The 72,089-nt window shown below is 40.9% G+C and overlaps 2 protein-coding genes across 18 annotated transcripts; one reads left to right on the top strand and one right to left on the bottom strand.

Annotated features, from left to right (window-relative positions):
- The first annotated feature begins 13,344 nt into the window (after positions 1 to 13,344).
- Positions 13,345 to 23,853, top strand: LOC124266199. Its single transcript, XM_046701004.1, has 2 exons — positions 13,345 to 13,640; positions 22,666 to 23,853. Exon 2 carries the CDS (start codon positions 22,695 to 22,697, stop codon positions 23,511 to 23,513), a length of 819 nt encoding a protein of 272 aa, XP_046556960.1. The 5' UTR covers positions 13,345 to 13,640; positions 22,666 to 22,694; the 3' UTR covers positions 23,514 to 23,853.
- Positions 23,854 to 33,482: 9,629 nt separating this feature from the next.
- Positions 33,483 to 68,291, bottom strand: LOC124266195. 17 transcript variants are annotated; one of them, XR_006895668.1, is made up of 8 exons: positions 68,151 to 68,286; positions 60,305 to 60,547; positions 59,321 to 59,461; positions 58,154 to 58,386; positions 56,136 to 56,830; positions 55,519 to 55,667; positions 33,918 to 33,995; positions 33,483 to 33,877 (listed from the first exon to the last, which is right to left on the bottom strand). XR_006895668.1 is itself a non-coding variant. In XM_046700998.1 (5 exons), the coding sequence occupies exons 1-5, from the start codon at positions 68,218 to 68,220 to the stop codon at positions 35,054 to 35,056; spliced, it is 813 nt and encodes a 270-aa protein (XP_046556954.1). In that variant the 5' UTR covers positions 68,221 to 68,291; the 3' UTR covers positions 34,920 to 35,053. The 17 variants fall into 17 exon arrangements, 2 of the variants coding, with proteins under 2 accessions (XP_046556954.1, XP_046556955.1); XR_006895681.1 differs by lacking the exon at positions 55,519 to 55,667 and adding an exon at positions 34,552 to 34,699 and having other exon boundaries at positions 56,167 to 56,830; XR_006895666.1 differs by having other exon boundaries at positions 33,483 to 33,995.
- Positions 68,292 to 72,089: the final 3,798 nt, after the last annotated feature.

Here is a 72,089-nt window from a genome sequence, read left to right as displayed (position 1 = left end):
CAAATTCCACGTCCAGCTTATATGTATGTACATTTTACCTTGGATAGCTATGTTGGTTTTGAACCTTCTGATCATCCGGGCAATCTGGAGTCGCAGACGTTCCAGTAGCCTGTCCAGATGGTACCGGTCAAATAAGATGGACAAACGAATGACTCTTGCTGTCCTGGCTGTTACGACATTGTTCTTCATTGCATACCCATTTATGGCAATTTTGGACGATGTGATAATTCCCAAAGAACTACTTGTATCCCAGTGCCATCGAAGTAGAAGTGTGTTCTTTTTCAGTCGAGACTTGTTAATAATGTTAAATTCCGCAACTAATTTCCTGTTTTATTGCATGCTTGGAAAGAAATTCCGACAGGTGTGTGTCGTAAGGTTCTGCCCTCAAAGAGCGCGGCGTATTTCGCAAGGGTTGTCGTCGAGGTTAAACATGTTTTCAACCCGGTTTTCAACTTCAATGACAGCCCATAAATCTCCATCTCCTTCAAGCGTTTAGATGTCGAGAAGGTATAATATCATCATAAAGTACATCATCAAAATCGTAGGCTAACATAATTAGCTGTTATTGAGATGTTGTTCATAAAAATGACGTTTTTCTCACGTCTGCCTTGTCTAGTATGGGTGTTTTTTCTCTTTAAACATTTCCATTTCATACTTCAGCCCAAGTTCTTAATACCGTGTAACAGTGGTCGATCTGATCTAAACTGTTAAATAGTAAAACCACCTTAGCAATATATTGTTTTGTTACAGTAGGAGTGACGTTATCGCGTAGGTCCTGACGCCGTTATTGTGCAAATGGTGTACAAGTCAAAGCTTGAGAGGCATATATACAATTATGAGGAAGTGTTTTCATAGTTGATTGGATTAGGGTTTAAAACACACATCAACAATCTGCACCATTTGTGATCAGCATCCCTTACTGTTGGACCGTTAACCACAAAGTCCAGTGACTCTTCAATAAACCAGTTAATGTAGATGTAGTTTTCAAGAGGAACTTCATTCCAAACATCAGCAAAGCCACAAGGAAACCACCATTCAGCCAACAACTGTAACCGGGTTGTGTATGGATAAACAGACGCGCAGACACTGGTTTCGGGTTGTGAGATCTATTCTTTATTGACAGACACCCTGAAACCAATGGAAAGACTGTGTGCAGTTGCGGACATGTTTCTGTTGGTGAAATATCCAGATCCCTCCCAACCCAAATCAAACAACGTGAGAGCTCAGTATCGAAACCTGACTCCAAATTAGAATTAATCCCCACTACAGCATCCCGTGGCACACAGTCTGAACCCTAACAACCAACCTCAAACACTGCATAATCAGAAACCTCCACAAAACAATCCACATCAAAGACTCCAACCATTAATCCAGTTTACCATCATCTAATCAAGGATTCCCATGAGTCGTAATCCTGTCACTTATACTAGAGACCTCACCTGTTAGCGCTCTTTACTCTATCAACTTTGCATATATACTTGTACATATGCCTCTCAATCCACACTTTGTACATCACTTGCTTGATAACGGTGTTACATCCTACACCGAAACGCCGCTCCTATTGTAATAAAGACATCGTTCGTCCATATATTCTAATATCCTTTGATAGTACTCAAACTTCTAAAGAGTGAGGCATAAAACTAAGCTCACTCCAGCTTCTAAATGCCACCCAAGGAAGCTCCATTATTATGAAGGGAAGTATCCGAGTATTAGTGAGTGAGCTAGCATTCTGCCACTTTAGTAATGGGTTGCACAAGAACTGGGCTTCACTCACTGCGTCCATTGGGAGAATCGAGCCTAGGCCTACGACGCGACGGGTGAACGCGTTATCCACTAGGTTACCTAAGAACCACATGCACCGGTAACACGATCTGTGCTTTAGTACAGTTGGCCCAGTGTCCGCCCTTAACCAGGCACTGTAGACTACGTTGAAAACGAACACGCATATAACGAACTGATGGATGTAACGAGGTATTTTTATATTATGCCCCGGTCACTTGTATATTTTAGTCAAAACCCGAAGAACGAACTACGGTTATAACGAACTAAAACTAGGGGTCCGTTCGAATTCGTGATAACCGTAGTTTAGTGTAGTTTGACACTGGAAGCCAGTGACCCCGTGTACGCGGCGGTCGCAAGCACACCTTGAAGAACGGCACATGTGTAGTAACGCTCGGGTGCGTGCGCAGGAGCGAGCGTGCGTGGCTGCTTGTACTAGAGCGGATTAATGCCGCAATTACAGTTAATTTTACACTTTTAACAGCGATACTATTCGACAACACACTCCAACAATCGGTCACATTAGACTCTTTTAATATCGATACTATTCGACGACAACATACTCCAGCAAACGGTAACAATTACACTCCTTTAATATCGATACTATTCGCCGACAACATATTCCAGCAATCGTTCACAATTAGACTCCGGAAAATTTAAAACATGTTGATGGTGACCATTTCTGCAATGCATCCTTCATTTCGCCCCCCTTGAGACATGACTTGTGTATGCATGTCTAATAACGACAGAATTGGTAAGGAATGAATGTGTCTCAGAGATTCCAAATGGATCGTTTTTCAGGTGTGACATTTGGAACTGAGGAAGCTTGTCTTTCATTGATGTTATATTGGTGGTACGATCTATCGCACCTGTCAGTATGCTTTACTCTCGTATCTCCCACATATGTCGTTGTGTCATACGTAATCATGTTAACTGCCAGTTCAACTCCGAGTGATGACATAAAAGATTACGCTTCCAATGACGTTTTGTTTTATGTGTTGGTATATCAGCAGAACAACTTCACAGTCTCGATAATTGGTTTTCTGTGGTTATTTTCGCCCATAGTTGTGTTACATGTATATTATATATCACACTTGTGGGTAATTATTTGTAGTTTATTTGAAATGGTTGAAGACCGCGTAACCATACACGCCACATTATCGTCAATAGATAGGGACAGCTTAAACAGATATTCTTGTACATTTATTACCCGTGAAGATCCGGTTTAGAACTGATCTTCAGTAACCCATGCTTGTCGTAAGAGGCGACTAACGGGATCGGGTGGTCAGACTCGCTGACTTGGTTGACACATGTCATCGTATCATAATTGTGTAGATCGATACCCATGCTGTTGATTACTGGATTGTCTGGTCCAGACGCGATTATTTACAGACCAGCGCCATATAGCTGGAACTAGTAAAACTACGCTCACTCACTCACTCACTCACTCAATCAATCAATCAATCACTCACTCAATCACTCGCTCAATCACTCACTCATTCATTCATTGTATATCTATTAACGCCTCAAAGGGCAATATTCCGACACCGTTGTGTCGAAGATTGATATATGAACTTACTGTTGCCTCGAAATATTCCACATTTAGCTGTTGTTTTTCGGTTATATCGAACCGGATAACTCGAAGTATTAACATTGTTCCTTTAAGTTCGACACAACAGTGTTTGGCTGAATATGGAAATGATCGGTAAATCCGTCATTCTGGGCCCGCTTTCACAAAGCTATCGTAGCGCTACGATCGTATACTGTAACATGTCTAGGCGTAGATTTTCGAAGCCCTCTTAGCGCTAAGATAGTATTAAGTGCCATACATTAACATTAACTTACGGCTATCTTAGCGCTAAGAGAGCTTCGAAAATCTAGGCCCTGTTGTCTGGAAGAAAAAGGGAGCGGACGGTCGCGGGTTCGATCCCCTGCCGCGTCATACCAAAAGACGTTAAAATGGTACTTGTTGGTCCCTGCCTGGCGTTCGGCATTAATGGGTACAACAAGGACTGGTCGGCGCGGAGTCAGTATAATGTGTCTGAGTGGGTTATTCATGCTCAACTGCGGCATGGTATTTCAATGGGCTGGCACCATAAAACCAGCTTAAGTCTGGGCTAGAACAAGGAACCACACATACAAACGCATGCACGTCGTCATATGAGCTAAATATGTTTAACGATGTTAACGATGTGAAACCCCATTTCACCTCACCTCTCGAAGTAAAAGTATGGTCTCTGTGTATTCCATTTAGCCATCATTTTTGGTTGGGTCGAACCTCGGTTAACTCGAAGTATTTTACACTTCCAGTTAACCGAGGTTCCACCCAACCAAAAAAGTTTGACTTCTTATAGCAATGATCGGTAAATACGTCATTCTTGATCATACAATCCAACGATCTAGGTAATATGGATACGATAATATGCATCAACCAAATCTGAAAAATTGGCCAGTTGGTCCAGTTGTCGTCTCTTCCAAGCATGGGTTGCTTAATACCAGATCTTCACCAACCTTATGCCGAAATGTGTGACCGCTAATATTTTAAGCCTCCAGACATTTATATCGACTGATCTGTCAGATTCAGAAAATGATGGAGACAAATAAACAATTGATAAAATGAACGCAATCAATCAAGTCAACTTTCCTGAGCATCCGATCCATTACGTCGTCCCGATAGGTTTTCTGGGGAGTATTAAATTTTACATTTTCCGTCCAGGAATCCATGCGTAGATGTATATTCGTGAATCTTACGAAAAGATGGACTACGTAACGGGAGTGATGCGTCTTTTTGACAATATTCCAGCTATATGAAGGCGGTCTGTAAGTAATTGAGTCTGAGCCAGACAATCCAGTGATTGATTTCGCTACTGGAACAAGTTTCAATGACATGTGTCAACCAAGTCAGCGAGCCTGGCCACCCGATCCTATTAGACTCCGCTCACGACATGCATGGAAGACCAATTCAAAGACCGGCTTCCACTACCTTTTGCTTTGCGTCAGCAAAATCGCTTCCAGTAGGTTTATTTATAGCCATAAAGCTGGAATATTGCTGAGTGCAGCGTTAAACAAGGAACAAGCAAACCAATCTGGCACTTTTTGTGTTGGGTATTTTTTGTGGTTTGGTGCAACAACAAAAAGTACTAGAATCGGTACCCTTGCAAATAACCAATTACAAATAGGACTAAAATGAACACATTTTTTCGACATACCTTAAGGTAACAGCAATCGTTCTCCGGCAGTAATTGCTTTTCTGATCCTTGTACCCTGTCTTGAGGTGGTGTTTTCAATTCCTGATAGAACATGGTGCTGGTGCTATTGTTGTTCAGATACTGAAAGTAATAATTTAAGCACGAGAAGTTAACACATGGCATCCATGATGTATGGTGGACAATGCAACGTGTAGCGTGCGACAATGTTTTTGGAAATGAGGGTGTGGGAGAGGTGTCTCTATCATGGCACTTGCAACATATGTTATATTTGGGATTACACTTTCTCAGTAAAGTACAGATTCTAGTACTTTTGTTGGGTTGAGCTCTATTCGGGATTTGAATCCACACTCTCAGAATCAGGTACCTAATCCCAGCGATCTAACCCAGCCACTCAGTAGGGCTGCGCAATATAACCGGTTTACCGGTATTTACCGGTTCAGACATGAAAACGATACGTATTGCGATACGCTGATCGAAAACCGGTATTTTGACATGCATTCGGAAAACTTCGTAACACTCGGAAATCTTCGGATATTTCCGTTTTTTTAATTGTTCTTTTCCCTTGTTTCATTAGTGCCAAATGTTACTTACATATTTATTTTGTCATGATTAAAAGTTTTTATAAAAGGTTATTACTAATCAATCATAGTAATTTTGTTGTGTTTTTGCTTTATAATCAAGCATTAACTCGATTATAAGTATGTTTTGTTAAAAAAATAATCCTTGCAATATATTGCAATACATATCGCAATATATGCTTCCGCATCGCAATATATCGCAATATGAAAATTCTCTGCAATACCCACCCATACCACTCAGTTTCCACAAAACTGGAAGGCGGACAACTGGTAGTCTAGATCACATACTTTGTGTTCCCTCTGTAAATTGGCACAGCTCCCTGACCGAAAAGAATACTTACTCCAACGGATCCGTGAAGATCTAGGTTAGAACTGATGTTCAGCAGCCCTCTCTGGTCGTAAGAGACGACTAACAGGATCGGGTGGTCAGACTTGCTGACTTGTTGACACATGTCATGGTATCCAAATTGTGTAGATCGATACTCATGTTGTTGATCACTGGATTGTCTGGTCCAGAGGCGACTAACGGGATCGGATGGTCAGGCTCGCTGATGCATGGATACATGTATAACACTAGATATACATTATCGCTTAAGGGACATTATACCATCGTGAACTGTCACGATAACGGTGAAGGGTGTACTGGTTAACTGTATCTTAGTGTCATAGTAACATGTGCGGTTTGCATCACGAATACAACCGTCCGGATCAGCGCACCTAGTGAGTTACTGGAGGAAAGTGATTTGAAAAAGATCGTCCATTGTGTACATCGAAGCTCATGATATCAATCACTGGATTGTCTGATCCAAATTCGATTATTCCCAGACCAGTGCCATACAGCTGGAATTATTGATGTGGGTCAAACACCAAATAAACAAAACAAGACTTTGATGGATGGGTTATAATGCTCGCGGACTTGACTGACAGATGATGTAGTGAGATGGTCACTCGTGATTCCAATCACGTGTATGTCTGGTCCAGACTCAATCGTACAAAGGTCACCCTCGTATACAGGAGTATTGCTTGTTGAGGTTTTAGACAACAAACGAACAGGGTATTATTTGAAAATCGTGTACACATGTGTACCCATAAGGCAATGCATATTTACAGTATTCGCGAATAGGTGGTGTCACCACCGATTATAAGTAATACAGTCACACATTTGCTAATCCAATTTTGCCTTTTACGTCAGATGTAATATGTTTCAGCAGATAATCGAGAGGGATAATTCCCTGATTTTGACGTGTGGAATTCCCACCTGTTGATCACTGACAATTCCACGTTGCTGGATAATAACTCGGTTTGGACCCATTCGCTGATGGCGATAAATTAACCCCATTGACGTCAGTATCAACGGACCCTGTGTTGGAGGGAAGCAACAGGATTGCGAAATAATTTGTTTGACAGCGCACGCGCTGCACCTTTACTGAACGACGACGCAACAACGGTAATCTGTTTCAGCTGACAACTTTGAGTACTATCATCAATTATTACAGATATGGAATTATATTGGTCGTCAAAAACGCCAACGTATATTTTACCATAATTGCCAGCAAATTCAATTTCCCAAGCTTTTCATAAATATCAAAGTTTGGCCTGTTAGTCTGTCCCAGCCTTAATAATGACGTAGAATAAGGATCTTTTTTGTTAAGTTAAGATTTAAAAAATTTAACTTACAGACATGTTTAAATTATTGCTGATAAAATATTCACAGAATTTTCGTCTAGCTGACACCGGGTTCGATTCCCCATGATGTCCTCGGTCGCGTTAGTGCTGAAAAGGCGCTAAAAGCGGAGTAAAACCATATTCACTCACTCACTTTCTGAAACGACTGACAACATAATATTTATTTTCTTACTCTTGCTGTGTTTTTACAAATATTAACATTACGTAATTGACATTTTAGATCCGCATATGTTTAAAATGATCTACACGCTTCCCGAAAACCTATAAATTTGGAAATCAACCTTTTTGTCTCATTTCAACCTTTTCTGAACATTCAGCACTGTCATAAATCCTACATGATGAAATTTCAAATGCCTAGTTCCCTTTCACGTGAACACATGAAAAGTTTCAAATCGATTCTTAAAGTTTTGAAAACTTCTTAAATTGTGCTTATGAAATTAGTTTATGACTGTTCTCCCGAAGAAACAAGAAGACAAATTAGATTAAACATCCCCGTCGCCGAAGGCGATTGGTGTATTTACGGTTTCGAGTGTGTTAGAGGATATATTTTACGACTGCTTCAAATAATTAGCACATTTTCTGAGAAAGTTTTGCAATAATCACATTATTTTCCCTCAATAGAATATTGCCGAGCGAAAGAAAGTATACACTTTATCTGATTTAACAAAATTAATTACAAACTTTATCATACGTTAATATGCTGATAAAATAGAGTGAAATCTAAACAAAATAACACCCAAACACAATTCTGATACTCCTATCAAATATATCATCAACAGAATCTGTTCCTTGTTTCATATTAGCCACCATCAAAGATATATATATTTAGCCTGGCAGATTATATACATACCTTTGATATCCATCTGACAATCTAGACACATTAATGAAATACACACTGCCATTTTAGAAAGTGGTCAAATGTAACATATGTTATATTTGGGAAGCCGCGGTCTAGGCGTCTGACTTTGTGTGCTGGCGATTAGGTGCCTGACTCTGAGGGTGTGGGTTCGAATCCCGGATGGGACTCAACCCAAAAAGGGACTAGAATCTGTACTTTACTAAGAAAGTGTAACCCAAATATAACATATGTTAGACACATTAATGTTCTCTACAAATTTATGTTTCGAAAATGTAACTCGGTGAAGTTTAGGCAATGATACCACAGGTAAGTAGCGAACAGACTAGGAGGATGTTTAATCACTCATACAGTCAGTGCCCCTGTAGTAGGACAATATACAGCCTCAGGAGAATTCCAGCCAACAAACCTGATCTTGTCCTTTTCGATAAACTATTTCAAGTACAACTGTCGTCAGGCTCCCCATTGTTCTCGGTGCCCTTGGTTTGGTACCTCCTGATCTCTTGGCGCAAATCAGGAGAGTACCCGGGTTCTCCACCTGGAGCACAGCACTTCTGACACACTGTGTACTGCAGAAGGCTGCAATGCTTGGGAGCCTTCATATTCTGCGGAAAGTTCTTGGTGGGTTTGACTAGGCAGCGTTTCCTGCGAGAAGTCCCATTCGCTGTCTAGGCTACCTGAAGAGGGGGGCCAAGGGCCCTGTGCTGATATGAGCCTTACCAGCCTGATTGTGACGAATCCTCTCTCATGCATTTCATATTAATCTGTAAAATATAATAATATGTGTATTTATATCGCGCTGAATTCCATACATAATGTATGCTCAAGGCGCTATTATGAACATACATGTATGAATGCTTACAAAATCAGTTTTAGGTGCATAAAAGAATGAAGTGGCTGAAGATTTAGGTTTATTTAGTTTTTTTCTAAAAATGAAGGTTTTAATAGATTTTTTTAAACTAGCTCAAGTAGCAGTTGGTTCCAGAGTTTTTTTGATCGGAGAACAAAGGATTTGAGTTTTCGACGTGGAAGAGTCAATAAATATTTATTTATCTGCAGATCTTAGATCTCTGGATGGTTGTGTTGTGTGACAAGCTCAATGAGGTAGCCTGGATACTGGGAAACTAAACATAATTCATTTTCATGACTTTGTTTCTTTATTATTGTAAGCGGGGCGGTGGGGTAGTCTAGTGGTTAAAGCGTTGGCTCGTCACGCCGAAGACCCGGGTTCGAATCCCCACATGGGTACATTGTGTGAAGCCCATTTCTGGTGTCCTCCGCCGTGATGTTTTTGGAATATTGCTCAAAGCGGCGTAAAACCAAACTCACTCACCCACTCACTATTATTGTAAGCACAAAAGAATAAGAATTTCATCTCATTATATTTAATGTCATAGTTGTATATTTGCACCTATCCGTATGATACAGATAAAGGTATTGATAACAAATAGTGATATTGTTGACAAATACGTTCTGACCTACGTGCACTTCTCTTAAGATGAAGTCATATGACCTTGAGAGATGAGGGTCATCGAATTAAAACAAAACAGAGGTGCTTAACCTCTGCACATTCTACAGTGTTTAACCTCTGCACATTCTACAGTGTTTAACCTCTGCACATTCTACAGTGTTCAACCACTGCACCAATACTGAGACAGCGAAGTGCCCCTTTAAGAGGGATTGCATTTGACTAATTCAGTCCAACGTGGATGTACAGAACCTTATGATTTCCCCAACTTAAAGACAGGTTCGTTTAGTTTTTGCTTTTAACAATATTCCAGCTATATCACGGCGGGGGAAACCAGAACTGGGGCAGAAGGGGTTGTTGTCGGCACGGGTACTACAGATGTGTACCCCAGGTACATTTCTGTATACAGAAACGTACCCTTGGACGATTCCATTCTGCATTGTGGAGTTTTCTTCATCGGAACGGTCATAATGTTGTATTAGATGCATTTGATATCGTTATATAAGAACATACACAGTAACGAATATTTCACGGTGTACAACGTACACCACTCGCAATCAGTTGAACGGGAACAACTACATACGGTTTCGGTATTGGGTTGCGGAATATGGACTCGTCCGTCGTTTAAGGTATCGGGTACATTTCTGTAGTTTGTGTTTGTTTAGGGTACATGTCTGTATACAGAAACGTACCTGGGGTACATATCTGTAGTACCTGTGCCGACAACGACCCCTTCAGCAGAACTGGGCTTCACACATTGTACCCATGTGGGTTAAACTACGAGACAAATGTAGTATTTCAGCTCTAAATGCGAAACAGGTGATGTTGATCAACATCGTGAGCATCGATCTACGCCACTGGGATACGATAACATGTGTCAACCAAGTCAGTGAGCCTGACCACCTGCTCCCGTTAATCACGTTACTTGCGCATGGGTTCTTAAAGACCAATCCTATTCGGAATCATCACGTGTGTATGATTCGTATGTAGAATTTAACAAGACGCACCATGTTACTGACAACGCATATTTGACAACACTGTATAACACCCCGCTAGGTGACAACACGTGCCATATTGACGTCCCTGTTGTGGGATAGACAACACAAGCCTCAATCGTTGACTTTGTCGACATAGCCAGCCGGAATAATATCATCCAGTGTCAGCCATTGTGCAAATGTAATCAGCAGAGCCATATAAAGGGAGACAACTGCTGCAGGCCTGAGAGTGTTCAGTTAATTAAAAACCGGTATGCGTTACGCGACATTACAACCCACTCATGAATATGTGGACCATTTTTGCAAACAAAATTAACGATTTTTTTAGATCGTGCTAAATAAATATCGACAGACACGTCAACTAAGCTGAATACAAAATAAATGTTGTCAGGGAATTAGTTTTTAAGATGTACCTTTAACTTTGGTAATGTTTCACCGTGTCTGCGGGATTTAGCAAGAAATGCAAAGCAATTTTTCCTTACTTTTACAACCAACATGATAAACTAATGATATTGAACATACTTCAAAGTTTATTATCATCTGTAAAAAAATATTATACAGACATGCCCGTAACAACTGAGTGAGTGAGGTTAGCTTGTCGCCGCTTTTCACAATATCCCAGCAATATCATGTCGGGGGGACATCAGAAATGGACTTCACACACTGTAACCATGTTGGGTATCGAACCCTGGTTTTTGGCGTGACAAACGAACTCTTTAACCACTAGGCTAACCATGTTATGAAATATACAAACTAATGGTTGATACCATGAACAACGATTCTAATCTTGCTGTACCCGCAACCAGGTGTTTGCACGTATTCATGTGGCCACCATCTGGTCATATACCAACGGATTCGTGGGTTCTTTTAAGTGCACAGGGTTGTGTACTGTACACTAGGGGTTGTGACAACACTGAAACAGTCTGCAAATAGGCCATCTTACCACCTTTATTGCTATATGCATCGAAAAACAACCAGCAAAACAAAACTGTGATTCTAATTTAACCTACATCTACTCAAACACCGTCGTGTTCAGAACTATAGTGTAATTGTCTACGGGGTGACTATTTCTCTATTATTAAGTAGAGACGTTTTATCGATTGTTAAATCTGTGAGGTTGGTCGCCAGACGTGTATTTCTTTATGCACAGGTTTATAGAATATTAGTTATTGATTATTTCGATTCGATAAGCTCACAATCACTTATTTTAAGAAAGTCTCCACATCGATGACTTTATGGAGAGTTGATATTGACTGGACAGGAGATGTATGCAGTCAGATCTATCGATGAGCGCGACCCGAGAGTGTTGACCTGCACGCTCACCTGGGGGCACAGGTACACAGCGGCCGGGGGACGACAATGGATCAGCTGGGGTATGTTGTCAGGTCGGTGGGCATGGTTGGTTATACGTTGTCACTAACTGGTCAAATATGTTATATACAACAGATAATTGTATTTCGTTACATGTGTTCGTATAATACTGACACATAGGGCGCATTTATACCAATATGATGTAAGACAGACAGTGAGTGAGTATAGTTTCACGCCGCTTTGGCCATATTCCAGCAATATCATGGCGGGGGACACCAGAAATGGGCTTCACTCATTGTATCCATGTGGAGAATCGAACCCGTGTCTTCGGCGTGACCAGCGAACGCATTAACCACTACGCTACAGAACCGACCCCACAGACAGATTGATAGATAAGGCAGATACACAAATATATATGGTTCTACGAACAGCTTTCTGTGTTAACGTTCTTGCTTCTATATATAGAAACACGAAGTTTAACCCAGAAAACTGTCAGTAAAACCATTCAGTGTGAAATCAAGAAAACAACGAAAGAAATGTTATGCAATTAACATTCGTATAATAAAATGTTATATGCAGTGAGGCAAACGGATAAACGGCCAGTCGGACAGATAAACATAAAGCCACGCTGAAAAACACACAGACAGGCGTATATATAAACTAACGGGCAAAAGAAACGATACTAAAGTTTAAGTTGATAATTTGGACTTCATTCTTTCATTTATACAGTGACTCAATGGGCTTGTTATTGTTGCTACTCCAGTGAAATGTCTGAGTGCATGCTGCCCATACACTTGTTATTAATATTCACTGTCCTTTTTCACAATGGTGGTTTGTCGTTTTGTAATATCAGTGATTTCGACCGATCGTCGAATAATCAAACGAACAGACAGTCTGACAAAATAAGACTGACTGACTGAGTTTGTTTTTTACGCCGCTTTTAGCAATATTCCAGCAACATCACGGCGGGGGACACCAGAAATGGACTTCACACATGACAAAAAAAGAAGAAAATCGTTCAGAGAAGGTAGCAGATAGAAAGAAAGACAGCCAAACACACCCATGGCACTTAGGCAGATATAAACACAAGATTAAGAAAAATAGCAATAACAATAATAATAATAATAATGATAAAATCGATCATGGTCATGTTATATACGGACACACGCGGTGGAAGATAGACCGAGAGGGTACTTTAATACCGCATATATGTAAATATGCTGTTATCCGTTCAGGTGTTCTAACACGACGGTCGAGAGCCGATCAGTTTACTTTACAATACACCGACACATGCTAATACCACTCAAACAAACTGCTGTTATGGGGGCTCAGAGTGAGCGATCATACCATTATATTTAATAGACAGCGTGTGACAAACGCCCTCCCGGTGTCAAGGCCCGTCACACGAAACATACACGATCGAATATCACCTGTCACGTGTTTTAATCACAGGGCAGCGTCATTCACAGGCGATCACACATCTGTGATTGTTACGTCAAGCTTCTGTGTGCCTGTGGTTTGAAAATTGGGATATTAGTTTCAGCCGAATGGGATATACCAGGCAATAAACGCTAGGTGCTTGGAGCGAGAATCGTGTTGATTGTCGTGACGGTGAAATTGACACTGTATGTATGTTACAGTGACTTGTACAGGGTGTTGCGAAGCTTGACGTAGCGTGTGTAGGTTTGATTCAAGACTTTGGAGTTGGATGGACTACATTTTCTGACATCACAGACGTTGATTGGAGAGACATTGCAGGTACGACATATATATCCTGTCATTTATTTCATGTATTTCACAAAGTCAAGGTATTAGCGAAATTTGCGTAGTGTGTAAGGATGTTACTTATGGAAGGCTTTACAGGGGCTTTGTATTGCTATTTGGGGAGGTGCGGGTGGACCTTGTTTTAGATCGTAGGCAGCTAACACGTCAAAGTCATTTATTGTGGGCGGCATGTGGTAGGAAGGGGATTAAAAATGACGGACAGGGACGGCACGTAATCATTGTCGTGTTTGAGGGGTTTCCATGTTTAAAGTGCGGCATAGTGTCTCCATGGTCTGGTCCCAGAATTAGTTGTGCAATCGGCTATACACTACAGAGACACGGACGGACAGGCTGACTGACACATACACACACACCCCACACATACACACACACCGCACATACACAAACACAACACAAACTCCACCCTTCAACGCGACGTTAAATTTAAATTCACCTCTCCTCCACTCACCCTCCTCCCCTCTCCTCACCTCTCCTCTCACTCTCCTCACCTCTCCTCTCCTCCACTCACCCTTCTCACCTCTATTCTCCTCCACTCACCCTCCTCCCCTCTCCTCACCTCTACTCTCCTCTACTCCTCCTCCTCCTCCTCTCTCCTCCACCCACCCTCACTCTCCTCTCTCTCCTCCACTCACCCTCTTCTCACCTCTCTCCTCTCTCCTCTCCTCTCCTCCTCTCCCTCCTCCTCTCCTCCACTTCCCTCCCTCCTCCTCTCCTCCTCTCTCTCTCTCCTCTCCTCTCTTCTCCCCTCCACTCACCCTCCTCCCTCTCTCCCTCACCTCTCCTCCTCTCTCTCTCCCCCACCTCCTCTCCTCCTCGACTCCACCCTTCTCACCTCTTCTCCTCCACTCACCCTCCTCACCTCCTCCTCTCCTCCACTCACCCTCCTCCCCTCTCCCCTCACCTCTCCCTCCTCCACTCACCCTTCTCACCTCTCTTCTCCTACACTCACCCTCCTCCCCTCCTCCTCCTCACCTCTCCTCTCACTCTCCTCTCCTCCACCCACCCTTCTCACCTCTCTTCTCCTCCGCTCACCCTCCTCCCCTCCTCCCTCACCTCTCCTCCTCTCACTCTCCCCCTCTCATCTCCTCCACTCACCCTTCTCACCTCTCTTCTCCTCCACTCACCCTCCTCACCTCCTCCTCCACTCTCCTCTCCTCTCCTCTCCTCCTCCACTCACCTCCTCTCCTCACCCCACCTCTCCTCCTCTCACCCTCCCTCCTCCTCCTCCTCCTCTTCTCTCTCCCCCCTCCCCCTCCTCTCCTCTCCTCCTCTACTCATCCTCCTCACCTCTCCTCTCCTCCACTCACCCTCCTCACTTCTCCTCTCCTCCACTCACCCTCCTCACCTCTCCTCTTCTCCACTCACCCTCTTCACCTCTCCTATTATTAATGAGTGGTTCGTATATATTTGTTTAGGTTCGGCAATTACAGGTACAGCAATTCTACCTGTAACTATATAAAACAGCTCACACGCGCGCGCGCGCACGCACGCACGCACGCACGCACACACACACACACCAGCAACCGAAGCTCAGCCACCTCTTTGAGGAGGATGGGGACTTAAGATAACTCAGCCCACAGCTTCGTACACCATACTCCAGCAGGATCCACGTCAACCCTTGCGCTGCCACAACAGGCTATATCTAGACATCCCCGTCCAGTAGCATTATGTTGAGAAGCCTTACATAAGACGGTGATATCCGGTACACCTGTTTAATGTAGATGCACTTCAAGTTACAGTATCGTTAATTCAGGAAATTAGCTCAGATTTTGGGCTTTCGGGGAAACAAATTAACTGGTCTATAAGCTGTAAGTGACATTCTTGAAATATTCAGTAGTTGCTTACACCCCCGTACGATATGAGCAGGTAGCCAGAATAACTATCGATTCTGCTGAGTGTGTTATCGGTACTAAGTACAGAGTTGCACCTAAGTTTGAGTTTGGTCTAACGTGGCTCTAAGTACAATATTCCAGTTACATCACGGCTTATCAGCTTGATGTAGGAGTGACTGAGTTTGGTTTTACGCCGCTTTTAGCAATATTCCAGCAATATCATGGCGGGGGACACCAGAAATGGGCTTCACACATTGTAACCATGTGTGGAACCCGGGTCTTCGTCGTGACGAGTGAACGTTTAAACCAGGCGGGTACCTCACTGCCCCTTGATGTAGGAGGAGAGCCCGGAGTGAGGTAGGATTCTGACGATTACTACTTTGATTAACCTATGAGTAATTGTTTGGTGCTGACAGACTAGAAACATAATCAGAGCCTATCTTTAGCTTGGGATCTGTGCAATTTCCATATACACACACCTCACACCTCACTCCCCTCACTCCCCTCACTCCCCTCACCCCCTCCACCGCCTCACCCTCACACCTTCCACCCTCACCCAGCTGGCGTTAATGCAATATATATTTGGGTTATAAGCTTGGAATCTGATCAAATTCCATGTACCCCTCGCCTCACCCCTCACTCCCCTCCACCGCCTCACCGTCACACCGTCACACCCTCCACCCTCACACACTCACACCCTCCACCCCTCCACCCTCACCCAGCTGGCGTTAATGCAGTATATATATAGGTTATAAGCTTGGAATCTGTGCAAATTCGATTTACACCTCGCCTCACATCTCACTCCCCTCACCGCCTTACCCTTACACTCTTACACCCTCACACCCTCCACCCTCACACCCTCCACCCTCACCCAGCTGGCGTTAGTGCAATATATATTTTGTTTCACCTTTCTGACTACTGGCAGCCAATATAATGTCAACGAACGTCACTCGGTAGAAAACATGTGACTCTATCTTATCGGATGACCTGGCAAAGCATATTTAATGAATGGGCCGATATGATTAAAAATGTCAGCTTTGTTTCCGGTCACGAAAGATATGACAAGAGATGACTAATAGTATGTGTGATATATTTCCTTGCTGATCTTCATAACGCTATCGGGACGGTGGGGTAGCCAAATGGTGAACGCTGTTGCTTGTCAAGCAGAAGATCTGAGTTCGATCCCCCCACATGGGTTCAATGTGTAGTACCCATTTCCGGTGTTTCCCGCCATGATGTTGCTGGAATATTACTGAAAGTGGCGTAAAACTATACCCATCCGTGATGTAGAAATAGTAGTAGTAGTAGTAGTAGTAGTAGTAGTAGCAGCAGCAGGAGTAATAGTTCAAGACCCTTTTCATGAAGACAAGAACTTCAACAAACAAAACTCATGGTACAGTAACATTCTTGGTGAGTCAGTCAAGTCTTCTGTCTTCTGTGGTCAGGCTCGCTGACTTGGTTGACAAGTGCGTCGATCAATGCTATACTATTGTCTGTCACATACCATTTATCTTACAACGTGATGTTTCCAGATCTGCAGTAACCCATGCTTGTCGTAAGAGTCGACTAACGGGATCGGGTGGTCAGGTTCGCTGACACATATCATCGTATCCCAATTGCGTGGATCCATGCTCATGCTGTTGATCACTGGATTGTCTGGTACAGACTCAATTACTTATAGACCGCCGCCACATAACTGGAATATAGCGGAGTGTGACGTTAAACAACATGCAGTCAATCTGATTCAGGTTGTCATAAGCCAGTCTTGGCAATATTTTTCACGCAATTTCCCAACGAGAAACACCTTCAATGTATAATAAAATTCACATTTTGTTCAACAAACGTATTAATCCTGTTATCGATACAACCCACAACGTGCAAATAACCTCTCGATGACCCGTGACCAACGTCAAACCAACAATCCCAGAATATTCATTGTAGATCAACAATCACAAAACCTCCCACCTTATCCTAAACCCACATGATTGCCCACGTCCCTCAGTGACATTCCATTTCACAATGCATGGTGTCCAATCCCTGCGACGTCTTCCACACAGGGTGACGTTACCGCCCATCCATGACCTGGATCTACAGATAGTCGATGCTCTGTATGACCCGTCTTATTATCGATTAGTATTGACTGCGTACAGTTGGCGCCCGTGTTACACTCCACCTAACGCGGATCCAGTTGAGATATTTTGTATAAGGCCGTTGTGTATTGTATTGCGTTATGCTTACACATTGCCAACGCTTCTCGACCCTCCAGCAGGACAAGTAGATAGAAGAGGTAGGTTTACAGATCTAGAAGTAGTTCAATCCTTTTAAGACAGGTGTATAGATTGTACAGATTTCAGCTTGCCTTTAAACTGTATCAAGATTATTATCACTTGAGTTGCTCTACCGGATACAATAAATGATTAGATAGATGCAGGTGCCGGGTAGTTTTTACACGGATTTACCTGTGTAATACCTGGAATTTGAAAAGCAGGTCACAATCCTCAATCTTCAATGGGTTATTTATTTTATAGCATATCTCCGACGCCCAACCACCCGCCAAACAAACAATGAATTTACACACTGTTTTACAGTATCCATGTCCTTTTTTGATACATAAGTTATGAATTCAAGAATGGATGGAAAAAATTACGTTCTGTTCTGCATTTCTACTGCAAGTGTATTTAGAATGTCACAAAAATACAAATTATTCCCTAGATCTTAAAATGCTTTGAAATCCTTAACGTGAGGTGAGGTGAAATTGGGTTTAACGTCGTGCTGGAGAATATTTCGCTCATATGACGACGTGCATGCGTGTGTATGTGTATGTGCGGCTGCTTGTACTAGCTGGTTTTATAGTGCCAGCCCACTGAGATACCATGCCGCAGTGAAGCATGAATACCCCACTCAGACACATTATACTGACTCCGAGCCGACCAGTCCTTGTTGTACCCATTAATGCCAAGCGCCAGGCAAGTACCATATTTTAACATCTTTTGGTATGACGCGGTCGGGGATCGAACCCGCGACCCTCCGCTCTCCGGGCGGACGCTCTAACCACTACACCACGGAGGCGGTCAAATCCTTAAGGAATACTAATAGTCTGTTATGTGGGCTTTTAAGACTTAAGGTGTAAGCATATGAAACGAGTTTTCATTTTAGAGCCTAGAGCCACGTCTACATATTCTAAACATGCCAAGAATTATATTACATTGTTTTATATTTCCGGAACTGATTCATTAATATTACGGGCTTGTGTTTTTGTTTTAATTTAATTTTATAAGATAAGATAAACTTTATTGTCCCGCAATGGAAATTTGTTTTGCATTCAAAGAGCTAATACAAGCATATAACAACAAATAATTTAAAGTATATATACACAATGCCAAGCTAATCAGAATATAATGTTGAATAATAACATAATCAAAGTTTATGATCTAATAATCACTCGTGCCTCATCATAGATTTCACAATTACAATTTTGGAGTAAGATTTAGAAGTTTTATGCTGTATGGGACAAATGATTTTGAAGTTCTACTAGTTTTGTAATACATGAAACGGCGGCCAGAAGGCAGACGTTCATAACATTCATTTAAAAAGTGTGATGGACCCGATTGAATGGCCAGAGGTTTCTTCTTAACTTTTGACTCATACTGAAAAGGTAGAGGTTCGAAATTGAAGCCGCAAATTTTGCGGGATATGTTTACAATTTTGTCAATACCGGACGTGAAAGCAGAAAGTTAATACTATTAATGAATGTTTGGTAGAATAATTTTAAGATATTAGTGTCTACATTAAATGATCGCAATTTTCGCAGAAAGAAAAGCCTCTGTTATTGCTGGAATATCAATCAGTCATTTGATCGATCGATCGCACGCACGGACTGACGCACTCACTCACTCACTCTTTCGTCTTCAATATATACTCATGTCAAATTTCCAGTATGTATTTCCAATGCCACCTGTGCTCTCTTTATCTACCTATCGCCTCAAATCACAGACCCGATATGTAAGCGCCGCTAAGTACGCGACATAAGCCGTACTCTATGTGACAATTACGTGGTTTAAACCAACTATTCAGCTCTATTTGATAACAGTTCCTCCATTGGCTACCATACATAAATCCGCAGCTTTTTGCCCCTGGCGTTGACACTAATAAGGATTGAGCTTGTCTCATAAACACCGTTATGCATCCATCAGCACCTGGCATTAAATAACGGGTCAAGCATTACGTTGAGAACAATGTAAACCGTTATGGTAACGGTATTCATGAGTATTGACGTGTAAATACATGCAGTTCTATATTCATATTTTGCGTCAGTCACAGCCGTTACGATGAAAGTCGAGACTTTGAATAAGCTCAATAATCATTTAACCATTTGTTCAGCTCGCCTTTGGCACCGTAACGTCATCTTCAACTTGTTCTAATTATCTAAATAATAATGGTATTTCTACAGATTTCTACAGAAATTCTTGCTCATGTTTAGAGGTGAAAGATCGGTTTTGCAAACTTTGTGTCTACATTGTCTTCACCGTGTCATTCCATTTTCAAAATTTGTATTTTTAGACAGCTTGGTATCAGCTAAATATATTCATAGACATGCGATAGAATATACTGTACCGTGACCGGTAGTTTGAGAAGATGAAAGAGTGTGGTGTGTGTATAAACATCTAGATAGGATGAGTTCGGTGGTTCTGCTTACGCAAGCAAACGGTGGCGTCACGCTTGACTAATTGTGCTTTTGCATTTTAAAATCACTGAGCGTAAATGAATCCTGACATAGACGAAATGATTTCGTTATTAGAACAAGCCCAAATACAGAGATATTGCAGATGCGATACGGAATCTAAAATATCCCTATGGATCTTGGTTGGAATTGGTCTTCAGCAACAATGCTTGTCGTTCGACGCACTAACCTTCGCCACGGGATGAGGTGGTCAAGCCCGCTTACGAATGTAGTGTTGTCCCAAATTACTCAGATCGATGCTCATGATGTCAATCACCGGACCGCCTGGTCCAGAGTGTTTAGAGACCGCCGCCATATAGCTGGAATACTCTCTTTGCGACGTAATCTTAATGTACATGCAAACAGCGAACCAAAAACTTATTCACAGCAAATTCAGTTGGAATATCTTCAAAACATATTTCTTAATTATATTACATGTATATTATATAAATCCAGAATAGCGTATGACCAAATTCCACAGAAGCAAGACCTAGTTGCAGAATGTCAATTAAACAGTCTGGGCTCAGACTTCAAATGGTCGCCAGACAATGCACCATTGTCTCCCCTTAGGACTGTTTGTCAATGGTCCCAAATAACTAAATGTAGATGTATACGTTATTTAACGGATTCAATAAGACTTCAGAGGACATATCAAGTATACCGGCTAAGATCAGTACCATATATCAGCCCGCGACCCTTGACGCTTGAAATACAGTATTGTGTCGCGGGCTTGACGAACAAAGGCCATTTACTGACTGCTTGTATTCAAGTGGCAAGAAGACTGTCCTCTGTTTGTATGTACCTACTGACAACACTAAGTGCTTTTAGAGGCAACGTATGGGAGTATTTGAATAGGAAGGAACATGTCAGGGTGACGGATAGTCAGTCGGGACGGAGAGACGACAGGCTAGTTGATAGTAAGTGTCGTCAAAATGTTCAATTTACTTGTCATTGTACGTGTAACTAAGGTGTTTGATTATGATTTTTCCATGTTTTGAAGTTCAGTTCATGCATATTTTTACTGAGATATGCGTACATTAAATTCGACTGTGGATAGCACAATATCATGGAACGTTAGACCGTCCACGCGTAGAATGACTGGCCTCGATTTGCCGCCGATTCAATTGGGCGAAATGATAAAGGAAATTATATGACTGAAAATCAGTGATGAGACAAGGAGTTCGCGAAGAGGGAAAGCATGTTGTCCATAACGTACCATTGCTACACACATATATATATATATATATATATATATATATATATATATATATACAGTATATACAATAGGATGTTGTCAACGCTTGTCGAGTTTAAGAGCGATGGGGTAGCATAGTGGTTAAAGCATTCGCGTAAATCCGGGTTCGATTCCACACATTGATACAATGTGTGGAGCCCACTCAATCTTTATTCAGTATTTAAAAGGCCACAGGATTGTAGTACATTTAAAGTTTACATGAGTAGTTTACAAAGTTTACAAATTATTTTCTGTAACAATTCTTTTTCTTAAACTCATAGCGAAATAGATGTACATTGCAAGCTTATGTACGAATAATGTCTCAATATCTCACTCACTCGAGCTTGTCGTGTGTAAGCTGCATACCATAGAGAGAAATTGTCAGAGCGAGTTTGGTTTAACGCGCCATTGTACAGTATTCCAGTTATATCACGGTGTCTCAGCTTGATCTGTGTGTGTGCGTGCGTGCGTGCGTGCGTGCGTGTATGTGTCTTGAACCCACAACCATAAGGCGCTCGGGCATCTAAGGGACACAACTCCGCACAGCTTAATGCAGTGCCACGGACAACTGTGTCTACCGTGCTCCCAACGTCTACCGTGCTCCCAATGTAAGTAACTGAAATATGTTACTGAACAGATCGATAGCAATCATTATGCCATTCAAAAATGGAATTCCCCGAGAGGATTCCAGATTTCCTTAGCTTGACCCGCAACACGAACGAGCATACGATGTGACCCGGATGATTTGGTTTGTAGAATTCAATCACTGGTCTACTTGGCCCAGACTCGATTATTTTCATGCAATCGTATTATAACGTTGGTATCGCGTTTGCGTAAAACAAAATTCACTCACGAAAATAACGAACCAAAGACGGATTCTCGAAGTGACCAAGGGGTGAGTGAGTGAGTTTAGTTTTACGCCGCACTCAGCAATAATCCAGGTATATGACGGCAGTCTACAAATAATCGTTTCTGGACCAGACAATCCAGTCATCAACAGCATGAGCATCGATCCACGAAATTGAGATACGATGATATGTGTCAGCAAACCTGGCCACCCGATCCCGTTAGTCGACTCTTACGACAAGCATGGGGTACTGCAGATCTGGAAACATCACGTTGTAAGATAAATGGTATGTGACAGACAATAGTGTAGTAATCCCTATATCCAGCAATTATTTGGTGACAACAGAAAATATTCTCATGTTTCAGGTATCTCAGAGCTTCCCTAGCGTTATGAGATGGAGGAGAGAGTGAGTGTTGACAGCCTCCTAAACCGCAAGGCCCGGTTAGAGAGGGAAAAGGCAATGAACGCAGCAAGATCTCCCAAGGATTCTAAATTCGGGGAATGTTTACTGAACATTAACACAAAGGATGATCCGCTGTTGTGTAAAAACCTGATTAAAATCAACCTTGAGGTCCGCCGCATGGAATTTAAGATGAAACAATTACGTCAAACATTTGTCAAACAAAGCAAGTACCTTAACCACGAACCTCTGATCCTGGTGGAGAGGCCGGCATCACCGGAAGTCCGTCGCAGAAGGGTCATCATGGACATGGGTGCAAATGACCCGGAAGCAATGAAACTTCCGGGTTATATGCGTCCTCTAAGGTCACGTTGCCGCACGCCGTCAACAATTACAACAATAGACGCATTTACGGTAAGACCAAAAAAGAAACGGAACGTCTGGGAAGAAGCAATGGACGAAAAGGAAAAGCCAAAGTTCAAAAGTACAGTTCGGCCGTGTTCAAAATTAACACAACGGGAGTTAACCGAGATTCATTTTGGCTGGTCAACACATAGACCCAAAGTTGACAAGGAGCCTGAACCAAGGACACCGAGTCCGCCAAGAGCCACACCGCGGAGTTTACCCAATGACAATCAGGTGTTCATAACTCAACAAGCTCGGACAAACCTGCCACGGACTGCCGATGGACGTCTGACCAAATCGGTTAGATTCAAGGACGAGGAAACCGAAAATTCTCCTCCATCACCGGATGGCAAAAGATCAAGGTCAAGGACAGTGGAACGAATTACGTTAAGACAACACTCTAGATGACGAGGTCTATAAGCTTGCACGAATCATACATATGTTGTCTTTTATATTTTGGTTTTTTTTATTTAACTGACGTATAACTGCACTGTAAAAACTGCATTTTACTTGATTGCGGGCAATGTATATACCTGTATGTGCAGGTATCGGTTTTGGCAAGTACACTCTTCACATATGCCGAGTCATTAAATGACACGATCTTTGAAAACAACTATATGTAATGAAAGTAGTTGTACATTCGGCTGATGGACCCTAACTAAAAGGAATAGATACCTGTACATCTGATCGTTTCAAGAAGGAGTACACTGGCAAATATGTATTTGATGTGGATTAAATCGCAAAGTAATTATTGCTAATCATAAATTGTATCTGCAAACAGCCTGGTCGTGTCAAACCAACCATCACCAAGAAAAAAACACGTTTTTTCTGATTTCAGAGAATTCTTGAACAGTAGCAAATTCTTCCATGTCGCACAATGAGTGAGTGAGTTAAACCTACATCGGCAGTTTTTCAGCATTAAAGAGAAAGCATAGGTCATCCACGTACATTGCTGGTATATGGTACCATGTTGCTGGCGGACAATACATGAAAATAATCAGTACACTGAAGAACAAAAGAAAATATACAACCAAAATTTGGATCCGATTTGTCACATCAAACATGTGTGTATAATTGCCCTTGCTCGTCAGATGCATACATGTACAAGGTAATCACATTGTGCTATACTTCACCATGAGAGTGTTAATAGTTAGACCAACATACTACAGTCCAGGGGACTGCAACATGCATGGTACCTGCAATGATATAAATTCCGGGTTTGAATTCGTCCCCAGCAACCAATGTCGTTCGTAATAGGCGGCTAAACGGATCGGTTGGTCAGGTTTGGTGGCTTAATGATAGCTGGAGTTGTTCGTAATATCAATGACTGGATTGTCAGGTCAAGATTCGATAACTTTCAAACCGCCGTCATATAGCTGGAATATTGCTGAGTGTGGCGTTAAACAACAAACACGCTGTCATGGTATCAGCTGACTACGGCGTTGACAACAAACTGTCAAACCGAAACATGAGGCTCACATTAACCTATTCAGACAATGACCTACTTTTCAGCCGATTCGAATTTATCTCGTGTGAAAGTGAAAATAGACATCCCAAACAACAATGGTTACACTGAATTACAATTCCTTGTTTCATAAGAAAATGGTATTTACAAATGAATTTTAATTTATTTTAAACTTTACTAACATCGTATTTCTAATTTTTATGGCGAGGTGTAGGCAGCATGACCTTAACTAAGACGTCACAGACTGCCCCTGTTTGATAGGTCGTAAAATGATTCACAATGCATCTGGCTCACTGGTTACACCTGTTATGTGTTTTTGCTCTTCTTCAATGTAGTTCTGTAACGCACAATGGGATTGATATAATATCAAGTCCGTACCAGACCGCCAAACTTTTCTAGCGGGAGAGCCACGTTTTGAGATTTCCACGATTTCCAGGTTTCTGTTTGTCAGAGCTCGCTGTACGACAGAGCACGCTGCACGACGTGTTTGCAAGGATTAGAAGGAGCGTACTGTTGCAATATACAAGTGCTTAGATGTATCAAATAATACTGATTAATGATTATGTATTCAGTTAAATGAATTGGTCTCAAAATTCTAAACTGGTTATTGTACTAAGTTGCGCACTAGGACGGGACCCGGTCAACAGGAAACGAGACTGTTGTGTAATCAATGTTTTGACTTGAAACCATTCTGCCAAATTAGCATAATGTCACTCATGAAATACACTTCGACATATTACAAGACGCATTTCCCTCCAAACTTGTCAAACACATGCTTCATCAATCTCTCAGTGTTGACCAATTAGAGATGTTATTTGATGCTGACCAGCAGTAGAGGCGATTACTGGTTGGAGACAATGGACGCGGGGAACAGTGGTCAACAACATCCCGCGCCTTTCCCACGTGCTTGTTAACATACGCGTGTGTGTATAAATACATTATAACATAGGTCAATATCAATAGTAAATGGTTAATCTTCAGTTAGCCCGATACCTCGAAAACATGCTCTCTACAAAAACACTGCAAGTCGGGATTCCACCAACTGAAGACGTATTTCACAGGTTGGATACCGTAGCATACATTGCATTCACGTCAGTGAATGAACGATTTCATCATCGTATATATACGGAGGCTTCTCGTTTAAGATGAATCACAAAGCTCTCTCGTTATCTGTGTTCGGTTACTTTGTTTGGCTTCTTGGTTTCACCGTGGCTTCAAGTCGTTACTACCGAGCACATATGTCGTCGTCGATGAACGTCAAATTCAACGTGACGCCGTTATTGACGTTCACGTCGACGTCCCTCCTGGCGTGCACGCAGGCCTGTACGCGTACATCAGCGTGCCACTCCTTCAATACGGGACCCGGAGGGAGATGTGAGCTTCTTGGTTCCTTACTGTGTGACGGACATGGGGATTTGGTACCGGAAGTGGGATTTCGCTATTATGACATCGACCCTGACCTTGGGGATGGAGTAAGTACTTTCATTTTAAGAGTTAAGGAATTACGATTTTATTTTATTTTTACAAATCCCTCACACGCAAAACATATATTGTCATTGGTTTAAAGAAGGTGAACCTCAACTGATTAGAATCAGTCATTGGAAACCCATTGTGGTGAAGAGCGGCGGTGACGGGTTAGAGCGTATCATCGAACGGCTTGGATCGTCGCTTATCAATAACTATCAATCACTGGATTATCCGACTGGGCACAGCGTGGTATAAACGTTATCTGTATTTTCACTGTACTCTAAACTGGGACAGACTGACATGGTAAAGTGCGTGTACAGGCCGTTTAGCAAATGCCTGCATTGTAGCTACATGCATAATCGAACAGAGGACGTCGTTCAACAAAGGTGGCGCTGTACACTGCTGCAATTTCGCACGTAGTTGAATCATGTACGTATGACAGAAGCGATTTAACGAAAACTGCATTTCATTTGGTAAGTCAGCTCACCACGAACAGGTTTTATAACAGTCAAAATGCAAAGAGTGTGTGAGTATGATTTTACGCCGCTTTCAGCAAATAGTCCAGCTGTACCACAGCAGGCCAGGTCTTCACACATTGTGCCCATGTAGGGAGTCGAGAACGTGAATTTTGAATAAGGACATACGGTTCGACAAAATTACAGAAACCGATGACGTTTTCGTGGGTATTGTCATCTTATTTTATTTTATGTGGTCGCTGAAACATATCCACCCAATACAGCCCATGCAAGTCTAGAATATGTGGCAAGTCTACGTTTCTGCAGTTTCTGTAAATGAAGAAAGTCTCTAAGCCTCCATTTATTATACTTAATTGAGATAATTTAAGAACTTGTCTTGTTTCCATTTAAGAGACGATATTCTAGTCTGTTATCATGCATGTCTGTACTTTATCTTTTTGGACAGTCGAATACCATATGTGATTTTTCTTTACTGCCAGAAAATGTCAGAATTCTTGTGCTACCAAGTAACAAATAACTATTTCCTTGTTTGTCCTTACCACCTAATCCCGTCAGTCGCCAGTCACAAGCTCATCTTGTTTTGGACCAATGTTCTTACCCAGAGTTTTAATATAGCACTCACAGGGCATGTTCGAAGCTTACGTATAACGGTTACTGCATGAATACCATATACTAGTAACGGTGAACGCGTTACTACAGTACTGTGCTTACTGTCTCACGTACTAGATATACGTGTTGTGTTACCGTTGTGTTATGCGTGGCTTTCAATGTAGGGTGGGAATGAACGCACTCGTACACCATGTTTTCTCGGACAATAGAACACGCTGAAATCGAATATTCAGTGCTATGTGTTATGATATGAAAATAGGTGACATTCCAATGTTTAGCATACACATGGCTGTTGTCGGACGGGGATTTTCCTCTATGACGTCATAGTTTACATGTCAGATAGGGTATGTCCCGATACTACCGGGTGGCTGAAACGTGAGATGAGGTCCTCCGTCGTCAGGATCCCACACAAGTTAAAATTTCCTTTTCCCCTTCTTCTTCTGCTGTTTTCCTCCTGGGCCAGAAGAACTGCTGGCTGTTCATTGTTGTTCCTGTCGTTAATATAGTTACCAACAAATTTGACGAAAGAGGAAGATGAAATAACTGTCACACTGTAAATATACAGAGGGAAACAAATAAGGGGTCACCACTTCATGGCAGTGTTCCTTTATGTATTCTCAGATTTCCTCCCACAGCACTATTCAAAGCTGGTAATGACAACATGAAAATTAAAACAGGAAAATATTAAAGGAACGCTTGAGTTTTCCTATGTCCCTTTATTTGTTTCTCTCAGTATATATTCCTTAAAACGTACAAATGATTAATAATCCAAAGCACCAAACATGTTTCAACACGTACAACTACATGCAAATATATCGATTAGATTGTGTTGGTCATTAAGGAATATAACGAACTATTTCTTTGGTTCACAGTAAAATGACAAGTAAGAAAGTTCCAAATATATTGTTCCTATGTTACATGTGGACTTTTAATAGTTAGCCGAGAATCCGAAGAATGAGTGAGTGAGTGAGTTAAGTTTTACGCCGCTTTTAGCAATATTCCAGCAATATCACGGCGGGGGACACCAGAAATGGGCTTCACACATCGTACCCATGTGTGTCGTAAAACCAGCAAATGAACAAAGGAACGTGCTTTAATAAACAACCGTATTTAATTTAATTAAGTTTGCACATCAGTATGAAGGTACTAGTGCTGGGAATTGGTTGGAATCTCACAATTGATGATTGGTTCAATACCAACGACCAATCATCGAAAAAAATTGGTTAACGTTATTTTTAGATTTTCCTATTCAGGTTGTAGTTGCAGAAAAGTAAGACTATAAAGAAAAACATTTGGTTCTCTGTTGTTGTTTTTTTGTTTTATTTAGAAACGGCACAAATTACATTTGCAAATTTCACATCCAGTGTAAAATGATTCAGTTCCAGTGTAACATTACCTTCCCAGATTCTTCAAGAAATATTCAGTCATGACTTTTCAGAAAGTGAAGTGAGTTTTCTAAGAATTAAACACGTTTTCCGGCCCTGACAACGTCCTAGTTTTTTCCCATCATCAAGTATTTCAAACTCTATTACAGCGGTTCAAAAATCGTTTGTGTTCCATTATGAGAAAATGTGATCGATTGCTTGGTTGTTTGGCCACTGCGACCAATCTTCGATTATTTCAATTAATCGGAACACCACTAGAAGGTACCAATATTGCAGAACAAAGCGGTGGCAGTACAAGGTAAAAGGTAAACTATAATACAAGTGCAGTCATAGACTAACAACTAGTCTCTGAAATGAACATATTTTACTGAAAAAAACGTTCATAGTAAAAAAATATATATACATATATCAGTAGGCCTCGTTGACCTTCTGAACTAACGTCTACACAAGAGTGTCCCAGGGTACAGAGAGATCACACAAAATGATGGTCTTCTTGTGGCTTGAGATGTAATGTGAAATGCTCCCCTTATATATCTAACAACAAGTTGCCAGATCTTTCTATAAAAACTCATATGGGTCACAACATGGGTGGAAGCCACTAGAGCTCTGTCTACATAGAGCACACCACTGCCCCTTATTGAATCCACAGGTATATCGTTGGTTGGTTTGGTTGGTTTGTTGTTTAACGCCACACTCAGCAATATTCCAGCTATATGGCGGCGGTCTGTAAATAATCGAGTCTGGACAAGACAATCCAGTGATCTACAGCATGCGCATCGATCTACGCAATTCGGATACGATGACAAGTGTCAACCAAGTCAGCGAGGCTGACCACCCGTTCCCATTAGTCGGCTCTTACGACAAGCATGGGTTACTGAAGATCAATTCTAACCTGGATCTTCACGGGTCACAGGTATAATGTAGATGAAACGTTGTTACACAAGGTATAACACTGCCTCAAAACAACTCACACTTTACAAAATTGATAATATGTACTTTCGTATTTCAGCCACCGATTAAAGGTTATGATACTAAAATCAGTAAAAAAATACAGTCCCTGTCATTGATCTTCACAGAGTTTACAGACGGCCTACACGAGGCCTGCATGCATGGAAGACCACAAGTGCTCCCCAAAGTGTCGTAAGTCTCTGGTACTTTATACAGTAGAACCTCTCTACACCAAACTTTCTCTCATTGTCACCCTGTATGTAATATGATGCACCGTAAAACACGGCATCATCTTACTATCTTTGATCCGACGTTTGATCCATCTATCTGATCCTTCATTTCTGCACTGGTCTAATTGTTGCGTGGTGGACACAGGGGGTCAAGTTCTTTGTGTACAGTTGCGTCGTTTAGTTCTGCCAGGAACCTACAAATCCAATCCAAAGACTTCCGTTGTCACTGAGGATTTCCTCCTCATTGTCCTGACATGCCGTGATGAAGCTGGAACACTTTGAAAAGCGGTGTTAGTCTCAATTCACATATTCATTGTTGATGCTTGTCTTCAATCTGTGGGTCAAAGTTCTGTTGTATTTGTGGCTTTGTCGCTCTTTGGTTCATTTTGACATGTTTTGCTTGTATTTGCGTCACAATGCGACAACGCAATAATGTCCCCTCTAGGATTCCGTATAAACAAATTGTCTGGAAATACCTGGTCGCCACGCATTCACAAAATAGGTACAGAACCATCTAGTCATCCATCTTGAATCAGTTTCCCAGTTTATGTCATTATGTCATTACAAAACAAATTCATGATTCATTTCATGACCAGGAACGATGCATATATTGGGGACGTCATGCAAGACAGACGCTGACTGCAGGGACGTCACGGCAGCGGCGTGTAGAGCGGCCACATGTCAGTGCAAGCCACACTTTCACACAAGACACGCCTATGATTCGTGTGTAGAAGGTACATAGTATTACTTTTATATACTTCTGAAGCTTAAAAACTATTTTTACCCAATTACTAAATTAATGTATACAGTGGAAGCCCTCCAAACCGGCTGACCTCCAATCCGGCATACTCTCAATATCGGCACTAGAAATTTAGACTTGCCACATTTTCTAGACTTGCGCTTTCTTGGATATATTTGCTTCAGGGTCTGTATGATAAACTAGTGCTTTACCGGATGATATCTTTGTTGATGAATAAGGAATATGATGACTATCAACACGTTGTTCACTCGTATTTTAGGGCACACGGAAGATCATTCTCAGGTTGAAAAAAGAAAATTTCTCTAAACCGGCGCGCCCTTAATACCGGTATTTTTTTGCCGGTCCCAACGAATGCCGGTTTAGCGGGCTTCCACTGTATATATTTATTGCATATATTATACAATGTGTAAAGCCGTGATATTGCTGGAATATTGCTAAAAGCGGGTCAAAACTATACTCACTCATTCGTTGTTGTGACTAATAGCGTGTTATCTAATCTTGAAGACTTAGTGTATATTTACTCGGACGAACACGCCGTTGAACGTTACACTGATAGTAACAGTCGCATCGCGACATTGCGGGCTTGTCAGTAGTGAAGGATTGAGTGTAAAGTCCCTGGTGACAGCATATCTTACACGGTATTAAAGCAATCAGGTGTCAGCTTATTGGTGGACAATAACCAACACTATGGAATGCAACGTTTTGGCTATTAGTATTTGTCGCATTGTCGCGGTTATTTTGACGTGCTATGTATGCTTGGTTTTGTAAGGGTGACAACGCCACAATGCGACAACGCGACAGCGCGAAAATGTCCTTCCTAGGATTCCATACAACACTGTCACAGAAAGTTTGTTTGATGTTTAACGCCGCACTCAGCAGTATTCCAACTATATGGCGACGGTTTGTATTTGTCGAGTCTGAACCAGACAATCCAGTGATCAACATCATGAGCATCGATCTACACAATTGGGATACGATGACATATGTCAACCAAGTCAGTGAGCCTGACCACCCGATCCCGTTAGTCACCTCTTACGACAAGCATGGTTTACTGAAGCCCAGTTTTAAGCATCATGTAAGTGTCTGATCTTTTAATCACTGGATTGTCAGGTCAAAACTCGAATATTTACAGCTGTAAGTTTGACAACTGCTGACATAGACAGGAATGAAGCAACATATTTGTACCGTCGACCATGGTCATCGGATCTTGGTAAGATCAATAGAGCAAAACCTTAGATGATTGGCCGTCCACACCTTCCATCTAATAAATGGCCAATGTCCAATGACAAGATGCTTTAATGACGGCACAATCGGGTTCACTTGAAATTAATTAGTGACACGCGAAGAAAGGTCATGGTCCATTTTGAATATTTATTGTTTATATGATCACGTGTCTATCCTCTACGATAGTTTGACATATTTTCGATGGATAAACTTCAAAATATGTATATTAATTTGAAACTGCTTTCTCTGTAGCTCAACACTGCACCTCCTTCAGCACCAACTTCACCGTCACCCGCGGCTACGCCCTCACCGACTACAACAATGATGTATATATGTCCGGATACACTTTCAGCCAGTGCAGACTCGCCTGTATCAGCGCCACCTATCTCTGTCGCAGTTTTGAATTCGGTCCATCTTCAGGGTCCTGCTTCCTGAGTTTGAACTCCTGTTCCGACATGAAGAACGTGTTCTGCGGTACCAATGCCCAGTTTGACTACTACAGCCGCGACTGCAACTAGATCCTGACCTAGCAGCATCGGTGGCGGCGAGGTAGCCCAGTGGTTAAATCTTCACTTCTTACGAAATCGGACTGGGTTCTATTCCCGTATAGACAATCCAGCAAGATGGTGCACTGTACTTTCAACATCTTTCCTTCACCCAATCACATTTATATCATATTTATCCCCCCCCATAAAATTATTACTTTCTAAATGAGGCAATATTGTTGAAACTACCTTCTGTATATTCATTGTTCATTAAAACTTTGTATCCAGTTCCCAAAACATAGCACAGAGGGTTCCGGATGGGTTAGAGCATATCTAAACATGGCTGCAGATAATTCTGTACTACATTATGAGCAAGGTGGTTCAGTCAAGCCATAGTATACTTCCGCGATATCTAAAGTTAAGTCAGTAAATACAAAGAAACTGTCCAACTGATAATGCCAGAGACATATTGAATTTGTATTTCTAATGTAATTTCGCTCATATTATATTAAAGAAGTTGTATATCCATAGAACTCACCTCGTTGTTCATTTCTAATGCATACGACAGCACATCCGGTCAGTTATCTATATTTATTGAGGCTCTAACGGAGTGAGAAGTGACGGTGGATGGACAACAAATACTAATACAAAACATGTAACATGCTATAAAACATTTTTTCTACCTGCTTTTAACTATTCTGGATATATAAATATTATATTCTCTCCTAAATACATACATGTTCTACACAAAGAACCTCATACAGCCCATGTTAGGTGGCGACTAACGGGATCGGGCTCGCTGACTTGGTTGGCATACGTCATCGTGTCCCAATTGCAAAGGTCGATGCTCATGATGTCAATCACTGGATTGTCAAGACTCCTTACAGACCTAAGCAATATATTGAGCTGACTAGGACGTCAAAAATAAACAAACTACACAAAGGACGGCTACTTAACACTTGCAACCATTGAAAACCCGGGTTACAAATGGTCTTCAACAACCAATGCTTGTCATAAGAGGCGACTAACGGGGTCGGTGGTCAGTCGGTCGTTGACATATGTCATCGTTTCCCAGTTGCGTAGATCGATGCTCATGATGTCAATCACTGGTTTGTCTGCACCAGATTCAATTATTTACAGACTGCCATATATATAGCTGGAATATGGAGTGCTTAAACAACAAACAAAACCTTTAAACTCATACACTATGGATAAGATTACTATGGATAAGATTATTATCTTGCTTCATGGTCTGTGGGAAGAGAATGGGTAACTGAACTCAATCAGTGTTTCCGGGAGATAGTAACAGAAAACATGATGTCAAATAATTAAAAAAATATTACTTTTATTTCAACAAGAGTCATTCAAATTAATCCAGACATTTATCAATAATTGTATACGGATGATGTCATTTGAAAGCGTCCATTTGATAACTGCACTAACAGTGTCCCCAAATCAAAATGTTATCTATGTTGAACAGATTTGTGCGTCGTTACATAAAGACGCTATGTCGACGCTGGAAAAATCTGTCTTGATTATTTTCCCAGTAGGATCTTGAAATAATATAAATGGATTCCTTGTGATAAAACCAGGTGTCAATGAAAAGGGGAATCTTTTCCTAGTCACACATTCAGCAGGGCCATACCTGCATACATATGTATTTACCCATTCAGCACGAACATACATCTATATATGTATATTTACCCATTCAGCAGGAACATACCTGTATATATATGTATATTTATCCATCAGCAGGAACATACATCTATATATGTGTATTTACCCATTCAGCAGGAACATACATCTATATATGTATATTTACCCATTCAGCAGGAACATACCTGTATATATATGTATATTTACCCATCAGCAGGAACACACATGTGTATATATGTATATTTACCCATTCAGCAGGAACATACATGCATTTATTACCTACGAGAGCGAAAATATCGGGGTTCATATTTTTCATACGATGCCCAAGGGCAAAATATCACTTTGCCATGGTGACGTGACGTCAGGAACAATGCTATGACGTCACGTTTCTTCTATGACGTTGCGTTCTACATGCGGCGACGGCGGGTAGCCAGCCAATGTTTGAAAGTAGATTTGGGTTTATTTTCCTCAATTTGACGACTTCGGTAATAAACAGAATATAATATTCGTGCCAATATCACACTATGTTTACGACACTCGTGCCTAATTATCGGTATATCCCTCGCTCTCGCTCGGGAAATACCAACATTTAGCCACTCGTGTCGTAAACATAGTATGACATGTGCACTCATAATATATTCTCTATGTATGTATATTTACCCATTCAGCAGGAACATACATGTATATTTACCCATTCAGCAGGAACATACATGTATATTTACCCATTCAGCAGGAACATACATGTATATTTACCCATTCAGCAGGAACATACATGCATATATGTATATATTTACCCATTCAGCAGGAACATACATGCATATGTATATTTTACCATTCAGCAGGAACATACCTGCATGTATATATATTTACCCATTCAGCAGAAACATACCTGCATATATGTATATTTACCAAGCTGAATAATGAAATTTTCTCCGAATGGTTTGGATATGGGGAACATGTCACTGTTACTAAACGTTATATTTGAAAGTCAAAACTAATAAATGTTGAATTTTTTTATCAATATGTATATACATATGTATCAATGATTCTACAAAATTAATTGTCTCAAGTATTGCACGAAGTCTCTAGATTAAAAACGACTATTAAAAAAATAATTACATGTTTTATAACACCAGCCTCGCTATAATGAAGCGATTACTTTACATTTTCGGTGGTATTGTATCTACATATTTGATTTACAACATGTCATATTCATCAAAAAGCAAAGAGAGAGTTTAGTTGATCATGTGGCGCTATATGGAGGGGGCGCCACGGTGTAAACGGGGGCCGGGTTCTGCACTCCGTACTGGGGGTTGAGGGCCATGTTGTTCTGCACTACCGTCTGGCCGCCGTACATAACGGGGGAACGCTGAAAACAAATAATGTGGTATGGGGTTATCAGTGAACGGGTGCGTTTGAAAAATATGTCAATGAATTCATGTGTTGAAGACCATCCTCATGGTGTGAGGTTATTAGTAAATAAGTGCGTTTGAAAAAAATGTTTCCACCCGTGAAGATCCGGGTTAGAATTGGTCTTCAGTAATCCATGCTTGTCGTAATTATGGGGCGTTTAACGGGATCGGGTGGTCAGACTCGCTGACTTGGTTGACACATGTCAAAGTATCCAAATTGTGTAGATCGATACTCATGTTGTTGATCACTGGATTGTCTGGTCAAGACTCGATGTCATCGTATCCCGACTCCGTTTGCTAATGATGCCAATCACTGGACTACCCTGTTCAGTCCCGTTTAATTACAGACAGCTAATTAACTGGTGCTGTATGTTTTCAGCGAGTGAGTGCGTTTAGTTTTACGCCGCACTCAGCAATATTCCAGCTATATGACGGCTGTCTGTAAATAATCGAGTCTGAACCAGACAATCCAGTGATCAACAGCATGACTATCGATCAAAGCAATAGGGATACTATGATATGTGCCAACCAAGTCAGCGAGTCTGACCACCCAATCCCCTTAGTCGGAGACCAATTCTGAGCCGAGTTCTCACGCGTGTCAACGTGGGGAAGGCAAAGGTAGAAAATGTCCCAGACGTTTTTCACTTTGATGACGTCCATGTTGCTGATCACAAGGATCAGAAGGATCATAATCGGAGAAACCAGAAAACGCTGAAGGGTAGTGAATGAGTGAGTGAGTAAGCGGGTTTTTTCCCCACTTATACGGCACGTCAGCTTGTGTGAGATAATTTCGATGTGATGCTGATCTCAGATGTGATCACTTTGATAAAGTCCACGAGGACTATGGTACTGGCAAACCAAGAAACACACATGTAATTATAGCGAATATGGTATTTGAACCCACGGTCATAAGTTCCTGGCACGCACAAGGGAGGTAACTAGCATTATACGTATGGGCCACCCGTCTGTAGTGTAAGACGTAGTACTTTGAATTTATGGAGGAGCAGGATGTACAATTACGGAAAACAAAGCCGTTCTTTAAAAACAAATGATCAAACTACATTCAAAACCATTCAAAAAAACAATGCAGTAAAACTACGTTTATAACAGACTCAAGTGGACCACCAATTTTAGTTCGTTACAACCCTAGTTCGTTTTACCGTTTGATTAAAATATACAGCAAGAGGCGTGACCAAACAATTCGTTTTATCCGTCATTTCGTTATAAACGTGTTCGGTATAACTGTAGTTTACTGCACTTCGTTTAGTATCACTGATAACGCTCTAGTCAGGACTCGAAGTGTCTTACCCAAAACACAGTCCCGTATGTTCTTCGTCTATAGACTGCAAAAGAAATGCCGAAGAATATGAGGACGGTACAGGTGACGGCGATAGCAACACCGGCAATGCTTCCTGCTCCCCAGGTACAGGCGGAGGTTTCATCGGAGTCGTCGGTGCAGTCGTCGTAGCCGTCACAAGTGACGGAGCTGTCCACACATCGGCCGTTATCACAATCATATTCGCCATATTCGTCACAGACACCTGCAGAAGAGCATAACTCTGGTATTGAAGTACTTGTTTTGTTTCAAATTGTTTGTTCCTTGTTTAACGCCGCACGGGTGCGGCGTCAAACATAACTCACTCACTCACTACTGTTAGAAAGGTCTGCTTCGTATTTGTTGCTAGGTGTACCACTCAAATATATGCCTGCATTACGACATTGGAAATACTATGGTAAGTTATCGAACTAGGGTCAGACAAACCAGTGATAGATATTGTCAGCCAAGAGATGATGACACGATGACAGCTAGGTCACAAACCAGACCACCAGGCCCATTTAGTCGCCTTCCAGAAACAAAGGGTGGTGGTGACCCATCACCATATAGCTAAAAAAAGTCAATTTATGAGTCGATTTATTGAGTGCGTGGGTCATGGATTGACTTTGTGAAATTTGGCGTCATCTTGTCACAATGGTATGGTCGAGGCTGATACTTTCGTACATACTGCTGCAACATTTCTCCTAGTGCATACAACTGCAACAATGAATAACTGCATCGTATGGTCCAGATTCGAATGTTTGGAACAACCATACATCTGTAATTTTAAGAACGCAGCGTTAAACGACACAACATCTAACCCTGAGTACCCGTGAAGATCCGGGTTAGAATGTACCTTCAGCAACCCATGCTTGTCGTAAGAGGCGACTAACGGGATCGGGTGGTCAGGCTCGCTGGCTTGGTTGACACATGTCATTGGTCCCCAATTGTGCAGATCGATGCTCATGCTTTTGATCACTGGGTTTTCTGGTCCAGACTCGATTATTTACAGACCAACGCCATATAGCTGGAATATTGCTGAGTGCGACGTAAAACTAAACTCACTCACTCATTCTAACCCTGAGCCCCATTGCGGTTTAATAGCGTCGGTTTTAACATGGACCTTTGACGGACGGACGTTATATTTGACAGGCGAACTCACCATTGGCAAACTGCGACACCAAGATCCGGAATGACCCGGTCTGCCCCGACTGGAGACGTTTGAGTCTGACCACTACACTGTCGCCAGTGCTTGTCCAGGGCTGGTCAAACGGCGTCGTGTAGCCACACACACCCGACTGACCTGAAACACACACACACGTGCCTCCTCATGTTATAACATATCAGGATAGATAGGTTTCAGACACGTATACAACCAGGAACAACCTTTCATTCCGAGACATAGGATTCTAATTATACTATTAATCTGCCTGAATACACTGCGGAGAACGTCTTATTTGTTGAATAACTGTAGGTCAGAAATATTTTTTTACGAATGCGATGTAGTAAGAGACTAAGGCAAAATAATATACTGAGGAAACGTGAAATCGAACCGTGAAAACGCCTTGGTTTTGCGCAAAGACACCAAGACATGATGATGGCAAACACAGAAATATCCCAATGCCTAAAGGGGTTGGTGGGGTAGCCTAGTGGTTAAATCGTTCGCTTATCACGCCGAAGACCCGGGTTCGATTCCCAAATTCGGTACAATGTGTAAAGCCAATGTCTGGTGTCCCCCGCCGTGATATTGCTGATACGTTCACTCACTCACTCACTCACTCACTCACTCACTCACTCACTCACTCACTCACTCACTCACTCACTCACTCACTCACTCACTCACTCACTCACTCCTCACTCACTCACTCACTCACTCACTCACTCACTCACTCACCCAACCCAATGCCGAAATGATCATTATGTTAATGTCAACCCATCGACAAGGCATCACCAGAAGTGGAAACGTTTCGGTGCAAGAGGTGTGACATCAGTACTGCAAAAATGGCATATCATCGAACGCCGTCATATAGCAGGAATATTGCTGATTGCGGCGATACACAGCGTACAAACACACAAAGAAGCCACGAGTCACTTAAGGGGAGGTTGGATAGCCTAGTGGTGAAAGCGTTCGCTCATCCCGCCGAAGACCTGGGTTCGATTGCCCACGAAATGTGAAGCCCATTTCTGGTGTCCCCGCCGTGATATTGCTGAAATATTGCTAAAAGCGGCGTAAAACTACACTCAGTCATTCACGAGTCACTTACTGCTCAGGAAGGTGCCAGATGGATCCTTGACATCCACACGACTGCGGGAGCAGTCGCCCAAAAGACCGTCAGGAAGGGAGATGTCGAGGAACTGCACAGAGAGGTAGGCGTTGGTGTGGTAGATGCTGCTTGCCGTGAACGTAACTGAGCATGTATCGTCGTAAGGCCAGGAGTAACTCCTTAGCTTCAGGATCACGGAATCGAAGACAGTGATTGTAGTGTCACAGTTGAAGTCGACGTAGTCTGGTGAAATACACATGGAGAATCACGGAATTGTTTACAACGTCTGATGTTATCGGTTCCCTTTTGCGCAGATCGATGCTCATGCTGTTGATCATTGGATCGTCTGGTCCAGACTCGATTATTTACACACTGCCGCCATATAGCTGGAATATTGCTGATTGCGGCGTAAAACTAAACTAAACTCACTCACTCACTTAATTATAACGTTTGATGAATAATTTTTAATCTCTATGATCACAATTATGTATTAATTATTTATGATAATGATATGATAACTACCCCTGAACCGGCCAAAACCGTTTCATGAAGGAAGCGACATCACCATATTCGCATAGAATTCATGTAGACTAACGCTTACTCTCTCAATATACATAATTTTGATAGCAACAAACAATTTCTTATGAATTGAAAAGGGGCCCCAGTGAGATGGGAGATTCCGAACCTGAACCTGGGGAAATCTAGACTTGCTACATTCAGAGTTTTGCAGAAAGGGAAAAAGATGCGGTTCGGGGACTGTGAGACAGACTAAGGATTTATGTTTATTATTATCATAATTCTTTATTTAATCTGTGATGATGTTCACCCAAATCCCGGAACATTACGAAATGCTGATCTTAAAATAATAAGTAACATTTAAACTTAGAGATAAGTTAGACATACTCCAGGCTGAACTGAAATCATATGATGTCATTTGTATTACAGAATCATGGTTGCACCATGGTATAGACAGCATTGATATAAACATTCCAGGTTTCCATTTACCATTAAGAAAAGACAGTCAGAGTAGGGGTGGAGGTGTAGCAGTATACATTACAAACTACTTATCTATCGAATGTATGAATGATTTAGACTAGCCTGCGCTTGAAGCAATATGGGTTAAAATAAGATGTAAGAATATACGAAATACGAGTGTTCCTTCCTGGTATCTGACCGAGCGAAAGCGAGGTCAGAAACCATAGGAAGGTCACGAGTTTCGTATAATTCGTATGTAATGAGACCGAGTGTGGTATTTTATTTATTACCCACGTCTTACGTGCATTGAATTGACAAAATAGCGTATTTTCGTTAGTGTTATGGTTTCAAACCGAAACCGGTTTCATAAAGAGGTTGCGGAAGAATTTTGTTCTGAAGTACACTTTTGGATGACGTCACACTGTATTGTCGTCACTACGCCATTCTCGTCTATCCCCTTGGTAACCGACGTCACGATGCATGTCAGTTGTTATCGCCTCTAGTACAGCCTCCTACAGTAAACTACTCCGTAGCACCCCGCTTCTTGGTTTGCAACTGCTTCACTCGGCTAACATCACTGGTGGAAACATTGCGTTTATGTTTTTCGATGGATATAATGTCTCAGTTCGACTCACAATTAAACAGCGACACGGCAACGTTCGCAATGTTTACATTCCCACAATGCATCTTACTTGTAGAATGAATGAATTCACGTGTTTGTTATGAATGAACAAGTAGTTCCGTCACAACGTGACCTAACTGAGAGGTCATCGGTTATCCAATCAAATCGTTAGAATCTCAGGTCAAGTCGTTACGACTCTGGTCAACGCGATACGACACTCGTGTAACGTACGAGATTAGTATGCAACTACCCATACGTTGACCACGAGGGTAATAAACGAAATTATCCAATTGGGACATTTTATAGGGCAGATAAATGCGACGCCCATTGGAATTTAATAGAAGAATCTGTTGATCTTGGCTTGATTATAATTGTGACTGGGGATTTTAATGAAGATATTCTAACCACAGATTCGAGCAGAGTTGATCAAATCAAATTGATAAATGGATTATCTCAAATCATAACCGATCCTAGAAGGGTTACCCCTACCTCTAGTACTTTGATTGGTCTTATCTTTGTTTCACATGTTGCTACTGTACTAGAATCCGGTGTACTTGATCCTATATGTAGTGATCACTGTCCTGTGTATGCTACTTTGAAGGAAATAATAACTAAAACAGTAACATATAAAAGAAAATTCTATGACTATACTTCAACCTAAATCGAAGCCCTTACTGATGAACTCTTTTGATTGGAATACAATACTTTCCTCTCGTGATGTAAATCAAGTAGCAGATCAATTAACCAATAATTATCATAATTAATCTACTAGTATGTAACAAACACGTGCCTAACAAAATTATCACTATCAGGCCAAAAGATGTGACATGGATGAACAATGAAACGCGGAGTTTGATCCGAAAAAGTAAACGCTGACATAAGATTGCTAAACGGCGCAACTTACCTTCCGATTGGACCAACTTCAGATTATACAGAAATACAGCTGTATCATCCGTCAGAACGGCAAAACAATTATGTACAGACAAAACTGATAATTTAATTAATGACATTGTCAAGCATAGAACTAAAGTCTGGTGGCGTCTGATTACAAATTATACAAAAGGCAAAAATTCATTAAGTTCCTTTCCCCCAGTATTAAATAATGATCAACGTTATGACGCTAGCACTGAAATTGCAAATATAATGAATGAATATTTCACAAATCAAACAAAAGTTAGTTATCCAGACTGGAACGTTGAAGAAGTTGTTTCGTATACTGAGAATTCTTTATGTGATGTTTATCTGAACCCAAGCGAAGTCTATGATATTCTTTCTTCTGTAGGTACTACAAAAGCAACAGGCCCAGGCGAAATTAATAATGTTTCTGAAAATAAGGCTCGATTTTTGGCTGCTCCTCTATCAGATGTCTTTGACCAATCCCTTTCTGAAAATACCTTTCCTCAAGTTTGGAAGGAAGCCTCTGTTGTCCCTATTTACAAAAAAGGTAGTATTAGTGACTGTTCCAAGTATAGACCAGTTGCACTCTGGCAAATTCTTTTTTGAAAAGTCCGTTTTCAAACAATCTTCAATTATTTCAGAGATAACGACATAGTTTCTAATCTCCAATGAATCCGGATTCAAACCAGGAGATTCTACTGGTAATCAAGTACGTATCTATATGATTTCATTGCCGGTGCAGTAGATAAGGGAAAAGAAATTAGAGCAGTATTTTGTGATGTAAGCAAAGCATTTGACAGGGTTTGGCACAAGGGTATCATTTATAAATTAAAAAGATATCGTATATATTAAAATGGTTTGAGAGTTATCTTGAAATTAGAGAACAACGTGTCGTTATTAGTGGATTTAGATCTGATAATGCTGTTTTTGCCGGTGTACCCCAGGGTTCAGTTTTGGGGCCGGTCTTGTTTATTGTTTATATAAATGATATAGTTGAAGGCATAAATAGTAATATACGCCTTTTTGCGGATGATACTACTTTATATGCGATCATTGATGATCCCGAGGTAAGTGCTATTGTAATGAACGATGATTTACAGCGAATTGCCGAATGTGCTGGGAAATGGCAAGTATCTTTTAATCCCAATAAGACAGAGTCAATACGCTTTATTCGTAAATTGCAACCAGCTCCAATGCCGAACCTAGCCATGAATGGTAATGTTATTAATTCCGTTCAAAGCCATAAACAGTTAGGTCTTATACTTCAGCATGATTGCTCATGGAATGAACACATTAACGACTGTGCTAAAAAAAGTGTCTAAGAAGTCTCAAATATCATTTAAACCGAAAAGCATTAGAAACCATGTACAAACAGTTCATATTACCAGTTTTTTTATTATTGCAGTCATATATGGGATAATTGTTTTAAACAGCAAGCAGATATACTTGAAAAGCTCAATCTTGATGCTCAAAGAACCGTGTGTGGTGCTGTTCGTGGTACCAGCCATCATAAAATATACAAAGAAACTAATTGTCACCCGTTGTGTCGTAGAAGATACTTTCATAAAATGACCATGTTTTACAAAATGGTCAATAACACTACGCCAAGTTATCTTAGTAACCTTGTTCCGCCTAGAGTATCAGATGCCGTTGGTTATAATCTGCGCGATGATTCAAATCTTCAGACTATAAACTGTAAATCTGTAAATTATGCGAGGTCCTTTCTTCCAGATACTGTTAAATTATGGAATTCATTAGAGAATCGCCGTGCCTATCGAGATTCAAAAATGTAATTCTAAACGATTCTAATATCTACATTCATTTTGACTTGAATTTCGGTTGCAGATTTTGTCAAATCATACATTCTCGTCTCCGACTTGAATGTAGTGACCTTAATGCGCAAAAATATGAAAGATTTATATCTCCAACATCATCTTGCTCTTGTGGCCATAACTATGAATACTCTGCTCATTATTTCTTTTCATGTACGCTTTACAACCATATACGTCACATTATGTATTTTTATACTAATGGGTTTGACCAAAAACAATTTTGTTTGGAAACCAAAACTGTTCCTCAATAGTGAACAAAGAACTTTTAATTTTAAATTATAATTTAAAATTATGTAGGATTCATTTGAAACCTGTAAGAACAACACATACACTAGACGCCAAAAGAAACGTTACCTTCCTACCTTTATGAATTACTGAAAAACTATCAAAGATATGTTAGAAGGTTTTAGTTTACAAGAAAGCTTAACAACACAGCTTTATGCAAATCACGAAAACAAAATTCTCAAATGCATTCATATTTAGGTGAATGCATCTTTTTCAGAAGAGTTAAATTGTCCTATATTCGTCCATGCCGAAATAAACCAATAATAGTGATTTTGATGTCCAAAAGAAAGGTTGAAATAAAATTCTACTTTGGGACAAAGATAAACCATTTAAAGTCACCATTTTTCAACTACTATAACAAAACTGTTGTAGATTGTGTAAAATTGTAAAATAATCATTCCTATGATTTCAGTGTTTTAAAACATTTTCTGCTGATTTGCATTAGTGAAAACAAGTAAAACGTGTCTTTGATATTGTGAAAAAAATGTTTAGGAACATCTAAAATGATCTTTGTTAATATTTTTGCTTGCAAAGTAACACTTTTCCATGTTCTGTTTACACATAGCAATATCAATCGCCAAAACGCAGCAATATTCAAGCAGATTCTATAGGGTATAAAGAGAGCCTAGAATACATGATCTGATACACAAGTACCAGAAATATGCCACGATTAACAGCTGAAGGGAGAGAAAGAGCCATTGGGATGGTGCAGATGGGATCGACATACAATGATGTTGCCAACGCCCTCGGATGCCACCGTATCACGGTTATAAGACTTATTTAGGGCTTCAGACGGACTGGGGTCATCGTAGACAAACCAAGAAGTGGACGTCCACGCATCACAACGCCAGCTGAAGATAGGTACCTCCGTCATTAAGGAAGGAGGGTAACGCTTCTTTTCGCGTTAAGTGTATACACAAAGAATTTAATTAAGCACCCCTGTCTTTTTGCAATGATAGGTTTTCAACAGGTACATAAAACCTCTCGTGGTGTTTTTCTGACCCGTATGATCCTTTGACTCATAAAAAGCGACAAAATGATTGGAATCCATGTTGATTTTATGATGATAATTGCTCATTTGAAAAAAACCCCCACTAATTTGCGTACAAAACCATGTCTATATACGTATGACCCTGGAATGTTTTATGTTGAATTTATTGGTGAATGTGAACATTCAAAATGTCATTTTGCGTGTCTTACACGGTTCAAAGTCAATACCGAGTGTAACCTCCACGTGACTGTATGACAGCCAGCACTCTCCTCCTCATACCCCCTGTCAGCCTCCTGATCCTCTGAAGGGGAAGTCTACGCCACCCCTGTAAAGCAGCTTCCAACTGGGCCAGGTTCTGTCCAGGAGGATCCCTTTGTTGCACACGACGACCAGTCATGTCCCTGATATGCTCCAAAGGGTTAAGATCGGGGCTAATTCAATCGTGAGATATGTCAGGGGGTGCTTAACTAAGATCTTTGTGTATAGAAAGGATTCTAGGTGATTAATTGTAGTTATTGGTCATCTGGTCATTTGAACGCATTTCACGATACCGCAAACGGCAAAGATTGAATTGAATTGAAATAACATGGCGATAACGTGTATAATATAAATGTGTATATAATTTCAGCTTTATACCAAAACATGTACATCAATGAGAAAATGGTATTTTCCAGGACTACATACAGGTATAATTATTATTTGCACAAGACAATACAATATGATTAAGAACATAATACATTTAAGACTAAAAGAATATCTAAGGACAACTGTGGAATATCATAGCACCAGTGACACTCATTGACAGTGCAGTAGAGGATAATCAGCATATATAGTAGCACCAATCCGCGGATTATTTCCAACTTTCCCGAGGCAAACAAAACAAGGATTATTCGCATTTTACGACAGAATACCACAACACACTTTTGCCTTGTATTGTACGTAGATTGAATAAGATCAGCTGACAGGAGAGTTACGACCAGTTTAAGAAAACCTGTAAACAATGACTGGTCCTTTTGCTATACTAGTTGTAGTTGCCAAGAAAAGGCATTGAAGGAAGACAGTAAATTTTACTAAAAATAAATTATTTTAAGAAACCAAGCAAAAATAATTAAAAACGTAAAAATAGCATAGATATTACGACATTGCACCTTTATGTGAAAATGATGTTTTTACATTGAAGGGTGCAATTTTGTAATAAGAGTTAATACTCAAACATCCATGCAATTATTTTGACACTCAAAGAACACCTTTTACGTTAAGTTTGCAACGCTGATTCCGTGAGCTGAAGCTGTTCCCTTGTGTAGCCTGTGAAGATCCGGGTTAGAATTGGTCTTCAGCAACCGATGACTGTCGTAAGAGTTGACTTACAGGATCGAGTGGTCAGACTCGTTGACTTAGTTGACCATGTCATCGTATCCCAATTACGTAGATCGATGCATATGCTGTTAATCACTGGATCGTCTGGTCCAGAGTCGATCTTTACCGCCGTCATGTAAATGGCATATTGCTGAGTGCGGCGTAAAACTAAACACACTCACTCCTTTGTGTAATAATGGCCATTATTTTAATCATTGATAGTTGTGTTGAAAACAGTTTAACTGTGGATCAGTGACCACTTCTTGCGCAATATTACCACTCCACATTTCAAGTTTAGGTTCTCTTGTTTTTGGTGTAATATGCATAATTGGTATTTGCTGCTTTTTGACGATAATTAACAATGATGTCATATCCTTGTTTTACATGCATTGATTGTTGACTTCTTTTAGAATAGATAGCTAAAGCTATGAGAGAAAAACGTGTTTCCTTCTTAATTAAAATAATGCAACACACCTGTACATACCACACACACACACACACACACACACGGCAATCGATCTAAAGACTATGTTTATGTTTGAATGATGTGAAGTATGTGATGTTTAATGGTTTTGTCGCGCAAACACAATAAAAAAATCATAATGTTATCGTTGTCACCAATTGTGAAGAAAATGCATGAAATTCGCGTGCAACGCACATGTTGATCACAATGCACGTGAAATGAGTGGAATTCATCAGTAGAGACAATGACTATAAAAGCCCGATACATTTACTTCATTGTATCACACATATTGATGAGGAATGAAAGACGCAAAATGACAAGACTGAATGCCGCTGACCGGAACATTGCTATTGGACGTCTGGAAGCTGGAGAAAGCTTCATTATAACGCCCACCAAAGCACAATATCTCGTCTGTGGGCCCGTTATACAGCATTCAATTCGACACGAGATCGCCCAAGAAGTGGCAACCACGAGTGACCACCCCTGCTCAGGATAGGTACATCCGGGTGTTCAGCCTACGTCATCGGCAAGCCACAGCCACGGATACAGCAGGACATGTGCCAGGTGTACGACGAGTATCCGACCAAACGATCCGCAACCGTCTGAGAGAGGCGGGAATTCGAGCGAGACGCCCTATGGTTGGGCCTGTGTTGCGCCGTCTACATCGACGTCGACGTCCTCGTTGGTGCACCACCGTACAGCCCTGGAATCTCGCTAACTGGAGGAGAATCTGGTTCAGTGATAAATCACGTTTTCTCCTGCAACGCCATGATGAAAAACAACGTGTGTACCGACGTAGAAATGAACGTTACGCGCTTAACTGCGTACGACAGGTCGATCGCTTCGATGGGGGTAGTGTTATGATGTGGGGTGCTATATCATACACCGGTAGGACCGACTTAGTGCTGATTCAGTTGAATCTGACTGCAAACAGGTGCATCAACCAGATTCTTCGTCCACACGTCCGTCCGTCCTATTATCACCACCGCTAGCGAGAGATCTTACAGCAAGATAACGCCCGACCCCATACGGCACGTGTGACAATGGCCTACCTAGCCAATGAGAACATTAATGTCTTGCCATGGCCGTCCAGGTCCCTCGACTTGATCCCCATAGAACATCTTTGGGATCAGCTGGATCGCTGTGTACGTCAACGTCAACGGGTCCCGCAGACGCTTGGAGAACTTGCAGTGGCGTTACAGGAGGAATGACGGAGGCAAGAATCCAACGTCTCATTTGGTCTGTTCCGAGGAGGTGTCGAGCAGTGATAGCAGCACGTGGTGCTCATACTAGGTACTGACGATAACGCCTCCTGGGGCCACACCTTGTACAGTGACAGGTATGACAACGTGATGACACTATTTACAATACAGTTGTCAATCTGTGTACGCAATTAGGTTCAATTTGGCTCACTAGGTTTATTCTGCTATGATATATGCTCGTTTGAATAAACACAATTTAAATCCTGATTTTTCCCTATGCGTTTCTTTTTATGAAGAGTGTAATAGTCTCGTTCAATCGCGATATCACTCTATCGCCTTTTCATGTCGTGTTATCACTGTGTTGATATTGCTATTCCGTGTTTGGTTGCATCGCAATGTTGCTACATGGTGTCGCCAGGCCGTGTCCTGCTATCTCCTTGTCGCCATACCACCTGGACTTTGGGCGGTATGGCGATGGCCCCATTTAGCCCTATGCATAATCGAGAATATACTCGAAGCAACGAGAAAGTACTCGAAATTTCAAGTTTTTGAAATATCATAACGATTGCAATTGTATACTTAGTCTATTGTTTAATATATAAAGTTTTTGGCCATGCATAGAGAGTGAGATGAGTTGTAATTGACTTCCTTATCTGACATGTCGACATGTCAGTGAATGCTGTCACATAGCTTATACACGAATACTCAAGTTACATAATCATATACATGAAGCATATATAGTTACAAGTTAAGTAATTAAATGGAGTCCTTAACATCTCGGAGATGGCGGACTGACGCCACAAAATACATATATATTTTGAGAATAAAGGCTTGGCCGGTCCTTATGACGTTGTCATCTGTCATTAGGGATTGTTGATTGACGCCCCTGTAGAGACTCCCAACTTCATTATAGGTTAGTAAATTATAGGTCAAATTCATGTCCATCTGATTTTATAAATACTGAGGCTGAGGGGTGGACGGACGGAGGGCGGGACAGGGACACTCTGTCATCGACACGGGACGCTCTCTCCGTCCCCTGTCCTGGGCTCTCGGTCACGTTCTTCGTCGACGCCTACCAGTGCCCGTAAATAAAGACTCTACCTTCAGACTCATGTCCAAATTGTCGATCCTGATACCCCAAAAGTAAATAATACATTCCCCACTCTCTGCACGGCTAATACTGTCAAGATGGATTATGTTAGACGTTGTACGTGGTTTAAAGATCATAAGGTTATTTCTCTACGACGTAGTCGTGCTTGTACCGGGGTAGCCATGTCTTACCTGTACTAGGGTATCCAAACACTGTCACGGTAGCCTGTAGAAGTAAACACAAGCTGAGAAGAGACGCCATTTTGATCCTGTGCCTCTCATCTCACTAAAGATATGCGAAGCAGAGTGACCTTTGACGAGGTAGTAAGATAGGGTCTCGAATTACAACTATCTATCAGGAGTCACTTCATCACGTTACTCCATTGTCAGATGACGTCATTCCAGTTTCACTATTGTCAACTGTTAAAAAGATATATGAACAATCGCCACTATAAGATTCAGGACAGGCAGGGGGTGTTATAAAACCCAAGGAGAACTATCCTACCATTTTATAGTGATGAGTGAGTTCACTTGTCGTCTCACTCAGACAAAGGGACAGATTGGGGAAGGATTAAATGATCACAGTGACATGACGTCTCAATCAGCAGCAGCATCTGTAACAACATCTAATCATTACCGGTATGCGTAGAGGGTTCATTCCCGGGAAGACGACAACAAATCAGTGGAACATGCAAGGATTTTGTGTGATTTTAAGCACAGGGATGATACTAAATTGTTAACCGGTAAATAAATGAAATACTCCCACGAACCATTAAAATACATATCACATTTTAATCCGTGACCATTTTATCGATAACAAACAATTTATATACATTGAATGTCATTATTTTCATAGAAAGTATATTTTTACAAGATAGCATTGAATGATGTCCACAGTATTAAATACATATAGACATACATTTTTCATAATATGAATTAATTAATTACATACATGTAAATAATAAACAATAACACTACAATTATTTATACACTATCCGTAATCAAAAAGCATTTATTAATGTAAACATCACACATGAATGAGAATTCCTCTCACACTTGTATTCTAACTGCTCATTTGCCATTTCGAAAGTGATGTATTCGGTTGCGGATAAGCAGGATATATACCCATAATAATTAGTGAGTAAATATTAACACATAATTAGTGAACTAAAATCAGTGTCAAAGGCAATCAGTTAGTAGTGAGTTGTAATCAATCAATGCCAATCAATAAGCAGTGAGTTGATATCAATGGAAATCAACAACCAGTGAGTTGATATCATGTTCATATTACTATGTGAGTTGATATCATGTAAATGAACACCGATCTCGTTATGCAGTTCAGTTTATAGTATAACCCACCTCTCTAATCCATTGAAACAACATGAGTCTACCTCGGCGAAACATCAAAGGATTTTCACAGTAATACCAAATGTCGTCTTCCCGGGAAGACACCGCGTAAAGATGCAGATAGGGGAAAATGGCGGTAAAATGCATGTTTAATCCCTTTTCTAGAATTCAGTGAGTAGAAAAATAGAAATAATATTTCATCAATTCCTTATACATCGAAGCATTCATAAAATGTATACTTTCTTTGTAACATATGTATCATGTTCCGCCATACATCTCTTTTAATTGGGTTGTTAGTGTAAACATATTTTATTTATTTAATTTTTTTTTTTTTTTTTTTAAACATATTTTTATTCATGAAGATGAATTGGCATTGGTGAACAAGCATTACTGCTTATATTAACACCGCTCCCATGCAACATATAATACAACATGAAAATGGAGGATTTGACGTCATCGATACTGACCATTGCATAAATATAATATTTTTAAAATGTATAAATATATACTGATCACATGAAATACAACTATTCTCTGAGTACTCATAAGTTAGAGAGTTACAGTTGTGTGTGTCTCACGAGCCATTGTAGAAATATAAATCAATCATGAGAAGGTTGTTGAGTAAATGTAATTATTTTCCTTAGAAAATTTAAAGCGTTGTGTCTTGGTTATATAATCGTGGACGGATTCAACTATTTTCTGGTTTACATAGGGAGTAAGTTCTTTGTTTCCCTTAAGAATGGTGTCCAGGTTATAACCGGTAGTGTAAAAATACATGTTAAGTCTTATCCGAGTATATATAGTTACGGCAAGTGAGGAAATAGTGTAGGGCGTTTTCACTATGATGTCCACAAGAACAACAAGGGCTGTCTATTAATGTCTGTTATACTTATACATCCGGCTTATACATCCGAGCCTGAAGCGGCAGTGAACGATTTGGCAAAAACGAGTGCCATAATTAAGGTCAAAGTAAATCTTAATGTCGCTCATGAAATACACTTCGACATATTACAAGACGCATTTCCCTCCAAACTTGTCAAACACATGCTTCATCAATCTCTCAGTGTTGACCAATTAGAGATGTTATTTGATGCTGACCAGCAGTAGAGGCGATTACTGGTTGGAGACAATGGACACGGGGAATAGTGGTCAACAACATCCTGCGCCTTCCCCACGTGATTGTTAACATACGCGGGTGTGTATAAATAAATTATAACATAGGTCAACATCAATAGTAAATGGTTAATCTTCAGTTAGCCCAATACCTCGAAAACATGCCTCTCTACAAAAACACTGCAAGTCGGGATTCCACCAACTGAAGACGTATTTCACAGGTTGGATACCGTAGCATGCATTGCATTCACGTCAGTGAATGAGCGATGAGCGATGAGCTTATCGTTTCAGATGAATCACCAAGCTCTCTCGTTATCTGTGTTCGGTTTCTTTGTTTGGCTTCTTGGTTTCACCGTGGCTTCAAGTCGTTACTACCGAGCACATATGTCGTCGTCGATGAACGTCAAATTCAACGTGACGCCGTTATTGACGTTCACGTCGACGTCCCTCCTGGCGTGCACACAGGCCTGTACGCGTACATCAGCGTGCCACTCCTTCAATACGGGACCCGGAGGGAGATGTGAGCTTCTTGGTTCCTTACTGTGTGACGGACGTGGGGATTTGGTACCGGAAGTGGGCTTTCGCTATTATGACATTGACCCTGACCTTGGGGATGAAGTAAGTACTTTCATTTTAGGAGTTATAAGGAATTACGATTTGAATTTATTTTTACAAATCCCTCACACGCAAAACATATATTGTCATTGGTTTAAAGAAGGTGATCCTCAACTGATTAGAATTGGTCATTGGAAACCCATTGTGGTGAAGAGCGGCGGTGACGGGTTAGAGCGTATCTTCGAACGCCTTGGATCGTCCAATAACTATCAAACACTGGATTATCCTACTGGGCACAGCGTGGTATAAACGTTATGTGTATTTTCACTGAACTCTAAACTGGGACAGACTGACATAGTAAAGTACGTGTACAGGCCGTTTAGCACAGGCCTGAATTGTAGCTACATGCATAATCGAACAGAGGACGTCATTCAGCAAAGGTGGCGCTGTACACTGCTGCAATTTCGCACGTAGTTGAATCATGTACGTACGACAGAAGCGATTTAACGAAAACTGCATTTGATTTGGTAAGTCAGCTCACCCTGATGTCTCCACGAACAGGTTTTATAACAGTCCAAATGCAAAGAGTGAGTGAGTTTGGTTTTACGCCGCTTTTAGCAATATTCCAGCAATATCACCGCGGGGGACACCAAAAATGAGCTTCACACACTGTACCCATGTGGGGAATCGAATCCGGGTCTTCGTTGTGACGAGCGAACGCTTTAACCACTAGTCTACCCCACCGCCCCAAAATGCAAAGACACGCTGTCATACAGGACATCGTTGACATCGTCCAACGTAAGTGTGACTACAGACGGTCCGATAAGACAAGTTAGCGAATTAACGTTGCAGGATTTTAAGCACATTTCTTCGGCTTTTGGGGCTGTAAATCCTATCAATGTTCTCTGTAATCCATTACCTTCAAAAACGTATCCCTTAATGGTTTCACCGACAGTGTGTGAGTATGATTTTACGCCTCTTTCAGCAAATAGTCCAGCTGTCCCACAGCAGGCAAGGTCTTCACACATTGTGCCCATGTAGGGAGTCGAGAACGTGAATGTGAATTTTGAATAAGGACATACGGTTCGACCAGATGACAGAAACCGATGACGTTTTCGAGGGTATTGTCATCTTATTTTATTTTATGTGGTCGCTGAAACATATGAAGGATTGAGTCTAAAGTCCCTGGTGACAGCATATATTACACGGTATTAAAGCAATCAGTTGTCAGCTTATTGGTGGACAATAACCAACACTATGGAATGCGACGTTTTGGCTGTTAGTATTTGTCGCATTTTGACGGTTATTTTGACGTGCTATGTATGCTTGGTTTTGTAAGGGTGACAACGCCACAATGCGACAACGCGACAGTGCGAAAATGTCCTTCCTAGGATTCCATACAACACTGTCACAGAAAGTTTGGTTGATGTTTAACGCCGCACTCAGCAGTATTCAAACTATATGGCGACGGTTTGTATTTGTCGAGTCTGAACCAGACAATCCAGTGATCAACATCATGAGCATCGATCTACACAATTGGGATACAATGACATATGTCAACCAAGTCAGTGAGCCTGACCACCGAATCCCGTTAGTCACCTCTTACGACAAGCATGGTTTACTGAAGCCCAGTTTTAAGCATCATGTAAGTGTCTGAACTTTTAATCACTGGATTGTCAGGTCAAAACTCGAATATTTACAGCTGTAAGTTTGACAACTGCTGACATAGACAGGAATGAAGCAACATATTTGTACCGTCGACCATGGTCATCGGATCTTGGTAAGATCAATAGAGCAAAACCTTAGATGATTGGCCGTCCACACCTTCCATCTAATAAATGACCAATGTCCAGTGACAAGATGCTTTAATGACGGCACAATCGGGTTCGCCTGAAATTAATTAGAAAGGTTATGGTCCATTTTGAATATTTATTGTTTATATGATCACGTCTCTATCCTCTACGATAGTTTGACATATTTTCGATGGATAAACTTCCAAATATGTATATTAATTTGAAACTGCTTTCTCTGTAGCTCAACACTGCACCTCCTTCAGCACCAACTTCACCGTCATCCGCGGCTACGCCCTCACCGACTACAACAATGACGTATATATGTCCGGATACACTTTCAGCCAGTGCAGACTCGCCTGTATCAGCGCCGCCTATCTCTGTCGCAGTTTTGAATTCGGTCCATCTTCAGGGTCCTGCTTCCTGAGTTCGAACTCCTGCTCCGACATGAAGAACGTGTTCTGCGGTACCAATGCCCAGTTTGACTACTACAGCCGCGACTGCAACTAGATCCTGACCTAGCAGCATCGGCGGCGGCGAGGTAGCCCAGTGGTTAAATCTTCACTTCTTACGAAATCGGACTGGGTTCTATTCCCGTATAGACAATCCAGCAAGATGGTGCACTGTACCTTCACCATCATTCCTTCATCCAATCACATATTTATCCCCCATAAAATTATTACTTTCTAAATGAGGCAATATTGTTGGAACTACCTTTTGTACATTCATTGTTCATTAAAACTTTGCATCCTGTTCCCCCAAAAATAGTAAAGAGGGTTCCGGATGGGTTAGAGCATATCTAAACATGGCTGCAGATCATTCTGTACTACATTATCAGCAAGGTGGTTCAGTCAAGCCATAGTATACTTCCGTGATATCTAAAGTTAAGTCAGTAAATACAAAGAAACTGTCAAACTGATAATGCCAGAGACATATTGAGTTTTTATTTCTAATGTAATTTCGCTCATATTATATTAAAGAAGTTGTATATCCATAGAACTCACCTCGTTGTTCATTTCTAATGCATACGACAGCACATCCGGTCAGTTATCTATGTTTATTGAGGCTCTAACGGAATGGGAAGTGACGGAGGATGGACAACAAATACCAATACACCTTTAATTATGTAAAACATGTAACATGCTAGAAAACATTTTTTCCCCTGCTTTTAACTATTCTGGATATATAAATATTATATTCTCTCCTAAATACATACATGTTCTACACAAAGAACCTCATACAGCCCATGTTAGGTGGCGACTAACGGGATCGGGCTTGCTGACTCGGTTGGCATACGTCATCGTATCCCAATTGCAAATGTCGATGCTCATGATGTTAATCATAAGATTGTCAAGACTCCTTACAGACCGAAGCAATATATTGAACTGACTAGGACGTCACAAATAAACAAACTACACAAAGGACGGCTACTTAACACGTGCAACCATTGAAAACCCGGGTTACAATATTGGTCTTCAACAACCAATGCTTGTCATAAGAGGCGACTAACGGGATCGGTGGTCAGGCTCACTGACGTCGTTGACATATGTCATCGTTTCCCAGTTGCGTAGATCGATGCTCATGGTGTCAATCACTGGATTGCCTGCACCAGATTCAATTATTTACAGACTGCCGCCATACAGCTGGAATATCGTAGAGTGCGGCGTTAAACAACAAACAAAAACCTTTAAACTCATACACTATGGATAAGATTATTATCTCGCTTCATGGTCTAACTCATTCTCTTTCCACAGAGGTTACTTGTCATATCTCCCTCGTAGGAATGTATGACAAGTAACCTCTGTGGGAAGAGAATGGGTCTAACTTCCAATCAGTGTTTCCGGGAGATAGTAACAGAAAAGATGATGTCAAATAATTAAAAAAATATTACTTTTATTTCAACAAGAGTCATTCAAATTAATCCAGACATTTATCAATAATTGTATACGGATGATGTCATTTTAAAGCGTCCATTTGATAACTGCACTAACAGTGTCCCCAAATCAAAATGTTATCCATGTTGAACATATTTGTGCGCCGTTACATAAAGACGCTATGTCGACGCTGGAAAAATCGGTCTTGATTATTTCCCAGTAGGATCTTGAAATAATATAAATGGATTCCTTGTGATAAAACCAGGTGTCAATGAAAAGGGGAATCTTTTCCTAGTCACACATTCAGCAGGGCCATACCTGCATACATGTGTATTTACCCATTCAGCAGGAACATACCTGTATATATATGCATATTTACCCATCAGCAGGAACATACATCTATATATGTATATTTACCCATTTAACAGGAACATACATCTATATATGTATATTTACCCATTCAGCAGGAACATACCTGTACATATATGCATATTTACCCATCAGCAGGAACACACGTGTATATATGTATATTTACCCATTCAACAGGAACATACATGCATTTATTACCTACGAGAGCGAAAATATCGGGGTTCATATTTTTCATACGATGCCCAAGGGCAAAATATCACTTTGCCATGGTGACGTGACGTCAGGAACAATGCTATGACGTCACGTTTCTTCTGTGACGTTGCGTTCTACATGCGGCGACGGCGGGTAGCCAGCCTATGTTTGAAAGTAGATTTGGGTTTATTTTCCTCAATTTGACGACTTCGTTAATAAACAGAATATTATATTCGTGCCAATATCACACTATGTTTACGACACGCGTGCCTAATTATCGGTATATCAACATTTAGCCACTCGTGTCGTAAACATAGTATGACATGTGCACTCATATAATATTCTCTATATATGAATATTTACCCATTCAGCAGATACATACATGTATATTTACCCATTCAGCGGGAACATACATGTATATTTACCCATTCAGCAGGAACATACATGTATATTTACCCATTCAGCAGGAACATACATGCATATATGTATATTTACCCATTCAGCAGGAACATACATGCATATTTACCCATTCAGCAGGAACATACCTGCATATATATATATATATATATATATATACCCATTCAGCAGAAACATACCTGCATATATGTATATTTACCAAGCTGAATAATGAAATTTTCTCCGAATGGTTTGGATATAGGGGAAATTGTCACTGTTACTAAACGTTATATTTGAAAGTCAAAACTAATAAATGTTGAATTTTTTTATCAATATGTATATAAATATGTTTCAATGATTCTACAAAATTAATTGTCTCAAGTATTGCACGAAGTCTCTAGATTAAAAACGACTATTAAAAAAAAAATTACATGTTTTATAACACCAGCCTCGCTATAATGAAGCGATTACTTTACATTTTCGGTGGTATTGTATCTACATATTTGATTTACAACATGTCATATTCATCAAAAAGCAAAGAGAGAGTTTAGTTGATCATGTGGCGCTATATGGAGGGGGCGCCACGGTGTAAACGGGGGCCGGGTTCTGCACTCCGTACTGGGGGTTGAGGGCCATGTTGTTCTGTACTACCGTCTGACCGCCGTACATAACGGGGGAACGCTGAAAACAAATAATGTGGTATGGGGTTATCAGTGAACGGGCGCGTTTGAAAAAATATGTCAATGAATTCATGTGTTGAAGACCATCCTCATGGTGTGAGGTTATTAGTAAATAAGTGCGTTTGAAAAAAATGTTTCTACCCGTGAAGATCCGGGTTAGAACTGTCGTAATTAAGAGGCGTTTAACGGGATCGGGTGGTCAGACTCGCTGACTTGGTTGACACATGTCAAAGTATCCAAATTGTGTAGATCGATACTCATGTTGTTGATCACTGGATTGTCTGGTCAAGACTCGATGTCATCGTATCCAGACTCCGTTTGCTAATGATGCCAATCACTGGACTACCCTGTTCAGTCCCGTTTAATTACAGACAGCTAATTAACTGGTGCTGTATGTTTTCAGCGAGTGAGTGCGTTTAGTTTCACGCCGCACTCAGCAATATTCCAGCTATATGATGGCTGTCTGTAAATAATCGAGTCTGAACCAGAAAATCCAGTGATCAACAGCATGACTATCGATCAAAGCAATAGGGATACGATGATATGTGCGAGCGTGTCTGACCACCCGATCCCCTTAGTCGGAGATCAATTCTGAGCCGAGTTCTCACGCGTGTCAACCTGGGGGTAGGCAAAGGTAGAAAATGTCCCAGACGTTTTTCACTTTGATGACGTCCATGTTGCTGATCACAAGGATCAGAAGCACGATTGGGATCATAATAGGAGAAACCAGAAAACGCTGAAGGGTAGTGAATGAGTGAGTGAGTAAGCGGGGTTTTTTCCCACTTCCCAGCTTGTGTGAGATAATTCCGATGTGATGCTGATCTCAGATGTGATCACTTTGATAAAGTCCACGAGGGCTATGGTACTGGCAAACCAAGAAACACACATGTAATTATAGCGAATATGGTATTTGAACCCACGGTCATAAGTTCCTGGCACGCACAAGGGAGGTAACTAGCATTATACGTATGGGCCACCCGTCTGTAGTGTAAGACGTAGTACTTTGAATTGATGGAGGAGCAGGATGTACAATTACGGAAAACAAAGCCGTTCTTTAAAAACAAATGATCAAACTACATTCAAAACCATTCAAAAAAACAATGCAGTAAAACTACGTTTATAACAGACTCAAGTGGACCACCAATTTTAGTTCGTTAAAACCCTAGTTCGTTTTACCGTTTGATTAAAATATACAGCAAGAGGCGTGACCAAACAATTTGTTTTATCCGTCATTTCGTTATAAACGTGTTCGGTATAACTGTAGTTTACTGCACTTCGTTTAGTATCACTGATAACGCTCTAGTCAGGACTCGAAGTGTCTTACCCAAAACACAGTCCCGTATGTTCTTCGTCTATAGACTGCAAAAGAAATGCCGAAGAATATGAGGACGGTACAGGTGACGGCGATAGCAACACCGGCAATGCTTCCTGCTCCCCAGGTACAGGCGGAGGTTTCATCGGAGTCGTCGGTGCAGTCGTCGTAGCCGTCACAAGTGACGGTGCTGTCCACACATCGGCCGTTATCACAATCATATTCGCCATATTCGTCACAGACACCTGCAGAAGAGCATAACTCTGGTATTGAAGTACTTGTTTTGTTTCAAATTGTTTGTTCCTTGTTTAACGCCGCACGGGTGCGGCGTAAAACATAACTCACTCACTCACTACTGTTAGAAAGGTCTGCTTCGTATTTGTTGCTAGGTGTACCACTCAAATATATGCCTGCATTACGACATTGGAAATACTATGGTAAGTTATCGAACTAGGGTCAGACAAACCAGTGATAGATATTGTCAGCCAAGAGATGATGACACGATGACAGCTAGGTCACAAACCAGACCACCAGGCCCATTTAGTCGCCTTCCAGAGACAAAGGGTGGTGGGGACCCATCACCATATAGCTACAAAATCAATTTATGAGTCGATTTATTGAGTGCGTGGGTCATGGACTGACTTTGTGAAATTTGGCGTCATCTTGTCACAATGGTATGGTCGATGCTGATACTTTCGTACATACTGCTGCAACATTTCTCCTAGTGCATACAACTGCAACAATGAATAACTGCATCGTATGGTCCACATTCGAATGTTTGGAACAACCATACATCTGTAATTTTAAGAACGCAGCGTTAAACGACACAACATCTAACCCTGAGTACCCGTGAAGGTCCGGGTTAGAATGTACCTTCAGCAACCCATGCTTGTCGTAAAAGGCGACTAACGGGATCGGGTGGTCAGGCTCGCTGGCTTGGTTGACACATGTCATGGGTCCCAAATTGTGCAGATCGATGCTCATGCTTTTGATCACTGGGTTTTCTGGTCCAGACTCGATTATTTACAGACCAACGCCACATAGCTGGAATATTGCTGAGTGCGACGTAAAACTAAACTCACTCACTCATTCTAACCCTGAGCGCCATTGCGGTTTAATAGCGTCGGTTTTAACATGGACCTTTGACGGACGGACGTTATATTTGACAGGCGAACTCACCATTGGCAAACTGCGACACCAAGATCCGGAATGACCCGGTCTGCCCCGACTGGAGACGTTTGAGTCTGACCACTACACTGTCGCCACTGCTTGTCCAGGGCTGATCAAACGGCGTCGTGTAGCCACACACACCCGACTGACCTGAAACACACACACACGTGCCTCCTCATGTTATAACATATCAGGATAGATAGGTTTCAGACACGTATACAACCAGGAACAACCTTTCATTCCGAGACATAGGATTCTAATTATACTATTAATCTGCCTGAATACACTGCGGAGAACGTCTTATTTGTTGAATAACTGTAGGTCAGAAATCATTTTTTACGAATGCGATGTAGTAAGAGACTAAGGCAAAATAATATACTGAGGAAACGTGAAATCGAACCGTGAAAACGCCTTGGTTTTGCGCAAAGACACCAAGACATGATGATGGCAAACACAGAAATATCCCAATGCCTAAAGGGGTTGGTGGGGTAGCCTAGTGGTTAAATCGTTCGCTCATCACGCCGAAGACCGGGGTTCGATTCCCAAATTGGGTACAATGTGTAAAGCCAATGTCTGGTGTCCCCTGCCGTGATATTGCTGATACTCACTCACTCACTCACTCACTCACCTAGTGCCGAAATGATCATTATGTTAATGTCAACCCATCGACAAGGCATTACCAGAAGTGGAAACGTTTCGGTGCAAAATGTGTGACATCAGTACTGCAAAAATGGCATATCATCGACCGCCGTCATATAGCAGGAATATTGCTGATTGCGGCGATACACAGCGTACAAACAAACAAAGACGCCACGAGTCACTTAAGGGGAGGTTGGATAGCCTAGTGGTGAAAGCGTTCGCTCATCCCGCCGAAGACCTGGGTTCGATTGCCCACGAAATGTGAAGCCCATTTCTGGTGTCCCCGCCGTGATATTGCTGAAATATTGCTAAAAGCGGCGTAAAACTACACTCAGTCATTCACGAGTCACTTACTGCTCAGGAAGGTGCCAGATGGATCCTTGACATCCACACGACTGCGGGAGCAGTCGCCCAAAAGACCGTCAGGAAGGGCGATGTCGAGGAACTGCACAGAGAGGTAGGCGTTGGTGTGGTAGAAGCTGCTTGCCGTGAGCGTAACTGAGCATGTATCGTCGTTAGGCCAGGAGTAACTCTTTAGCTTCAGGATCACGGAATCGAAGACAGTGATTGTACTGCCACAGTAGAAGTTGATGTTGTCTGGTGAAAAACACATGGAGAATCACGGAGTTGTTTACAACGTTTGATGTCATCGGTTCCCTTTTGCGCAGATCGATGCTCATGCTGTTGATCACTGGATTGTCTGGTCCAGACTCGATTATTTACAGACCGCCGCCATATAGCTGGGATATTGCTGAGTGCGGCGTAAAACTAAACTAAACTCACTCACTCACTCACTCAATTATAACGTTATATTGATGTATAATTTTTATTTAATCTCTATGATCACAATTATGTATTTATTTATGATAATGATATGATAACTACCCTGAACCGGCCACCACCGTTTCATGAAGGAAGCGACATCACCATATTCGCATAGAATTCATGTAGACTAACGCTTACTCTCTCAATATACATAATTTTGATAGCAACAAACAATTTCTTATGAATTGAAAAGGGGCCCCAGTGAGATGGGAGATTCCGAACCTGAACCTGGGGAAATCTAGACTTACTACATTCAGAGTTTTGCAGAAAGGGAAAAAGATGCGGTTCGGGGACTGTGAGACAGACTAAGGATTCATGTCGTTTATTATCATTCTTCTTCATTTGATCTGTGGTGATGTTCACCCAAATCCCGGAACATTACGAAATGCTGATCTTAAAATAATAAGTAACATTTAAACGTACGGAGTCTTAGAGATAAGTTAGACATACTCCAGGCTGAACTGGAATCATATGATGTCATTTGTATTACAGAATCATGGTTGCACCATGGTATAGACACATTGATATAAACATTCCAGGTTTCCATTTACTCTTTAAGAAAAGACAGTCAGAGTAGGGGTGGAGGTATAGAAGTATATATTAAAACTACTTGTCTTTCGAATGTATGAATGATTTAGACTTGCCTGAGCTTGAAGCAATATGGGTTAAAATAAGATGTTAGAAACGAAATTATTCAATTGGGACATTTTATAGGGCAAATAAAAGCGACGCCTATTGGAATTTAATAGAAGAATCTGTTGGTAACGCTGTTGATCTTGGCTTGATTATAATTGTGACTGGTGATTTTAATGAAGATATTCTAACCACAGATTCGAGCAGAGTTGATCAAATCAAATTGATAAATGGATTATCTCAAATCATAACCGATCCTACCTCTAGTACTTTGATTGATCTTATCTTTGTTTCACATGTTGCTACTGTACTAGAATCCGGTGTACTTGATCCTATATGTAGTGATCACTGTCCTGTGTATGTTACTTTGAAGGAAAAAATAACTAAAACAGTTACATATAAAAGAACAATCTATGACTTTACTTCAACCTACATCGAAGCCCTTACTGATAAACTCTTTTGATTGGAATACAATACTTTCCTCTCGTGATGTAAATCAAGTAGTAGATCAATTAACCAATATCATAATTAATCTACTAGTATGTAACAAACACGTGCCTAACAAAATTATCACTATCAGGCCAAAAGATGTGCCATGGATGAACAATGAAACCCGGAGTTTGATCCGAAAACGTATACGCTGACACAAGATTGCTAAACGGTGCAACTTACCTTCCGATTGGACAAAATTCAGATTATACAGAAATACAGCTGTATCATCCGTCAGAACGGCAAAACAATTATGTACAGACAAAACTGATAATTTAATTAATGACATTGTCAAGCATAGAACTAAAGTCTGGTGGCGTCTGATTACAAATTCTACAAAAGGCAAAAATTCACCAAGCTCCTTTCCTCCAGTATTTAAATAATGATCAACGTTATGACGCTTGCATTGAAATTGCAAATATAATGAATGAATATTTCACAAATCAAACAAAAGTTAGTTATCCAGACTGGAACGTTGAAGAAGTTGTTTCGTATACTGAGAATTCTTTATGTGATGTTTATCTGAACCCAAGCGAAGTCTATGATATTCTTTCTTCTGTAGGTACTACAAAAGCAACAGGCCCAGGCGAAATTAGCAATGTTTCTGAAAATGAACACTCGATTTTTGGCTGTTTCTCTATCAGATGTCTTTGACCAATCCCTTTCTGAAAATACCTTTCCTCAAGTTTGGAAGGATGCCTCTGTTGTCCCTATTCACAAAAAAGGTAGTATTAATGACTGTTCCAATTATGGACCCGTTGTTCTCTGGCAAATTCTTTTTTGAAAAGTGCGTTTTCAAACAGTCTTCAATTATTTCAGAGATAACGACATAGTTTCTAATCTCCAATGAATCCGGATTCAAACCAGGAGATTCTACTGGTAATCAAGTACGTATCTATATGATTTCATTGCCGGTGCAGTAGATAAGGGAAAAGAAATTAGAGCAGTATTTTGTGATGTAAGCAAAGCATTCCACAGGGTTTGGCACAAGGGTATCATTTATAAGTTAAAAAGATATCGTATATATTAAAATGGTTTGAGAGTTATCTTGAAATTAGAGAACAACGCGTCGTTATTAGTGGATTTAGATCTGATAATGCTGTTTTTGCCGGTGTACCCCAGGGTTCAGTTTTGGGGCCGGTCTTGTTTATTGTTTATATAAATGATATAGTTGAAGGCATAAATAGTAATATACGCCTTTTTGCGGATGATACTACTTTATATGCGATCATTGATGATCCCCAGGTAAGTGCTATTGTAATGAACGATGATTTACAGCGAATTGCCGAATGTGCTGGAAAATGGCAAGTATCTTTTAATCCCAATAAGACAGAGTCAATACGCTTTACTCGTAAATTGCAACCAACTCCAATGCCGAACCTAGCCATGAATGGTAATGTTATTAATTCCTTTTAAAGCCATAAACATTTAGGTATTATACTTCAGCATGATTGCTCATGGAATGAACACATTAACGACTGTGCTAAAAAAAAGTGTCTAAGAAGTCTCAAATATCATATAAACCGAAAAGCATTAGAAACCATGTACAAACAGTTCATATTACCAGTTTTTTTATTATTGCAGTCATATATGGGATAATTGTTTTAAACAGCAAGCAGATATACTTGAAAAGCTCAATCTTGATGCTCAAAGAACCGTGTGTGGTGCTGTTCGTGGTACCAGCCATCATAAAATATACAAAGAAACTAATTGTCACCCGTTGTGTCGTAGAAGATACTTTCATAAAATGACCATGTTTTACAAAATGGTCAATAACACTACGCCAAGTTATCTTAGTAACCTTGTTCCGCCTAGAGTATCAGATGCCGTTGGTTATACTCTGCGCGATGATTCAAATCTTCAGACTATAAACTGTAAATCTGTAAATTATGCGAGGTCCTTTCTTCCAGATACTGTAAAAATTATGGAATTCATTAGAGAATCGCCGTGCCTATCGAGATTCAAAAATGTAATTCTAAACGATTCTAATATCTACATTCATTTTGACTTGAACTTCGGTTGCAGATTTTGTCAAATCATACATTCTCGTCTCCGACTTGAATGTAGTGACCTTAATGCGCACAAATATGAAAGATGTATATCTCCAATATCATCTTGCTCTTGTGGCCATAACTATGAATACTCTGCTCATTATTTCTTTTCATGTACGCTTTACAACCATATACGTCACATTATGTATTTTTACACAAATGGGTTTGACCAAAAACAATTTTGTTTGGAAAACAAAAGTGTTCCTCAATAGTGAACAAAGAACTTTTAATTTTAAATTATAATTTAAAATTATGTAGGATTCATCTGAAACCTGTAAGAACAACACATACACTAGACGCCAAAAGAAACGTTACCTTCCTACCTTTATGAATTACTTAAAAACTATCAAAGATATGTTAGAAGGTTTTAGTTTACAAGAAAGCTTAACAACACAGCTTTATGCAAATCACGAAAACAAAATTCTCAAATGCATTCATATTTAGGTGAATGCATCTTTTTCAGAAGAGTTAAATTGTCCTATATTCGTCCCTGCCGAAATAAACCAATAATAGTGATTTTGATGTCCAAAAGAAAGGTTGAAATAAAATTCTACTTTGGGACAAAGATAAACCATTTAAAGTCACCATTTTCCAACTTCTATAACAAAACTGTTGTAGATTGTGTAAAATTGTAAAATAATCATTCCTATGATTTCAGTGTTTTAAAACATTTTCTGCTGATTTGCATTAGTGAAAACAAGTAAAACGTGTCTTTGATATTGTGAAAAAAATGTTTAGGAACATCTAAATTGATCTTTGTTAATATTTTTGCTTGCAAAGTAACACTTTTCCTTTTTCTGTTTACACATAGCAATATCAATCGCCAAAACGCAGCAATATTCAAGCAGATTCTATAGGGTATAAAGAGAGCCTAGAATACATCATCTGATACACACGTACCAGAAATATGCCACGATTAACAGCTGAAGGAGAGAAAGAGCCATTTGGATGGTGCAGATGGGGTCGACATACAATGATGTTGCCAACGCCCTCGGATGCCACCGTATCACGGTTATAAGACTTATTTAGGGCTTCAGACGGACTGGGGTCACCGTAGACAAACCAAGAAGTGGACGTCCACGCATCAAAACGCCAGCTGAAGATAGGTACCTCCGTCATTAAGGAAGGAGGGTAACGTTTCTTTTGGCGTTTAGTGTATACACAAAGAATTTAATTAAGCACCCCTGTCTTTTTGCAATGATAGGTTTTCAACAGGTACATAAAACTTCTCGTGGTGTTTTTCTGACCCGTATGATCCTTTGACTCATAAAAAAGCGACAAAATGATTGGAATCCATGTTGATTTTATGATGATAATTGCTCATTTGAAAAAAACCCACTAATTTGCGTACAAAACCATGTCTATATACGTATGACCCTGGAATGTTTTATGTTGAATTTATTGGTGAATGTGAACATTCAAAATGTCATTTTGCGTGTCTTAAACGGTTCAAAGTCAATACCGAGTGTAACCTCCACGTGACTGTATGACGGCCAGCACTCTCCTCCTCATACCCACGCATCAGCCTCCTGATCCTCTGAAGGGGAAATCTACGCCACCCGTGTAAAGCAGCTTCCAACTGGGCCAGGTTCTGTCCAGGAGGATCCCTTTGTTGCACACGACGACCAGTCATGTCCCTGATATGCTCAAAAGGGTTAAGATCGGGGTTAATTCAATCGTGAGATATGCCAGGGGGTGCTTAACTAAGATCTTTGTGTATAGAAAGGATTCTAGGTGATTAATTGTAGTTATTGGTCATCTGGTCATTTGAACGCATTTCACGATACCGCAAACGGCAAAGATTGAATTGGATTGAAATAACATGGCGATAACGTGTATAATATAAATGTGTATATAATTTCAGCTTTATACCAAAACATGTACATCAATGAGAAAATGGTATTTTCCAGGACTACATACAGGTATAATTATTATTTGCACAAGACAATGCAATATGATTAAGAACATAATACATTTAAGACTAAAAGAATATCTAAGGACAACTGTGGAATATCATAGCACCAGTGACACTCATTGACAGTGTAGTAGAGGATAATCAGCATATATAGTAGCACCAATCCGCGGATTATTTCCAACTTACCCGAGGCAAACAAAACAAGGATTATTCGCATTTTACGACAGAATACCACAACACACGTTTGCCTTGTATTGTATGTAGATTGAATCAGATCAGCTGACAGGAGAGATATGACCAGTTTAACCTATAAATAAGGGCTGTGCTGTTGCTATCTGCTAAACTATTTGTAGTTGCTAAGAAAACGTACTAAACTGAAGGAAGACATTTTTACTAAAAATAAAATACTTTTAAAAAAAACACCCAAAATAATTAAAAACGTAAAAATAGCATAGATATTACGATATTGCACCTTTATGTGAAAATGATGTTTTTTACATTGAATGGCGCAATTTTGTAACAAGAGTTAATACTCAAACCTCCTTGTAATTATTTTTACACTCAGAGTACACTTTTTACTTTAAGTTTGCAACGCTGAGTCCGTGCGCCGAAGCTGTTCCTTTGTGTAGCCCGTGAAGATCCGGGTTAGAATTGGTCTTCAGCAACCCATGATTGTTGTAAGAGGCAACTAACAGTATCGGGTGGTCAAACTCGCTGACTCTGTTAACACATGTCATCGTATCCCAATTATGTAGATCGATGCATATGCTGTTAATCACTGGATTGTCTGGTCCAGACTCGATATTTACAGACCGCCGTCATGTAAATGGAATATTGCTGAGTGCGGCGTAAAACTATACTCACTCACTACTTCGTGAAATAATCGCCATTATTTTAATCATTGATAGTTGTGTTGAAAACAGTTTAACTGTTGCTCAGTGACCACCTCTTGCGCAATGTTACCACTCCACATTTTCCGGGGTTTTTTTTGTGTGTGTAATATGCATAATTGGTATTTGCTGCCTTTTGACGATAATTAACAATGATGTCATATCCATGCTTTACATGTATAGTTTGTTGACTTCTTTTAGAATAGATAGCTAAAGCTATGAGAGAAAAACGTGATTGCTTCTTAATTAAAATAATACAACACACATGTACATAACACACACACACACACATACACACACACATGGGTCGACATAAATAATGGTGTCGCTCAGTCGCGATATCACTCTTTCGCCATTTCATGTCGTGTGTTCCGAGTCGCTTTATCGCCTTTTCATGTCGTGTTATCACTATGTTGATACTGTTACTCCGTGTTTGATTGCATCGCAATGTTGTTACATGGTGTCGCCAGGCCGTGTCCTGCTATCTCTTTGTCGCCATATCACCTGGACTCTGGCGGTATGGCGATGGCCCCAATCAGCCCCATGCATAATGGAAGTAACGACAATATACTCGGAGCAACGAGCAAATACTCCGAAATTTCAAGTTTTTGAAATATCATAACGATTTGAATTGTCTAGTAGTCAATTGTTTAATGTATAGTTTTTGGCCATACATAGAGAGAGAGATGAGTTGTAACTGACTTCCTTATCTGACATGTGGACGTGTCAGTGAATGCTGTCACATAGCTACGTTTACTTATCAGTACACGGATACTCAATTTACATAATCATATACATATATAGTTACAAGTTAAGTCATTAAATGGAGTCCTTAACATCTCGGAGATGGCGGATTGACGTCACAAAAAAATTGATATTTTGAGAATAAAGGCTTGGCCGGTCCTTGTGACGTTGTCATCTGTCATTAAGGATTGTTGATTGACGCCCCTGTAGAGAATCTCAGCTTCATTATAGGTTAGATAAGTAAAGTCAAAGTGAATTTATTCATGTCCATCTGTATATGTAAATATGTATATGTATACGGCTATATGCTCGTAGTTGTACTCAGGGCGAGGGGTGGCCGGCCGGAGCAGCAGACCCTCGCGGGACAAGGAACCCTCTCTGTCATCGACTCGGGACGCTCTCTCTGGTCCCCCTGTCTCGGGCCCTCAGTCACGCCCTTTGTCGACGCCTACCTGTGCCCGCTAAATGAAGACTCTACCTTAAGACTCATGTCCAAATTGTCGATCCTGATACCCCAAAAGTAAATAATACATTCCCCACTCTCTGCGCGGCTAATACTGTCAAGATGGATTATGTAGGACGTTGTGGTTTAAAGATCATAGGTTATTTCTCTACGAAGTAGTCGTGCTTGTACCGTGGTAGCCAAGTCTTACCTGTACTAGGGTATCCAAACACTGTCACCGTAGCCTGTAGAAGTAAACACAAGCTGAGAAGAGACGCCATTTTGATCCTGTGCCTCTTATCTCACTAAAGATATGCGGTGCAGAGTGACGAGGTAGTATGATAGGGTCTCGAATTACAGCTATATATCAGGAGTCACTTCATCACGTTACTCCGTTGTCAGATGACGTCATTCCAGTCTCTCTATTGTCAACTGTTAAAAAGATAGATTAACAATCGCCACTATAACATACTCATTAGATTACTGATTCAGCAAACTTTGATTTCGGAAGAAGCGATTAACGGATTAGGGTGATTAGGCTCTCTGGTTTGGTTGATAATGTCATCCCAATTTCAATATGATATCTATAAGTGGACGGTCTTGTCGAGACTGCATTATTTGCAGGAAGTCGTTATATACTTTCAATATTCTTTCAATATTCCGTTTAACAACAAAAATGCTGTGTGAAAAAATGTTTTGAGGTATTGATCGCGTGCAAAATGCAAGAGGTACACCGTGACGACAAAGCATTATTAGCCTAAAATATCTGCTGAAACACACAGTTACATAGTCTGTCTCAGTCCCTGAACCATATCATTTTCCCCACTACATAGTCCTCCCTACAATGCTAAAGTCCTAAATTAAGCAAGACTGGGACTCCTTTTCAATTTAAGTGGGTTTGTGTTACTATCAAAATTATGATATTCAGAGACTCAACGTTAGTTTATCAGCAGCACGTGAAATACAAATACTGATGAATATGTGGTGTGGTGGGCGAACTAAGACTAGTGATCCAACGAACTTGAGGTGACGGGATCGAGCCCACCTGTGACCGGGTGTAAAAACCATGGAGTCAACTTTGTGTGCAGACTCTTTATGGTGTTGTCACAACCTCTAGTGTACTGTACACAACCCTGTGCACTTAAAAGAACCCACGAATCCGTTGGTATATGACCAGATGGTGGCCACATGAATACGTGCAAACACCTGCTTGCGGGTACAACAACTTGGATAAGTACTGTGACTGTGTGTGCCAGTCCACCCAGCTGTGAATGGGTACCTCGTCAGGATGAGAAAGCCGCAATAACTCAGTGCGCCTTGTGGCAGCAAGAGATGTATGATCCCCAGGGAGTTGAGATTGATAATAAGATGTACCTTTGGGATTGACATCCAGTGATCGAGGAAAAAAATACCAGTGCCTTGAGCATGTACTAGTGCGTGGATATGTGCGCTATATAAATATTCAATAATAATAATAATAATATTTTATGAACTAATCACAGAAAACTGTGGCAACATCAGTGTTCGCGAGGGAAATTTCCACCGTACCAGTAACACCTGCCGCTCACTAACTCGTATTAAATACCTAACGTTGAAATACCGTAGGGGTAACGATTTATGTTCGTTTTTGAAAATAATTGTTGCTGAAAATTTTAAAATATTAAAGAAAATTATGCTGCTGACTGACAGAGTAGTGTATATCCTGAAATGTGTTAATCAGGCTCATTGTTTCAAAGTGTCCCGGGATATCGACCATTTCGGGCGTGCCATGAACCCAGCAACTAAACCGTCGATTTTAGAGCCAGGGACGTGGAGCACTGGCAACATTGCAATAGTGTAGTGTTTGCAACTTGGAAGCCACAATCAAAACATTTTTCAAAATGTTTACGTGTTTTGTTTTAAACAATACCAAAACACTAGGTATGTACTTTCTGTTGTACGTCAGTTAAGTTGAGCATATACACGTGCTAATGATATAGGTGAGGTGAAATGGGGTTTAACGTCGTATTCAAGAATATTTTACTCTAATTACGACGTGCATGCGTTTGTATGTGTGGTTGCTTGTACTAGCCCAGACGTAAGCTGGTTTTATACTGCTAGCTCACTGAATACCCAGCTCAGACACATTATACTGACTCCGAGCCGACCAGGCCTCGTTGTACCCATTAATGCGGAGCGCCATACAGGGACCTCGTCTTTTGGTATGACGCGGTCAGGGATCCCTGATTGTCCTGATTATGGAAGGGTTTTCCTGAAGTGTACCGCTGTTACCCCACTGGCATGTTGCCGAGTGTGGCGTAAAACAACCAACCAACCAGAAGTGAAGTTAAAAACTCCAACACCGGGTCTCCCACAGTAACAGACGTGGCGACGGATGTAGCCATGGTGACAAACATCAGTATTCATTGTATGTCTTTATTTCACGTTATTTTCAACAAAAAACAGTACATAAGGTCCGCTTCAATGTCTAACAAGCACTATCTGGGGGTTCAGCTCCGTCACTGCTGATAGTGGAACGGGTAGGGATACCCTGGGTACAGACTGGGAGGGTACATCATCGGTACGTGGGGTGCTGGGTACTGATACATGGGCTGGTGCATCATGGGAGGCATGTAGCCGTATCCTGGAGCAGACGACAACATGGCCGCCATGTTTTGCTGCTGGAGAGGGTAGTTCACCATCTTGGTGTCGGATGCTCTCTTGTTGCGTGATCGCCTGTTCTGAAACCACACCTGTGAAGCAAAACAATAATAATTTGGTAACTCAAAGAAACAGTATTAGCACCACTAGTAAATTGATTCTGGCTGTTTGACATCACATAAGGAAACGCATAAGGAGAAATGTTTTCAATCAGATAGCATGGGACTTCTCTCAAACAAAAAGCTCAATTAGGAGGAATGTTTTCACAGTCACATCACTTGACATCTTACTCCAACAGAAGACTGAATGAGAAGAAATAAACATTCATCATTACACACTTCTAAGGTATGCTGGCATAGTGTACGTATTGTACGTAACAAGGTACGTAATCAAAATACAAAAGAATGTTTACCTTTAATCTCTTTACTGGAATATTAAGCTCCTGGGACAAATCTTCATACAACTCTACATCCGGGTATTTGTTCTCCAGAAACACCTGCTTCAACCGCCTCGCTTGCTTCCCGTTGTAGTTCTTCCTCGGATTCGCGGAGACACAGTCTTCCTCCAGTGTCTTTGGTGAGGACCTCTCTGACACAATTTCTTCTTCTTCGGTAATGGAGGATGTTTCCACAGAGACATGATCTTCTTCCTGACCTTTTGGGGAACCACGATCATCCTGAGTTCCTGTAGAGGTTCGCCCTGAGAGGGAGGAACTGTCGGGGCTGTGGGTCGGGCTGGAGTTGCTGTAGAAACCACTGGAAGCTGTACTTCCGTTTGGACTGGCGCTTTCGACATCAATGAGGTCATCTGCTGATAAAAGGTATGGTTTGTCTTTAGAAACTCAACAACATATTAACAACATAAAAAGCAGCGAGTGATGTTTTACGCCGCTTTTAACAATATCCCAGCAATATCACGGTGGGCTACACAAGAATTGGGCTTCACGTACCGTGTCCACCGTATCCATGTAGGGTCTCCAGCATTACGGCCGAACGCTAAGCTACCCCACCGCCTTAAAAGCAGTGGTGTGAATACTAGGATAATATTATTTATTCGTAGTAGTAAATGATATACTGTCTCCTGGTGTATAGCATACATGAATGAATCGACCAATTCATCAGTTAATACATAAATAATAACAGTAAATTGAGAACATAATTTCTTGGACAGAATATTAGTATGTTACAGGTTCTTGATCCCTGTATGTGTAATACAGCAATCTTACCATAAGCATCGCTTAATGATGGAAGCGTGCTCGTCTTCAGAATCCGGACATCCAGTTGTTCTATGTGTGATGGAGACAGGCTAACCGGTAGGCTGATGGTTGGGGGCGTGTCTGTACAGGTCTGGAGACTGAGGGGTAACTCAGGGTAGGACTGGAGGTGGTGAAGACCAATTTCAGGAATTTCACATCTTTCGATTTTGTTTTGAAGGTAACATCTGTAAGGGTGACTGAGCTTTCCATCAACTTCGGATGTCTGCGGAGACTCGGGTATCTGACAACGAAGAA

The sequence above is a fragment of the Haliotis rubra genome, unplaced genomic scaffold (genome assembly GCF_003918875.1).
Source record: "Haliotis rubra isolate DU_JTF1 unplaced genomic scaffold, ASM391887v1 Scf1239, whole genome shotgun sequence".
In the NCBI taxonomy this organism is placed as follows: domain Eukaryota; kingdom Metazoa; phylum Mollusca; class Gastropoda; order Lepetellida; family Haliotidae; genus Haliotis; species Haliotis rubra.
Note: the sequence above shows the minus strand (reverse complement) of the source record. Positions and strands in the feature narration are given on the sequence as shown.

What these genes read in the sequence shown, in the direction of transcription:
- LOC124266199 (XM_046701004.1), top strand. Translation starts at nt 22,695, where the DNA reads ATGGAGGAGAGAGTGAGTGTTGACAGCCTCCTAAACCGCAAGGCCCGG.
- LOC124266195 (XM_046700998.1), bottom strand. Translation starts at nt 68,220, where the DNA reads ATGGCGTCTCTTCTCAGCTTGTGTTTACTTCTACAGGCTACGGTGACA. An exon ending in GTTTGGATACCCTAGTACAG is followed by an intron (nt 39,045 to 68,150) that starts GTAAGACTTGGC and finishes GTATTTCACCAG; the next exon opens with ACTACGTCGACTTCAACTGT. An exon ending in ATCTGGCACCTTCCTGAGCA is followed by an intron (nt 37,841 to 38,801) that starts GTAAGTGACTCG and finishes TGTGTGTTTCAG; the next exon opens with GTCAGTCGGGTGTGTGTGGC.